The sequence below is a fragment of the Cynocephalus volans genome, chromosome 4 (assembly GCF_027409185.1).
Source record: "Cynocephalus volans isolate mCynVol1 chromosome 4, mCynVol1.pri, whole genome shotgun sequence".
NCBI lineage: Eukaryota > Metazoa > Chordata > Mammalia > Dermoptera > Cynocephalidae > Cynocephalus > Cynocephalus volans.
The window spans coordinates 99,694,474-99,755,815 of record NC_084463.1 but is presented as its reverse complement, the minus strand read 5'-3'; the positions used below and the strand labels follow the sequence as shown (position 1 = coordinate 99,755,815).

Below are 61,342 nucleotides of genomic sequence, written 5' to 3'. Positions count from 1 at the left end.
CAAAGAAGAACAGAGAGATTTAGCATTAACTTTAGATCTCTAAAATTGACTTGGAGCTTGGAGAAGTCTGATGAAGAATGCTAGGACTTGTATGAGCCAATTTTTAAAAATGAAACATTTCAGACGAATAGTAAGGTTTAAAGAATAATAAAACGAACACCCATGAACTGCCATCTTTAACAAAACAAAACAGAACAGAACAGAACATTACCAGTACAATTGAAGTTTCTTGAGTATTCTTAGTTACGTCTTACTTCCTGCACTCCCAGAAGTAACCACTACCTTGAATTTGTTATTTATTATTCCTATGCATTTTCTCATACTGGTACCAAACTCAGGTCTGGCTGCCCACCCGCTTGAGAAGAAAACAACCCCCCAAAACCTCAGAAGTCAAATGGTTGGTGTTAGAAAAACAGATGTATTCAGCTGAAGGAGATGGTAGGCTATCCCATCTCAAAGACTTTGATTTATTAAAGTGTTTTTAAAGGAGGGGTTGAGAGAATGGAATGTGGGAGGTGAAAAGGAGGAGGGAGGGGTATGTGAGCAGGGAGGGATTCCTGCAAGATCTCAGGTGCAAGGTCTCTGCAAGACTCCCTCTGGTTTAAGCTCCTGTTCTTATCTCAGGGTCTGGGTAGTAAGTGCGAGTCTGCTGCTTCAGGGTGGCTGGAAAACAACTTACATATATGTAAATAAGGTCAACTTGCCCCATAACCAAGGCCCAAAATATCAAATAACCATGGGAAAAGAGGGAATGCAGAGAAATGCACACCACAAAAAAAACATCTTTTAAAAACCTTTTGAGTCCATGTGGTTTTAGGTCCCATCGTGGCTTCAGTCCTGCTCACTCCAACAATACATATGTGTTCATTACCAGTATATGGTTATTGTTTTACCTGTTTTTAAACTTTATATATATGGCATTTTATTGAGAGTCCCCCAAATCACCCCTAGTTTCAGAGATTTGCTAGAAAGACTCACAGGACTCAGCATACATAGCCATGACTAGAATTTACTATAGCGATGTGGTAAGGACACTCATAAGGGAAAAAGGACACTGGCAGAGTTTGGAGGAATCCATTTGCAGGCTTCCTTATATGCTCTCTCTCCCACAAGGGTTCGTGAAAGGACCACTTTCCTCCAGCAACGTGTGTGTGATGTTTCTGCTCAGGGAACCTATTAAAGAGCACCCACAGTTTTTATTGAGGGCTGGTCATGTGGATACCATTTGCCTAGGGTGTACCCAAATTCCAGACTCCCAGCAGGAAAGCAGGCATTCAGCATAAATCATATTGTGTTCAGTCTGCACATAGTCAGCTACCCTTTCTCAATTAACTGGTGACTGGGAACATTTTGAGAGGCAAGTTCCCAGACACCAGCCCAAAAGGGCTAAGCTTGCAAACAGGCCTTTCTAAGGATAGCAGACTCAGGCCTGCTACGTTAACTCTTCTTGGTATTGCGCGACTTGCTTTTTTTCTCAATATTGTGTTTGTGAGCATCATTTAGATTGATAACCCGGAGCTAAAATTTATTATTTTTCATCACAGTATACTGTTAAATATCATAATTTATTACCTATTAATGGACATTTAGGTCTTTTATAATTTTTCTCTATTAAAAATTTGCTACTGTGAACATTCTTGTATGGATATACGTTGTAGTGGGACTTTTGGGTGAGTGGCATCATTTTACATGTTTTCTACTCCTTGATCAGATTCAGTTTTGATTTTTGGCAAGAATATTTCATAGAGGAGGTTATGTAATTCTTACTGCATCACATCAGGAGCCACATAATATCTGGTCACCTCTCTTTTGTGATGTTATAATTACTCAGTGGGTTCAGGTATTTTTGGCCTGATCCTTCCATTATAAAATTTTGCATGAGCATTCCACCTGATGGTTTTAGCAGCCATTGATAATTATTGTCTAGATTCATTATTTTATTAGAGGTTGCAAAATGATGAAATTCTATAATTCCTTTGGCATTTATTAGTTGATTGTTTTGTAAAGGAGAACTTTCCTCCAACTTTTTTTTTTTTTTTTTAAAGATGACCAGTAAGGGGATCTTAACCCTTGACTTGGTATTGTCAGCACCACGCTCTCCCAAGTGGGCTAACTGGCCATCCCTATATAGGGATCTGAACCCGTGGCCTTGGTGTTATCAGCACCACACTCTCCCAAGTGAGCCATGGGCCGGCCCTCCCCCAACTATTTAGTTACCTTTAAATATGGTTTGTACAGGAAAGGCAGAATAAAAGCTCAATTATTTTCTCAGCAAGCTCTGAGGTGACTGAAGTCACTTTTTCCCCCATGTGTCAATATGAATGCATGAATTTTAACATATTTAATTTAATCCTTTGCAGTCTTTATTCCTTTTGATACTCAAATTTCTCCATATCTGGCCGGTGGGATCACCTGCAAGTTGGCTCTTGTCTTCTTTTGACATGACCCTGATAGTCTTTTATGGCACCCTTGCTTTGTGATAGGTCAAGATATTGTAGGCTAATCTTTTACATTTTCTTCCCTAGATCTGAAATCAGCCATTTTCCATGGAACCCTGGTTCCTTTAAGGAGGAAACAGTATTTTAAGACCATTATTTCGGCTCATTGCTACTGGGTTAGTCTCTGAGTTCAGGCTTTTTTTTTTTTTTTTTTTTTTTAGAAAAATACATCATGTTGTATTGTTTGGCTCCTATGGTCTTTCAAAAATCCCCAACGCTTTTGCGAGCTCCTTTGTGGCACCACAAGATGTATTTTCCCTGCCAAAGCCCAGCATTTTTAAATGAGAAAAAAAATCATGAATTCAAAGTTATCAGAAGTTTAAAACTTTCACGTCATCTAAGTTAGTCTGTCTTTCCCTTTATTGGTGTTTGCCTGATTCATTTATGTTGTACTTGGCTCCAACTATAGGTGACCTTAGATGAGTCTTTCCTTTTTGGCGGGGGGGGGGGGGGGGGGATGAGAAGGGGCTTAGATTCCATGGCTGTGAAGCAGGAGAATGGATTCCGTGCTCCCTGATAAATACATGTCTGTAAATGTATGTATATACGCACATATATAATAAATTACATACATGAATATCCATTTTACTTGTATATTTTGCAAGGGAGTTGACCAACGCTCTGGACCTCCGGTTCTTCTCGTAGAGTCCCCTCTGAGGCCCGGAACCTTTGCTCTACTCTCAGCCTGTCCAGGGAAGTTTTAGGCGGTGATACCTAAGCAATAGATAAGAGCATGGGGACAGGGTACTGGACAGAGGGAGGGGACTGCAGGGGAGGGTACGGAAAGGGAAAGCTCGGGGGGAGGCCGGCAGCTCGGCGGCCGTCGGCAGCTGCGGTAAGCCCAGGGTCGGAGCTGGGCTGGGGAGGGCGGCGGCCGGACAGGCAAAGAAAGTGACACGCCACGGCCGAGGGATGGAGAGAGGAGCGAAGTCCGAGGCTGCGCTGTGAGGGGCAGGACCGGCGTGAGGAGGCGGGGCTCCCGGGGCCGGCCCGCGATTGGTCCCCAAGGCCCGCGGCCTGCGCCGGACTCCTTTGGCGCGTCCCGGCTGCCGCTGGCTTACGGGCTCGGCTTTCGTCCTGGGGCTTTCTGCGCTGCTCTGCGTTCTTTCTCCAAGCGGCTCCTCTCTCTTCGCTTCCCAGGGTTTGTCTCCGTGTCCTCAGTCTCTTTTCTGTTGCTCCCTGTCTCTCTCCTGTCTGTCTTCCTCTCTCTCTCTCCTGCCTCCGTTTCCCCAGCCTTGGTGCCGGTCACTCTGCAGGGCATCGGTGCGCGAGACCTGACGGCCTGACTCCCATGGAAGAGCCCCCCGCGCCCAGCTCTGCTCGGAGAGAGACCGAGGAGCCGGGGGCCCTCGCAGGTGAGCGGGGTTGGGAAAAAGAGAAACCCCCGAAAAGCGGGGTATTGTGACCGTAGTGACAGGTGCAGCAGCACCATCTGCGGTTAGGAAATAAGAGTGTTGGGGGAATATTGAGTCAGGGCCACCCAGTCGGCTAGGATCTGACACAGCCAGAGAGTATTCTTGGCTTGTTCTATTTTTGTCTTCTCACTGAAGCCAAACTTAAGTCTTAGAATTAGCACTGTAGAGATGAAAAGATACCGAGACTGGCAAGACACTTCTTACTAGAGAGGAGTCTGTGGGTGGCAGAAAAAGCCCCGAGCTGGAATTTAGGAGACCCGGGTCTTGATCCAGGTTTTGCTACTGAGTGGCCTTATATAAGCTTTCCCCCCTCTAAGGGCCTGAGTTTTCCCATATTTACCATTAGAGAGGTTTAGAATATAGGTTCTTGAAAGGTCTGACACATGATAGGTGTTCTTTAAATATTAGTACACGAGATAAGGAGGCCACCTGGGTTTCACTGGAGGCTCATTGGATTAATTGGAGGCTGAAGAATTACATTATTATTATAGCCTGAGAAATAGGTGGCATTATCCCCATTTTACAAGTGCAGAAACTGAGTCCCAGAGGTAAAGTGACTTGCTAATAGGTATCAAAGCCAAGTCAGACCTCAGGGTCCAAGCTGCACTATTGTACTCTCTCCTAGTAAGAGAGCAGGGAGAACTTGATTGGAAGGTGATTATATGGAGCAGTAATTAATCATTTTAATTCTCTGCTAAAATGAACAACTCCAAAGCAGATCTATATCTGATTTTTCTGTATCCCTAATTCCCAGCGTGTGGTTTGTGTGAAATAGTTTGGGTGTCAGTGCCAAAGCCACTTTCTATATTACCACTGTCAGCAACATGATCAGCATAATCATAATTAATAAAAATTGATAACTCTTTGTTATAATGATAGCAGAACCACAAGTGAAATTGTGAAGACATCAAGATTATCATAATTAAAAGACTTCTATTTTTATAGTTTTTTAAAGCTTATAAAGCACTTTTGAGAAGTTCTTCATATTGATCCTCTTAGGTAGGTTTTATTGTCTGCATTTTCCAAGCAAGGAATCCAAGACCTAGAGAGGTTGAGTAACCAGCACAAGATCACACAGCAAGAAGTGGAGCTGGGACATGAATCCAGTCTATATGATGAATTATGCTTCTCTTTTGCTGATCTCCCCACTTCCTCTCCCTTTGCTTCTTCTTAGTCCTTCCATCCCTCTTCTATGCCTATCCTGTGTTCCATTCTAATTATCACCCAGAAGAATTCCTGTTTAGATGTTAACTAATAGTCAGCGTTGGCTGATGATTAATAGTGTTGGTATGACTCATAATTAAACTGTTAACTTGTAAGAGTTTAAAGTATTATCTCTTCCAGAGGTGAAGAGGGATTTAAATGCTTGCAAGAAGGGGTGTAGTTGTTGTTGTTATTATCATCATCATCCATAGGATATAAGGAATAGAGCTTGAATATGCAGTGATTGGTAGTCTAAAAATAATAACTATCATATATTGTGCTTCTACTATGTCATAGGCCTTGTAACAGCCACTTTACTTAAGCTTTTTGATTTAATTCTTTCAACAACTCTGCTGAATTTTATAGGTGAGGATCTTGAAGCATAGAGAAGGTTTTTTTTGTTTTTTTTTTTAAAGATGACCGGTAAGGGGATCTTAACCCTTGGCTTGGTGTTGTCTGCACCACACTCAGCCAGTGAGTGTACCAGCCATACCTATATAGGATCCGAACCTGTGGCCTTGGTGTTATCAGAACCGCACTCTCCCGAGTGAGCCACAGGGCTGGCCACATAGAGAAGTTAAATAACATGCCGAAGGTCATGTAGTTCTGGCCTGGCCCAAATCCTAGGTTCTTAATCATTACACCAGCCTGGCCCAGGGACAGATATTTGCTTACAAGAAAGCCTGACCCTCCCTGGCAAGAGGGACTGGATGGGGGAGAGAGGTGTGCTCTTGTGTTGTGTGAGGAAGACAGTCTACCCTTGCCTATCTTTTCATTCTCCTTTTGAGAGCCGAGGATTGGAGTGAGGGGAGGCTTTTCTTATGCACTCAGCCAGGCCACCTCCCTTGTTACCCTCGTGATAGTGAGCCATAGCTCTTCTCTCTTCTTTAAGTTAGAACCAAGTGACTAAATGGATCATTCAGTGCTATCAATGAAAGTTTATCTTGATTGACACTAGGACGCTGTAGCCAAAAGCAACTTTGCCCAAGTTCATTGCCCACAAGCTGCCTGAGAGATCGTCTGAAATGATTGTACCATTCTTCTGTCAAAAACTCTTGAGTGGCCCCCTGTCTGTGAGATAAACACCTTAATAAAGTATCAAAGCCTCCCAGGATGTGGATTCTGCTGACCCCTTCAGTCCCATCTCTGTCTTTAGCTTTTGCACTCCAACTCACTGCAGTCATACTGAACTACTGAGAGTCCCCACAGTTCACCATGTTTTCTGTTGTCTATAGTCTTTCACATCCACTCCCTCTGCTTTTCTCCTCCTTTTCATACTCAGGTGGCTAACCCACTATTCATTCTTTAAGATCCAGTTCACTCATTCATTCATTCAACAAACATTTGTTGAGTGCCTATCATGTATGGAGGTGTAGCCGTGAACAAAACAGACATATCCTTGCTCTTTATGGAGCTTCTATTTTGTAGTATGTACTAAACAAGTGTAATATATGAGACATCTGAGGGTGATAAGTGGTATGGAGAATAGATCAGGGAAAGGGGGCAGGGAGGGACAAGGGCGTTGTCTGGGAAGGCCTTACTGATTCGATGATGTTTGAACAGAGCTGAGGAAGGCGAGGGAGTGAGCTATGTGGCTCTCTGAAAGAAGAGTATTCCAGGCAGAGCATATGACTATATAAGGGTACTTCAAAAAGTTTGTGGAGGGGGGGCCGGCCTGTGGCTCACTCGGGAGAGTGCGGTGCTGATAACACCAAGGCCACGGGTTCGGATCCCATATAGGGATGGCCGGTTTGCTCACTGGGTGAGCGTGGTGCTGACAACACCAAATCAAGGGTTAAGATCCCCTTACCGGTCATCTTTTTTAAAAAAAAAAAAAAAAAAAAAAAAAAGTTTGTGGAGGGGCTGTCAGGTTAGCTGAGTTGGTTAGAGTGCAGTATTATAACACCAAAGTCAAGTGTTTGATCTCCATACTGGCCAACCACCAAAAAAGAAAAAAAAAAGTTCATGGAAAAAATGGAATTAAAAGATAATACTTGATCCCCATGCTGGCTAGCGACCATTAGAAAAAAAAATAACAATACAGTCTTTCCATGAACTTTTTTTTTTTGAAAGACCCCTCATGTGAAGCAGGAGCTCATTTGGCTCAGTTAATTACCCTCTCCAAAAATCCTTCTCTGATGCCTTGATCTGGATAGATGTCCCTTTTCTGTTTTCCTACTAACTTTTGTATTTACTTCTAAAGTAGCACTTAATTAATTACATCATATTGTAATTATCCATATGTACATCTGTTTCCCTCACTTGGATGTGGGTTTCTTGAGAGCAGGGATCTCTGATTCTTCTCTGTCTGCTCAGCACCTACCTAGTGGCCTGACACGGAGTAGGCACCCAGAAATATTTATTGTATAAATGAAGAAGGCCTTACAGGCCTGGTTCTTACAGCCTGATAATTTTTACAAATGATTTGTAAGATAGTGCTTATAAACCATTTGTTAAATTGTTTGCAGAATTTAACATAAAAGTAATTCTAAGTCTGGTTTTGTCTGTCTGGCTTGATTTCCTTTTTGGGCCTCTGAGAAATGGAATACCTGGTTTCTTTGAGAAGAGTACCTGAAGACTTCCACTGTCAACATTATGGCAGGCTAGCTAACCTGTAAAATGATGGATCAAGTATAACAAAGTCCTTTATAGCTGCATTTACAAGAAAGTAAGAGAAATCTCCAGGGGCCTAGAAACCAAGAGTGAACTGAAAACCAGAGTAGTTAGTCCCTTAATTTGTCCTCAGCTGCCCTGGATGTTTGCTGGTCTCACATACCCAGAAACTTTGGCTCTACTAGGCCTGCTGTTACAGCAGACGAAGCTGCAGGTCCGCGTGGGTTAGACTCTAGTTGGAACCAAGATCCCCACATGAAGATAAGTCCCTTGAAAATCTATACCCCTTGTAGGGTCCACACCCTCTGATAGAGTAGACTAAGGGAAAAAAAATCCTCCCTACTGAAAGAGAAGACAAAGAAGATTGCCTTTTATTCTAGGCTCTGGTACAAGGAAAAAGTGTCTCTGGAGTATTCTTAACCGCAGGCATTCACTCATATGGATTCGGGTTTATGTTTGTATTACCCAAATGGCCTAGAAACCCCAAGCCAAGAAAATGACATTAAAAACCATCCCGGGCTGGTAATACCCCTGCATGCTTGGCAGAAACAAATGCAGAGCTTCTCTGGAGAGATACACACTTGACACAGGCTGCATAGGATTCTCACAGTCTGGAAAATAGATTTGTTAAATGAGAATGCATATTGCTTGCTTTGTGTTGTTGAGACCATGATGTTACCTTTGTATAAAAAAATAAACATTTGAGTACATGTGCACCTCCCCTTACTCTCCGGAAATGGAATGATAGAGCAGAACTTGTATGCAGATCAACATCTGGGTGTGGACACACATTGAGCTGCCTCCTATCCTTGCAGAGGTCATGGAAGAGGTGACATCATGTGCCTTCAACAGCCCTCTGTTCCAGCAGGAAGACAAGAGAGGGATTACCTACCGGATCCCAGCCCTGCTCTACGTGCCCCCCACCCACACCTTCCTGGCCTTTGCAGAGAAGCGTTCTTCAAGAAGGGATGAGGATGCTCTCCACCTGGTGCTGAGGCGAGGGTTGAGGACTGGGCACTTGGTACAGGTGACTCCTCATCCCAGATCTGGGTCTGGGCCTTGGCCTCAGTTTCTCTCCATAGAGCTCAGAGCACTTCAGGGTCTGTGCCTTTTCCTATCAGTGCAATAAAAGCCTGCTGAGGAGGAAAAAACAGTAAGAACAGTGGCTCACTGAGTGCTTATTGTGTGCCAGGGGCATCTTGAATCCTCACAGCTATTCTGTGTCATAGGTACTGTTGTCAGTCACATTTTACAGATGTGAAAACAGGCTCAGCGAGGTTGCTGTTTGCTCAAGGTCATGCAGCTATGCAGCAGTAGAAGCAGGCTTCAAACTCAGTTTCTGACACCTGAGTCTCCATGATTCATTCAGATTCAGCTAATATGTGGTGTGCTTTTTATTTATATTCCTTTTAATCCTCTTAAAACAGCTGGGGAAGTAAGCATTGCTGGACTGTTTTGCTTATAAGGGGTCCTGGTGCTCCAAGAGGTAAGTAACTTGTCCAGGACCGCATTTAGTAGATGACAGAGGGCGGTAACTAACAACTATATTACTACCACTGCTAAATGCTTTGTGTGAGGTACATAGTATTATCCCCATTTTATAGGAGGAGACTGGGTCTGAGAATTAAAGTGACTTGTTTTGGGCACACATCTAATAAGTGGTAGAACTGCAGTTGGAACCCTTGCCCTCAAGTAGCACATTTTTATTGTACTTTTGGTTGTTGCTGCTCCTGGGCCTGGGAGCTACAGGGTTATTTCAGACCCCATATTTCTTTTTTTTTTTTTTCTTTTTCGTGACCGGCACTCAGCCAGTGAGTGCACCGGCCATTCCTATATAGGATCCGAACCCGCGGCCGCTGGGAGCGTCACCGCGCTCCCAGCGCCGCACCCTCCCGAGTGCGCCACAGGCTCGGCCCAGACCCCATATTTCTTACTGTTTCCTTCTTTTCTCCTGGAGCTGGCTGAAGTGAAGATCAAATGAGACAATGGTTTTGAAAGTTTTTTTATAAAAAATATATATAGCTATGTCTCTCTAAATCTATCTGTGTTAGTAGTACTTTAATCCCCCTAACCTGCCCTGTTTTTCTACCTACACATATCTGAAATCTCACCATTAAAACTTCATATCCGTAGCAGATACCTTGTGCAACTGTTACAGGACAAATGCTATTCTGCTGAACGTGGGCCTTGCCAGCAATCCCTGTCCATATTTTTGATGACATTGGCTCGCATTTCCCTTGGGAAATTTTTTACATTAGGGAATTTCCAATCCCTGCTTTTTCATCTTATCTTGTCATGAGTCTTCAGCAAGACTTTCCAGGACCAGACTTCTGCTTGTATAACTGGCCTCCATAGAAGGCCCAGTCCTGCAGCTCAGCAGAGCTTGGAGTTCTAGCTCTTTCATTTCCTCTAGGACAGGCATTGCCTGTGGTTGTGTGGCTTTGCTTTCTATCTCAGACAAGTTGGCTGTTAAGCATCTGCCACACCTGTTGCGTAATCTCATTATGTAGAAGTCACACATATTCACAAACATCCATCTTAATGCATTCTCTCTTCTCATTATTTTATCTACTTTTATCTCTGATTTGCTTAATTGTAGAACCCTGAAGTTAGAAGAATCATCAGCCCACTTCTTTCCCAATATAAAAATCTTCTGTATTCCATTGGTAGCTACACATAGCTTAGTGGTTAAGAGCTGGCTTTGGAGTCAGTCAAGACCTATCATTTATTGGTTGTGTGTGACCTTGGATACTTGACTCTTTGTTTCGTCATCTGCAACAGGTAATTAATAATAGAAATTACATAGTAAGGACTCAACATTAGTCATTTTCCATAAAGGGTCTACTTGCACAACTCTTCAAGTGAGGAACTTAATCCTGTGGTGACTATTACTTTTTTTTTTTTTTTTTTTAATGATATGATCTCTACTTCTCTGCAATTACCCATTGGTCTTGTTCTGCCTTTTGGGGCAGTCAGTATGTACATAATATATATAACATCCCTTTTTCAGAGAACTACTCTTGGAAGTACCTGGAAGTAGTGTTCGTATCCTCTGAGTTTTCTATTTTCTGGGCTAAACAGCTTCATTTCTTACAATGGATCCTTAGGCCACAGTCCTGATTTGGTTTTTGGTCCCTTGAAAATTGTGATTACTGTCCTTGGGATCTGGTCTGGGATATCAGTGTCCTTTTTCAAAGTGTGATACTCAGAATTGAACTTAGGGCTTTAAGGGTATACTGACTAGCTGTGGGTTATCTCATCTTGTATCCTTTAAAAGCCTAAGGTAAAATAGCACTTACTTTTTTGGCAGATGTATGACACAGTTGACTAATACTGAGTAGATGGTCAGCTGAAACTTCCAAGTCTTTTTCACATTTGTTGTTGTTCTTTTAAATTTTTTAAATTGTGGTAAAATACATAAAATACATAAAATTTACCATCTTAACCATTTTTAAGTGTACAGTTCAGTAGTGTTAAGCATATTCAAATTATTGTGCCACCAATATCCAGAACTTTTTCATCTTTCAAAACTGAAACTCTGTACCCATAAAAACAACTCCCATTTCTCTTTCTCCCCAGTCCCTGGCAGTCACTATTCTACTTTATGTTTCTATAAATTTGACTATTCTAGATATCTCATATAAGTGGAATCATATAGTGTTTATTTTTGTGCGAAGGCTTATTTCACTTAGTGTAATGTCCTCAAGCTTCATCCATCATGTAGCATGTATCAGAATTTCCTTCCTGTTTAAGGCTGAATAATATACCGTTGTATATATACAAGGGTACTTCAAAAAGCTCATGGAAAAACAGAATTAAAAGATAATACAAATCTTTTCATGAACTTTTAGAAGACACCTTGTTTATACCCATTTTTTAAATCATTCATCCCTTGATGGACACTTGGGTTGCTTCCACCTATTAGCTATTCTGAATAACATTGCTATGGATAAGGGTGTGAAGATATTTCTTTGAGACCTTTATTTTAATTCTTTTGGTTATATACCCAGAAGTGGTACTGCTGGATCATATGATAATTCTATAATATATTGCCAGCATCTGAGAAGCTTCTCTTATGGCCCCTTTCTTCTTCTGAGAGATGATTACTGTACTGATTTATAGCTCTAGAGTTTAGTTTTGCTTATTTTTAATCTAAGTATTCTTTATGTCTGGCTTCTTTTGTTCAATATTATATTTGAGATTTATCCAAATTGTTGTGTGTAGCTGTAATTTGTTTGGTGTTTACTGTTACATATGAGGGTACTTCAAAAAGTTCATAGAAAATTCATATTATCTTTTAATTCTATTTTTCCACAAACTTTTTGAAGTACCCTTGTAGCATTCCATTATATAAATATACCACAATTAAGTGATCCATTCTACTGTTGTTAGATATTTGGGTAAGCTAGTATGAGTATAGATAATGCTGATATATAGGCTGGCTGGTTAGCTCAGTTGTTTAGAGCATAGTGCTGATAGATAATGCTGCTATGAATATTCTTATATGTTTTTTGATACTATGGCCATGCATTTTTGCTGGGTATGTATCCAGTAGTGGAATTACCAGGTCATAGGGTACGAGGGTACTTTGTAAAGTTCATGGAAAGTTTCATATTATATTTTAATTCTATCTTTCCATGAACTTTTTGAAGTACCCTTGTATGTGTATGTAGATAATGCCAGCCACTTTTCTAAAGTGGTGTTTGTTGGGAACTGTCTGCTTCAGTTCTATCCATACTCCTAGGAATTAGTCCTTTAAGGTTCCATCTCAAATTATATGGGGTTTACCAGGGCCTCCAGTTTTGTCATCTGAAGCCAGTAAGGCTATCAAATGAGTTGCTCAGCCTCTCAGCTTTTCAGTTACTGCTTTGAGAATTAGTAGGGATACCCTGAGGGGAAAAGGGACTTGAAATTTCCAGCCAGCCTCTCTGAATGAACTCGCAGTTCTTGGCCTGTAGTTCATCATTGACTTGTTGGCTCTCTGGTGCTTTCAAACAGATATATTTGTTTTTGTTTTGATATTTTGTCTATCTTTTCTAGTTCTTAGTGGAAGGGTTGGCACAACTATTTTGTTTGCCATAACCTGAAGTTCCTTTCCTCCACTTTCCCATGCAAAAAATAGCATCGTATATACACTGTTCTGTATTTTGCTTTGTCCTTTTAATAATATATTGCAGAAATATTTTCATTTCAATATGTATGGAAAAAAGGCTTCTCTTTTTCTTTTTCTTTGCCACATGAATTATGTGTTCATTTAACCAGTCCCCTATTGATGAATATTTGGGTTGTTTACAATATTTTGTTGTTTCAAGCAATGCTACAGTGAATAATCTTATACATATATAATTTGTTGAGCAATATATCTTAGGATAAATTCCCCAAGTTGGGCATGCTGGGAAAGGATAAATGTATTTGTAATTTTGATATGTCCTACTTAAGGGTTGAACTGTTTGCACGCCCGTCCTTACTTATATGAGAGTGCTTGTTTCTTTGTATTTTTGCCAACAGAGTATTATCAAACTTTATGATTTTGCCAATTTGTTAGATGAAAAATGCTGTCAGTTTAATTTGCATTTATTTTTTATGTGTGAGGTTGGACATATCTTCGTTGTTTTTTTTTTCTCTTTCTGGGAGTTGTCTGATTTTGCCCTTTTCCCATTTTTATTTGGCTTCTAGAAATTTTCTTACCAATTTTTAATAATGTTTTTAAAATATATTAAGGAGATTAGGCCTTTCTTTGTCTGATTAGGCATTATCTCGTTGTACCCTTACAACAAATGCTGTATGAGGATGTTGTTAAATCCTTCATGTAACTGGTGAAAAAACTGAAGTAAAGGAAGATTAAGCAACTTGCCCAAGGTTACACAATAAGTGATAAAGGCAAGATTTGAACTAGGTGTCTCTGACTCCAAGCTTGAATTTTTAAGGACACCATTATGAATTGCCTCCCCAGGATAGTACAGGAAGAAAAACATCTTTGTCTTAAATTTCTCTTTATTTGTCTAAAACATCCCTATTTGCCTGCCTGGCTTTCCTTTTCCTTTTCTTTTCTTTTCTTCTTCCTTCTTGTTTCTTCCTTTTCTTTTTTCCCTTTCTTTTTTTTTTCTTCTTCTTTGTGTGTGTGTATTTCTTCCTATGTAAAAATGTTTATTTAGCACTTATTATGTGACAGGCACTGGAGATACAACAGTAATTTAATTTGGTTTCTACCCCTGAAAGGCTCATACTTAGGAAGGGAGACAGTTACCAAAAAAAAAAAAAAAAAAATTGCAATGTTATATAGTAAGTGATATAACTTATTAGGGGAGGAGAGGGAGTTTCACAGAATGCTTCACAAAGGTGACTTTTGAGTTGGATGTTGGAGGATGAATTGAAGTCCAGATAAAATGAAGAAAAGCATTCCAGACAGAGGAGACATGTACACCTAGCATTATCTTTTTCCAGCTTTATAAGTCACCCTATAATATTTGAGAATTTAGTGAATACTTGATCCTTCAGGATTTTAAAGATTTCAACATTATTTATTTCTCATTTATGAGCCTCATGTCACTCCTACTGACTCTTCTCCTTCCCCTTGTCTAGTGGGAACCCCTGAAGCCACTGATGGAAGCCACATTACCTGGTCATCGGACCATGAACCCCTGTCCTGTGTGGGAGCGGAAGAATGGTCGTGTATACCTGTTCTTCATCTGTGTGCGGGGCCGTGTCACCGAGCATCAACAAATTGTGTCAGGAAGAAATGCTACCCGCCTCTGCTTCATCTACAGTCAGGATGCTGGATGTTCGTGGAGTGAGGTCAGGGACTTAACTGAGGAGGTCATTGGCCCAGAGGTGAAGCATTGGGCCACATTTGCTGTGGGCCCAGGTCATGGCATCCAGCTACAATCAGGGAGGCTGGTTGTTCCTGCATATGCCTACTACATCCCTTACTGGTTCTTTTGTTTCCGGTTACCATGTAAAGCCAGGCCTCATTCCCTGATGATCTACAGTGATGACTTAGGGACCACATGGCACCATGGCAGGCTCATTAGGCCCATGGTGACAGTGGAGTGTGAAGTGGCAGAGGTGACTGGGAGGGCTGGCCACCCTGTGCTATATTGCAGTGCCCGGACACCAAACAGGTGCCGGGCAGAGGCTCTCAGCACTGATCATGGTGAATGCTTTCAGAGACTGGCCCTGAGCCGACAGCTCTGTGAGCCCCCACATGGCTGCCAGGGCAGTGTGGTGAGTTTCCGGCCCCTGGAGATCTCACGTAGGTGCCAAGACCCTAGTGACAAAGATGCTCCCACCATTCAGCAGAGCTCTCTGCTGGACAGTCCGCCGAGGCTGGAGGAGGAAAGTGGAGCGTTATCAGAATCATGGCTCTTGTACTCACACCCAACCAGTAGAAAACGGAGGATTGACCTAGGCATCTACCTCAACCAGACCCCCTTGGAGGCTGCCTGCTGGTCCCACCCTTGGATCTTGCACTGTGGGCCCTGTGGCTACTCTGATCTGGCTGCTCTGGAGGAGGAGGGCTTGTTTGGGTGTTTGTTTGAGTGTGGTATCAAGCGGGAGTGTGAACAGATTGCCTTCCGCCTGTTTACAGACCAAGATATCTTGAGCCACATACAGGGAGACTTCACCAGCCCTGGTAGGAACCTAAACTAATTCAAGACAAACTAATTGGCTTAGGATCCAACTTTCCCTAGGAGGGAATGACAACCATAGCCAGGATAACAGAGGTCTGCAGAGAATCCACAAACTTAATATTCTGCTCTCTACATTTTTTTACTTCTCCCCCACCAAGGTCAAAATGAAAATTTTGTCATAGCTACTGCAGTGGGAAAAGCATTGAACTGGGAGTTGGGACACCATGGTGTGGTCCTGGCTCTGCCACTGGCTTGCTTTAGGACCTTGGAAGTGTCACCCGAACTCGGCCTCAGGTCTCCATCTGTAAAATGAGAGGATTGGTTCTGTGATTTCTTGCCTTCCCATCCCTAGGAGAGGCAGTGTCTGCTCCATGATCAGCAAGTCCTGGCTGCCTAAGGAACTTTATCTCAAAATGGAAATCAGAGGATGTATCTTTTCAAATGACTTGCCTCTCATCCAAGTGTGAGGTTACAAGCAGGTGTCATGGCGGGAAGGAAGATCTGGATGGTTTGTTCCATTTTTAATAATAGAAACACCAACACCCTTCCAATCATGCTCAGAGCTTTTCAGGCTGTCTGTCTTAGAGGAATTGAGCAACATGGAAGAATCATGAGGTCACCTACCTTCTCCAGCTTTGCAGTGCTGCTCAACCTTCCCTTCTTCATCCAGATAGCATCATTTCCCAGGGAGAAAAATGAGAAGCTCAGTGCCAGTGGTCCTTGATAATCATGCTTATTGCTTCTGATGGCATTACCCCGATGAAAGATGAGTCTGAAGTCACTTATTAGGATGGTTTTTGATGGGAAAAGGACTTGGGAGGAACAAACATGAGGCAGGAAGGAGGAAGGAGTGAGGGGAGGGCAATTTAGAGATGGATATCTTATGAGTGCTGCTGCTAGATATCTCTGGTCCACACTGGTATGTGACTGAGGTCCCTTCCTTGATTCCCTTCTTGGATAGTCCTAAAGAAGTCTTGGTATTCTCATTCTCTTTATCCTTTAGCCCTGGTTGTAGAATTTATCCAACCTCCCTGTTCCTATCTATTTGGGGTATAGTGCACAGGAAAGCTTTGCTGAAAAAGGAGTTTCTACTACTCAGGAGGGGGCTGACCTTTTGGTCCTCTCCCCTTCCCCCAATTCCTCCTTGTACTACCAAGCCTCTCCACCCCTAGACCCCCACCACCCTCTACTTGCTAACTTGACAGAAGTCTTCCCTGACAGTAGGCTTCATATATGGAAGCAGAGGGAAGTATTTATGCATTATTTCTTCAACAGCTGGAAGGACCTGCATGTCAGGCTAAATTCAAAACATCCTTTAGTAGGCACTGGGGAGCCACAAATGATTTTGAACCAAGAAATGGCAATAGAAAGTCCCTTGCATTACACACAGCTGCTCAAGAGTGCTATAGGCACTCCAACTCAGTTTGTGCCAATTATCCAAAGCCTTTGTGGCCCTGGGACCTATACTGTGATCCTGGGACCCTAACTGAGCCTATTTCAGCCATCCTCAGGTTGGTAGAATGGAGAAGATAAGGGCAGGTAGTAGCAGCTGTGGGGAAAAGACGAAAGCAGATGGGAGGCCTATAATCTATAGGCGAGAAGAGAGGACTACGCAGGACTACATAGTCCTTTGCCCTTAGGCGCCCCCACCCTGTCCCTTGGACCCTTAGAAAGGATCCATCTAGCACACATGGCCCCCCACTGGGAGTGCAAGAAAACATGGATACGTGCTTACTGTTGCTGGTATGTACCCAGATCAGCCTCCTACCCGTTCAACCTGCTGGCCCAGTGTATGCTCCTCAACTCCCGAGCTCCTAATGTTTACCTCAGGCCCTTGTTTTTAGGATGCCTTATTTGGACCTGTTTTTCCTGGTCACTATCTCCCCTCAGATATCCACAAGATATCATGTTGCTGCAGCTAAAGGGAGAAGACTTTTCACCCTGCCTGTTGGGTAACCCAAAGGACCTAGAGAGGTCAACTAGGATTTGATATCTCCACCTGGGCCAGATTAGGCTGCCCACTCTTCTCCACTAGGCTATAAGTTTTCCCCACAGCATTATTCAAATAGATGTTGTGTCATCCTTCTCTGGGCTGCCAGAGTTCACAGTCTGAGCCTCCCTTTTGTGCTAACCATAGGCTGCTATGTATTATCTGTGCTATGCCCTCTAGGCCTCTGCTATGCTGTGAACTTCTTGAGGGTCAGACTGTCTGACTCCTGTCTGTATCCTTTTTACTTTAATCAAAATGACTTGTCTATAAATATGTGCTTTTTCTATTCTGGATATTATGTAGGGACTATGTCTGATTCCTCTCTTTGTCCTCTGCGCCCAGCGCAGAACGAGTAGACAGCAGTAAATATATGCTGACTAAATGAGTGAGTCAAAGGCCCTTGGAGGGCCGGCCTGTGGTTCACTTGGGAGAGTGCGGTGCTGATAACACTAAGGCCACGGGTTCGGATCCTTATATAGGGATGGCCGGTTAGCTCACTTGGGAGAGCGTGGTGCTGACAACACCAAGCCAAGGGTTAAGATTCCCTTACTGGTCATCTTTATATAGGATTTAAAATAATAAAAAAGGGCCCTTGGCCTTCTGGAGCTAATTGAGTAGGTCAGGGGGAGTTCCACCACAGGGAGGAGGATGCTGCGTCCCTCTGTGGATTGCGTAGCTTTTGAACCCTGATGAATACTCACCCGAAATGGGTGTTCTCTGTGCTGGCCTGCTTCTGGGAATGGGCTTTTCTCTGGCTTGACTTGGTCCTGCCTGGATGTCCCAAGGATCACAGTCCATGCCCAGGCAAACCTTGATTTAAGGTTCTCATTTTACTGGCATTTCCCCTCTGTCCCCGATTGGACTTTCTATAACTGCCACTCTTCCAGGAGTCCACGGAGGTGCTGAGGCTCAGTGTGTTCGGAGTGTGTCTTGGCTCTGTGATGCCAAGTGCCAGAAATACTTTGTGTACCATAAAAACTACTGTCACTCTTTGAAACAAGAAAGATGAATAAAGAGCTTAATTCTGGTCACTGTTTTTTGTTGTTAAGATTATTATCCTGATATTTAGTTTGTACCCAATTTTTTTCAAAAAATGAATTTGAGGCAATTTCTAACTTTCCATAAGAACAATTACTTTCAGAAAACTTTATTGATAATAATACTTTGAACTTTTATGCATTGTCATTGGAATATAGTTAGTTACCTATTAAGAGACTCAGGGCAGGGATTATTGTGACTGGTTTGAGAGCATGATATTACACACTAGCTTTTTTTTTTTTTAAAGATGACCAGTAAGGAGATCTTAACCCTTGACTTGGCGTTGTCAGCACCACGCTCTCCCAAGTGAGCTAACTGGCCATCCCTATATAGGGATCTGAACCTGTGGCCTTGGTGTTATCAGCACCACACTCTCCCAAGTGAGCCATGGGCCGGCCCCTACACACTAGCTTTTAGGTGGAGGAGCCAGGGTGCACAGAATCACCACTGACACCAGCTCCAGTGCTTGTCTGTACATGTCTTACTCTTTGTTCAAAACACCTTGAGGTTATTCTCAAATTGTAGCTGAAGAGGCCACAAAAACTTAACCTAAATGAAATGGGGTGTTAGCTTAACTCCTGATTTGTACTTGATTTTGTTTGTTCCATGGGAATGCTTAAGGCATTTCTGAGTTTGGCCAAATGCTTCAGGATAACTCCTTAGGTTTTGTTAGTAGATCAGTCTGCTTTCTTAAAACAAATTCACTATTGGAAAGGTTTCAAATAGACATATCTTTTATTATAACACTGAGAGTTATGTAATAATGAAAGAATAAATGAAGTGGTGCTAATTTACCTCTTAAAAATAATTTTATAATTACATGATCATTAAAAAAGGAAACCCAATGATCTATTTTATTTTTGTGTGTTTTATTAGATTGCTTAATGTTGGAGGGGCCTTTGGGCTTGAGAGGAATATGCACTATTACATAAACTTTAGAGCTCAATTTATTAAGTCATTATTAAATAATAATTAGTTAATTATAATTAATTATACTTTATTAAGTAATTATTAACTACTTAATTATTAATTAAATTAAATAATTTATCAATTTATTAAATAAAACTTTGAAAACCTTGACTATTTGAACAATAACAAATTTGATGAATTGAACTGCCATAAACATAAACACCAATTACAAATTTAGTGTAGCCAATCTTTTTGAACATTTCAATCACCATAAATAGTAGATAAAACATAAATAAATCCAGTGATTTTAAGACATATCCCTGTACCAAAATGAGTACAAAAGAGCTGGGGCTATGGATTTAACTTTGTTACTTTTACCTTTTCGGAGTTCTAACTTTGAGGCTTCTCTAGGTTTACAGTAACTTTACCAGACTTTTTCCCCTGTCTTCCTAGGAATTTAGTAATAGCAGATCCAAAGGAAAAAAAGTACCATTTCAGACAAGGTCTTTTTCCACTAGGAGCATTAAACTGGGAGGTTGAAGGCCTGGAACCACAGACAAACATCTGTGGCTGGTGGAGAATGCCTGTATGCAGCAGACACCTGAAAGAATGGAGCCAGGCAGAAACAAAGAGTTGAAAGGCAGCAGGCCTCCTGATGACATCCAGTAGGGTCTTCTGTTGTGGCAACCAATGACCCCCCTAACTTTATCTTATTTATTTCTTAAGGTAGTGTGAGTTGGATGTATATAGTGTGCAACCAAAATTATTTACTTTTTTTTTTTTTTTTTCGTCTTTTTGTGACCGGTAAGGGGAACGCAACCCTTGGCGTGGTGTCGCCCGCACCGCGCTCAGCCAGTGAGCGCACCGGCCATTCCTATATAGGATCTGAACCCACGGCGGGAGCTCCGCTGCGCTCCCAAGCGCTGCACTCTCCCGAGTGCACCACGGGGCCGGCCCCAACCAAAATCATTTAAATACGCATCCTCACAGAAAATTTGATTAATTGGTACCACAGCCTGTTAGTCACTACCTGGAGCTGAAATACAAGCCATGAGGAATTAACTTTCAATACAGTCTATTAAAGGTTGGTTAATAGTATTACTTAAAGGGTATGTTACCAAGAGAGGCATTGGGATAGAATGGAGAGAGGACTGAACTAAGGAGTCAGGAGTCCAGGGTCCTTATCCTAGAGCTTGCCTGTAACCTGATGGACCACTTCATGCAAGCCCAGCTCACCAGGGGTTGTGTGGATCAGATGAGCTAGTGAGTCCTCAAAAGTGTTTAGCAAACAGTGCAGTCTGTAAACAGGAAGAAGATAAATTACCTTTATTCTACCTTTGATCTCCATTCATTATCCCCAGCACTGGCATCATTTGACTGTTGAATGCTGAGAATGAGGATGATGGAGAAGAGGGGAGGAAGGCAGGCCACTGAGGAGGGCGCCCCGAGGTGGATAGCCATCTTGCCTTACCTCAGTTGTATCCGTAGCAAACGGCAGGCCTGATGATTTTGCCAACCTTCTGACTTTGCCCCAGACCTTTTGTTCCCTTACCTTGAGGAATGACTCAGCCTGAGTGTGGAAGAGAGAAGTCTCAGCCCCAAGTGGTAGGGAAGGGACTCGGTCTGAGTCATCTCTGTGCTCTGTGCCGACTGCAAGGCCAGGCATATTACAGTACAGTATAGTTTCCGAGGGTGTAAGGGGAATAACATTTGCAAAGTGCCTACTATGTGCTTTGAGTTATACGTACATTCTCATTTAATTCAGCAACCCTATTTTGGGTAGGAAAGCTACCTAAAATACATAAAACATAACCTACGTAATACATAACCTTGAAGTCAGATCTGATTCCAAACCTGTTTTGGTCACACAGCAAAGAGTCAGAACTGGGGGTGAAGCTTCCCTTGCAGGTTGATGTGAGGCAAAGATAGTGCTTCTTAAGTCCTTGGGACATGGTGGGCGTTCAGCGGCTGGTAAGAGGCTGATGATGATGATCCCTGTGATAATGTCCCACAGTTGTGCTAGAGTCGCCTCTCAAACCAAAGGTCATTCCCTTCTATTGCATCCAAGAGAAATGCATTCATTCCTCTCCTTGGAAGCCCAGGTCTAGCTGGAGATCACTTTCCACTGCCTCCAACCTTCAGAGAAGCTGCCTTCCAAGACCTGGTGTTGTCCTAAACATGGATTTTGTTGTCATTAACTAGAAATAGAATCAGAAATGAGAATGTGGATTCTCTTAAAGGGTAAATATAGAACTTGATAGCAGGTGAAGCTGACAGTGCCAAGTGAGAAGGCCAGGCAGACACCAGGCAGGCCTCTGAGCCACAAGTTGGAGATTGATTTTGTTTTGGGCTGCCCCAGCAACCCTGTCTCTGCCTTTCCCTGCTGCAAGCCAGTCTTTGGAGCTGCACCCAGTGGCTAGGTCTGAGCCCACCAAGCAATTTAGGTGGTCCTCTACACATTGTCTCTAACTCTCACAGCAACCAAGGAAGCAAGACTTTACTATCCCCAGCCTACAGATGAGGAAACTGAGCCTTGGAAAGGTTAAGTGACTTGGGCAAGTGTCTTTATAGTTTCTTCATCTGTAAAAACTAGGATAATAAAAGTACCTCATAGGGTTGTTGTGAGGATTAAGTGAGATATTGTTTAAACTTAGATAAAAGTTAAAAAGTGCCTGGCATCTAGTAGATGTTAAAAAATGGGAGCTGCTATGATTATTTTTTCTTGTATTAGTCATGTTAGCCCATCATGTGTGCACAGTATATGCTATGGTCTGAATGTATATGTCCCACCCCACCCCCCCATTTATATGTCGAAATCTAACACCCACAGTGATAGTGTCAAGAGGTGGGACCTTTGGGAGATGATTAAGTTATGAGGGTGGAGCCCTCATGAATGGGATTAATGCCTTTATAAAACGCCTGAGGAACCTTGTTAGCTTCTTTGCCCTTTAGCCATATGAGGACACAGCAATAAAGTGCCAGCTATGAGGGAGATAACAAGTCCTCACCAGACACGGAATCTGCTGGCCCCTTGATCTTGAACTTTCCAGCCTCCAGAACTGTAAGCAATAAACTTCTGTGGTTTTTAAATTACTCAGTCTAAGGTATTTTTGCTGTACCAGCCTAAATTGGCCAAGACAGTGTGTTAGTAGTATTTTTCAAACTTATGTGTGCATATGAATCACTAGGAGAGGTTTTTGTTTGTTTGTTTTTTGGGTTTTTTTGGTGGCTGGCTGGTACAGGGATCAAACCCTGGACCTTGGTGTTATTAGCACCATGGTGTAACCAACTGAGATAACTGGTAATACTAGGTTTTCTTTTCAAAAAAAGTTTGTTTCTGTTCCCCGTTCACTCTCAACTCCCCTTCCCGTTCAGTAGGTCTGGGATGGGGCCTGAGAATTTGCATTTCTAACAAGCTATTATTATTATTCAAGTAATGCTGATGTGCAGGTCCACTGACCACTCCTCAAGTAGTAGTATGTTACAATACTTACCTCTCCATCTGTTGCCTCACCTCCCTCCTACTCACACTCCGGCCAGCCCCATGAGGTAGAAGGAACAGAGACTGTTACTACCAATATCCACGTGGAACCAAGCTTCATTTCCCAAATAGGTGTCTATCTTGGGTCCCTAGCTTGCCAGTCAGCTGTATCCTTCCCGGGTCAGAAATTCCATTTTTTCATAACATGGTAATTGCCAGGGATTCCTACTGATATTCTTGCCAAATCTCATGGAGATTAAAGGTGACATCATAGCCTGGGCACAAACAGGGCCTGTGGGCACAGGGTGCTTTTCCATCTGCAGAACAGGTTTGCAAGACCTCTGGACTCAGCCAAGTAGTGAGTATGCTATGGATAATAAGACTTGGGTTGCTTGGGCTGCTGAGAACTCAGCTCTGTGAAAAGGGGCTTTTTACCCTGCAAAAGGGAAGAAGAGGGTCACAGCACAGAGCATGGGCTAAGTCTGGACAGTTGCCTATGTGGAGGTTGCTGAACTCTATGGGTTTGAGGGTCAAGTATGAGATTCAGGAATGAGAAGAGTGGGACTACATGGTGCCCATCCATCAGACAATAACCTGACCCCATATCTGGACTGGACTGTCATGTCACTGTGTGTGGCCATAAGGCAGAGGTCTCCTGGCTGTCTCTTAGTACCTCTTTCCTTAGCTCCCTTCCCTCAGGAGCCCCAGACCCAAGTTTCTTTGGGGTCAAGGCATTAGAAAATTGTCAACAAGCTGCATTGCCCTTCCTGCTACTCTATGTGCTTGGTATGAAAACTTGGTATGAAAACTCACAGGTTCATACTAAGCCTAAAGTTGAATGATAGGCCATGAAGTTTAGGTTAAGGCCAAACCTTATGGGCAGATATGAGTTTTGAGGGGATGGTGCCAAGTCCATTTGTTCACCATATTATTTCATCCCCTACCATAGTGGGGACTCAAATATTTGTTGAATGAATGAATGAACAGCCATTCCATTTTTCATCAGTTGAAGAAGTAGAGATTCTCCCAAACTGGGAACTCAAAGATGGGTCTTAGGCATGTTAGGACACTCCTGCCTTTCTTGACCTCACTCCTGTGGTTTGGGATGACTTCATGGCATCCAAATGACCCAGAGGATGATCCCCGGTAGCCTGAGTTAAAGTGAATCCTGGATTCAGGGAGGTGCCATTAAGAGGATCCCAGACTGGGGCTAAGGAAGACATACTTTGCCATTCCAGTAATCCAGGTTCATACCATGCTCTCCGTTATTACTCAGAGACCTTTCCTAAAGCCTGGTCTGAACACTCCAGCCTGCCGTCTGCCTTGTTGTCAGCATTAAGGAATGATCAGATGAGCACAATTAGCTTGGAGCCCTGAAAGTGGACAGCGAGACTCCCAAAGGCCAGCGTGGTGGTGGCAGCAGGACACAGCAAGAGAGACCTACAGGGACAGATGAATCTCAAGGCCAGAGTCTGGTGTCAGCTGCCCTCCACCACTCATGTGAAGATGCTCCCTTATAGGAAAATCACAGTGTCCTTAGAACTCTCGGGAGGGTAGGGTGGGGTCTTCAGGGTGAGAGTCCACATTTGCTTTCCAGGCCAGTGAGTATCCCAGTGCTTTGGGAGTTGCAAAGGGGAGGACACAGGTTCATACTAAGCCTAAAGTCAGGAGTTTGGCAGACCCTCATCAGACTCCCTTGAGCTCATTGGAGTGTGGACACACTTATACTTGCCAGGGAGCTGAGGCTGATCCTGCCAGCTAGGTACAGATGGGTTCCAGATTCAGGAGTTCAGGTAGACAGGTGAATTTGGGCAGAGCTGCTGCTTTTGCTGCACCGTACAAAAGTGTCTGGCCAAGGGACAACTGAGGCCTGAAATCTAGCCAAAAGTGGAGTGCCTTGTGCCATTTACTTACAATGCTGCAACTGCCCAGAGGGAGTGCCTTTTTCTAATCAGCACAGAGCAGACCATGGGAAACCCTGGTTTTGGTCTGAGGTGGGGCTAATCATGGCTGCCTGAGAGCTGTGGGCAGGGAGTCCATGCCTGGCTTCTTAGGGGAGTGCTGGTGCCAAAGGCTGGCTCTCCTTATGATGTCTGAGAGCAGTTGACCTGGACCTGTGAGCCCAGCTGAGTTCCCCTTACTCTGGGCCTGGGATATGCCTGCTCTGTGTTTAAATAAGGAGCACTCTACACACCCTCAAAAGAGGCATCTGTACTTGACAATGGGATCTGGTCTGACGATAGGGATTAGTAAAATATATTTTCTGTGACAAAACTGGAATGTAGGGAGGGAAACACTTAAATGACTTTTAGAAGAATGTCATTTATTAAAAAGAACCTTATGTAGTAGAGCAAAATTACATGAAATTAGGTTTACACTGGGAATCAAGAAGAAGCTTGGAGCAGAGATAAAGGGTCTGGTTCTAATCTGAGTTTTAGCTTTTCATTTTTTAGCCCTCCAGTCCCTCCTTCCCTCTTTCCTTCCTTCCCTCCCTTCTTCCTTCCTTCTTCCCCACTCCCCCTGCTTTTTTTAGCTAGCTGAGTGAGATGTTGGGCAATTGATTAAACTCTGAGCCTGTCTTCCTCCTGTGTAAAGTGGGCTCAGCGACACTAAACTCTTAGGTTGCTGAGAGGATTTAGAATGCACCTACGTAAAGTGCTCGAGACATGGATAAAGTGAGCTTGGTCCCCCTCTCTGCCTGGTTCTCACATCTGGGCAGGGCCAGTCGGCCGGGGGGCAGAGTCTGTCAGTGAGTATGCAGCCACAAGGGGTCTCTCTATTGTGTCTGAGGGAACCACAGTGACCTACTGAGGCCTGGCTGCTAGACAAGGTAGGGCCTGGAGACTGTGAAGGCTGTGGGCCTATCGCATCTTGTCAGGATGCCTGATCTGTCTCCTCATGGCTCCTCCAGTTCCCTGTCACCCCTCCAGTCCATTCCCCACACATAATGGCTCCTTTTCCAATAGGATAAAGCCTTTATCTTGGTGTTCAGAGTCCAATCTATCTTTCTACCCCATCTCCCACAACAGTCCTCCACACACACGTTGGATGTTCCTGAACAAGGCACGGTGTTCATGCCCCTGTACAGCCCCCTTTACTGAAATGCTATTTCTCCCTCTTCTCTCATAGGCAAACTCTTTTTTCCTCTTGGGATCAAGCTTATTTGTCCTACTTGTTTATCATTCCCTCTGAGCCTCTGTTTGAGGAAACTGCCCTGACCCCAAATCAGGACAGGCCCCACTTCTGGGCTCCTACCATCCTTGCTCTAACATGGCACTGACCATCTGTGTGAAACATTCTGTTGCTGTGTATGTGTCCTTTTCTAGACTGTGAGCTCCTCAAGGAAGGGGACCGCATCTGATCCTTTCTATGTCCTTAGTGCCCAGCCTAGGGCCTGGCACAGAGCATGAGCACCACAGGGCTTGTTGGAAGAATATGTATATGAGCAAAAATGGTAGGGAGGGTGGTGGGCAGTTGCAGGTAAGTGGCAAGTGGCAGGTGGCCCTCTCCCCGATCCTCAGGGGTCACTTGGACTGGCACAGAGTAGAGAATTCATTACGATGGTTTCTTCTGCAAAGCTCTGTCCAAGGCTTAGGAACAACTTCAGGTGGATAGGTACGGATGTAATACTGCAGTTGTCCTTCCCACCTGGGGAGTGAGGCTCCCAGCTAACCACCCCAGAACAAGCCCACAGTGAGTCAGGGCTCTGGACAACAGGGAGGTCCTCTGGTCATCTGGTCCTCCACCCTTCTAGAATCACCTTTTCCCTCTGAGCCTCTGTTTGGGGGAGGGCCTCAAGTTTTCATCCTATGTTCTGTGCACAGATTAGTGTCTTTCCCAAGATTCCCGAGAATTCCTGGGAGCTTATATTCTGGTCACCTCTCATACTTCCTGCTGCTGTTGCATTCTTGTGACTCTATGATGTTTTGCCCCAAGCTCAGATGCTGCCCCTGCTCCCTTGTCCCCCAAAGTATGACTGTCACAAGCATGTGTGTCCTTCAAGAGTTGGTGGGAAGGAAGTGAATTATATAGCACAATGCAGAACCAAAAGGCAGGATAGGAATCATTACTTGCTTTGTACAAAAGAAGAAATAGAGGCTTAGACATTGACCAGGTGACTTGTCGAAGGTTATACAGGAAGTTAGTGACAGAACTGACAATGGAACCAGGTCTCCTGGTCCAGAGACTCTCTGGAGTTGGCATTTCACTTTTCTGAACTTCTGTAATCCGAGGAGCTGTCCAGGTTTGGGTTAAGAACAGTTCCACACACATGAAAAGACTGTCCTGGATGGTAGGTAATGAGAGAAACCTGGGGACCTGGGAATCTCCAGGAATGTGACTCCCTTCCCCTTCTGTCTCCTGGCGCTGACTCTTGCTCTGAGTCCTGCCAGAACAAGACCCAGGTGGATCAAACCTTTACTGAAGGCCTGCCCAAGACAGGTATAGTAGGGCAATTGTTTAATATTCACCATGGCCCTGCAAGGCTGGCATCATTACCCTGCATTTTAGCTGAGAAAACAGGCTCAGAGAGTGGAAGTGATTTGCCCAAGGTCATATGGTTAAAATCAAGCCTGGCTCCAAGCCTTGGGTCTCTCAGACCAGGGCTCTGCCCTAGCTCTGTGGTACTGCCAACACTGACCACCAGGTGGCAGTCTCCCCCCAAGTCCCTGCAGCCCACAGGCCACCTGGTATCTTAAACAGCCGCGCCTATGATTGGTGAAAGAACAGTCTCTGTCTGGACTTTCAAAACTGCCCTGAGGCATCATTTACTAACTCTGTTGTCCCCAGAGGAAAACTGATGCCCTGAGAGGGATGGTGGCTTTCCAGAGGAGGAAGTTCCATTTGTGTGTGTGCACATAAGTACGGAACATGCTTCTGGTTGCATGACTGGTGGACTCTGCTGACCTGCCATTAGCTGGGAGATGGTGGGCATGATTTCCCTGGCCCAGTGTTCAGTTCCCCTCTGCTCCCTCTGTTGCCAAGGTCCTGCTCTAAGATAAGCAGCTGAATTTTCTTTTGACTCTACCAGAGACCCAAGCTCCAAACCCTTGTTTAGATGGGGTCACTCTTCCCCTGTTCTAACCTGCATGTTTCTTTGTATGGAGCCATGGGAACTGCTGTAAACTTCCTTCTTACCTGCCTACAGCCAGGAGGAACTGGGCAGGAATCCTCCGAATTCTTCCTGAATACCTCACCGTGTTTCCTTTAAGCACTGCTGGCTGGAATGGACCCCCTCATCGGGATTCCTGCCACTGGATACCTCTTTATCAGAAACTTTGTCCCAGTCTCTGTCCACTCCATTGGAAGCCCCAGGTAGGCCTGCGAGTCTGTGGCTCAGAAATCTTTCTGCCCCCTCTGGCAGGCATGCCCAATTTCTATGAGGAGCTCTGGAACACTCTCCACTCTCCGTCATGGCACCACTACTCAGCACAGGCAAGCAGTCCTCACAAGGCCACTGCTAACCTCCCCTTTTTCCTCCTAGGTCCTCTGTGTGTGCACGCTCCTTTGTGTCTCTCTTTACAGAGTGTGGTATATCAGAGCTTCTTCTCATCTCTTTGGTCCTTTACTGCAATTCCACAAATCAGAGACCTCAGGGAAAGTCCTACAGCACATCCTATCAAGTAAAAGTCATTACAGCTACCTTGCCTACCTTGACAGGGTTTAGTTCAAAGGGAGGTAGAGTGGTGGCTCCCTGAGGGCAGGGGCTGCCATTAGAGCTCTGTGTTCCCAGCCCCCAGCACAGGGCCTGCATGGAACAGGCCTTGGGGAAGGTTTCTCACATGAGTGAAGGACTCTGAGGTTGCCCCATGCCCTGTATTAGATGAGGTTGGCCTCTCGGGGTAGGACAGGTCCCCTCTCTCTGTAGGGCCCCATGTCCTCCTGTACAGGAAGTGGGGGAGGGTGGAGAGCAGAACATATATTTATGAAGGCAAGCATTGCAGAGCCATTGCTTCAGGGTTTCTCAAGCTTCTCTCACTCACATGCCTCCTTCATGACTTTTGCTAAATCCATGTATTATTCTTAATATTTTTCTTTAGAATGTTTTATGTAAATACCTCATTCCATGGTCTCCTAAGCAATATTAATGAAATCATAGGTTTGATATATTAGTTATATTTTTTCCTAATACACATTAAAGTAAATACATTGCTATATAAAAAAATAGCAATGAGCTGTGTACCACCAGTGAAGTACACCAAACTTGGGTTATTTAATTTTCACAAAACACTGTGAGGTCAATAATGTTATTTCTGTTTTACAGATGAAGAAATTGAAGCTCAGAGAGGTGAACTGACTTGGCCAAGGTCACACAGAGTCATCTGATCTTGACCCCACAGCGGACCGATGGGAGAGGGGAAGGGACGAGCATGTGTTTGGGGATGATGGGGTGGGGGGGTATGGGGGGCTGCTGCCAAATGAGAAATGAAAGAAGGCAGAGAAGATAGGGATGGGAGACTCCACATCAGAAAGGCAAATGACCTGAGTCCCAATGTCCTATGCATAGTAATGGCCATGAAAATAGCTGCAGATTTGCCTGCATTTGTGTGACCAAGATTTATTGTGCCAGCAACTCCGGTAATTGGATGATGAAAGCACTGCAGCTGGAACTGTTGGCTGGAGATTAATTATTTGGGAGAGAAGTTGGGGCGGGGAGTGGCCTGAATGACACCCAGCTGTGGAGGGACTGTAACCCACTGGAAAAACAGGTGGGCAGACCTTAGAAATCTAGTGGACACCCCCACCCCACTTGGCTGAGACTCAGAGAAGAAGGCAACTGGCTCAAAGCCACAGCCATTCCACAGCAGAGCAGGATGAGAGTTCTTCTGAGTGAAGCTGATTTCCCAGAAAAGATTAGCAGCTACAGCAGCAGGAGGTGCCTGGAATTGGAGACTGAGGCCAGAGGGGAGATCCCAGCTTTGTCTCTTACTGGTTATGTGGCCTTGGGAGGGTGACTTAGTTTCTTTGAGCCTCAATTTCCCCAGCTGTACAATGAGGATGATGGTGCTGGCTTTACTGGGAAGTTGTGAGTCTTCTAGGACATTATTAGGTCCTTTTTAGACCTGGGACCCACTCTGGGGAAACTTCCATTCTCACCCTGCTGCCCAGGTCTTGCCTTTGTCCCTCCTGCCTGGGTCCTGCAATCCCCTGCCTGCCTCCCTAGAGCCCTGAAACTTGAGCTCAGCCACTTTGGGCACTTTCAACATGAATGTCAAGTCTCCCCAGTAGGATGGGGAAAATTAAAAGGGACTAGGGATTGGGAGATCCTAAGAAGCCCTAAAGGGAAGAACAGAATCAGTCCTGAGTCTAACCAATCCTCTCAAGAGGATAGGAGAGCCTGTTACTGGTGTCTGACTCTACTCCCACTTGGCAGGAATTTTGCTGGGTTTTAAGGGATTCATCATCCCCTCTTTCAGGGGCAACAGGGTCTGAGAGTAAGAGATGGGGATAAAGAGAAGGGGCCCTGACTTACTTGGGGCTAGAGAAGGAGAAGGATTGGGCTCTGGAGAAAGAAAGCTCATGGGTTCTAATTCTAGCTCACATGTCATTTTCCCTTTCAGCCTTAGTTTTCTCATCTGCAAAATGGGGATAGTCTTAATTTGGATTTCTTTAGTTGCAAAGAACAGAAAATCACTTGAGCCCATTTAGACAAAGTGGAGTTGGGGAAGAGCCAGCTATGGAGACTGGAATGGGAACCTAAACATTGGGAGGAACAGAGGTCACTTGGGGCTGGCCCCTCTCTCCTTCTCCTTGTCCGTGGATTTCTGTTGCTATCTGCTCACCTCCAACTACTCATAATCCTTCCCTCTCTCCTGTGCCTGCCTCTCCTGTCTGTCTCACAGCTTCTGCTTCCGCAGATTCTCTGCTCCAGCACAATATTTGCTTTCATGTGGCTGCTCATGTCTACAACTCAACTCTATGGTACCTTCCTCTGAGCCACCTTATAAGTTTAATTTCTTTCTACCAGCTGCTCCCCATCCTTCCCAATTCACATGCATGACAGAGGGAATCAGATTGGCCTTGCTCATTTTTCCTACCCAATCTTGCCAGAGATTGTAGAAATGCTTATGGTCTGTACCTGATCAGGGGATCACAAGGTCCTCATAGATCTGGGGGTGGAACAGGCCTTCTTTTCTTCCTTGGTCGGCCTGCACTTGAAGTGGGGGGATCCTCCCATCCATATCCTCTACAGAACCCTGCACCTCAGCAAAGCTCACACTTAAAGTTCCCAACCCCAGCTCTGCCCTCCCTCTCAGCAGACCTTCTGCCGAGATCTATGTCACTGGGAAGGGAGTAGGTGATAATTGTAAGCACCTCACTGAGCACCTCTAAGTGTCTGGCCCTGTGCTCAGTGCTTTACCCATTTATGTTATGAACTCTTCACAATTCCCCCCTTGAGATGGAGCTTTTCCCAGATGATAACATTGAGATTTAGTATAGTGAAGTGATGTGAACTCAGCTTTAACTCCAAATCCTTGTCTCAAGAGCAAAGCTGTTGGTGTGAGCTCTATCATCATTTCTCCCTTCTTAGTGGATTTTCCACATACCACACCAATATTTTCCCTCTTCTCTCTAGTTTTGTAAAATGAATTGCCTAGCAGCTAATTTTTATTGGCCACTAACAGCAAACTTTTATCAAGCACTTAATATGTGCCAGGACTGTTCTAAGTACTTTCCATGTATCAACTTATTTAATCTTCATAATAACTCCATAGAATAAGCACTATCAGTATCACCATTTTGCAAACCTCTGCCTTAGGTTCAGTAACCTGACCAAAGTCACACTCCTGGTGGAGCCATCTTGCTGCAGATGCTGAGCTCCTGACCACTATACTGTAGTTTAGTGGTCAGAGAGCTGCCCTTACCCTAGCTCAAGGTCCTGGAACCCATTTTCTGCCTACTTCCTCCAGGAACTGCTTCCTTCAATCACTCCCCCACCTCTTTAAGCTCTCTCTCTCCACAAGCTCCTTAGTATTCAATGTGTTTATGACTTAATCATCTCAAACATGTCCTCAATTCCATGTTACTCTTGTGGACCTGTAAAGAAACTGAGGCATGGCTTAAACAACAAAGAGTTTATGTGAGCCAAATATTAGTGATTGCAGCCCAGGAAATGCACCAAGTTGCCTTGGGAAGTGCTCTGGAGAACAAAGAAGAGGTGTGGGCTTATCAAGGAAAAAGGACCAATTGAAAAAGGGGAGGTGGATACAAAAGTTGTTTGTCAAACATTACAATTGGTGATATCATCTTCAAGTAGTCTTGGCAGTAAGAGATTTGTTGTAACAGCCTGTGAGACAGTCCTCAGCTAGATATTTTTCAGTTTGACAGGAGATATGCAGAATAACAGTCAACAGATGGTTGACAGATTGTTGACTATTATTCTTCCAGGAGGTTGTGATCAACTGCGAAAGTTCAGGGTGTCTTTGGATGAGAAGTGCCTGAAGCTCAAGCTGAAATGGCCATCCAGCTTCATTTTAGATGCCTTGACCAGACTAATGGCATTTTCTTTTATCATTCTGCAGTTGCTACTCTTTCTTTCTTCACTATCACAGTCCAATTTTTTGAAAGTTTCTCTACTTGTTGTCCATACTTTCTCACCCCTCTTCAGACTGGCCTTCACTTCCTGCCCCCTTTACCTAAACTGCTGTAAACATATGGTGATTGTGCCCCTACATTTCCAGACTAAAAAAATTATTCTTTCAACAGCCTAATGATGCTGTCAATCAAACATGAAATCAGCTTTGTAAATTGTAAAGCGTGTTACAACTCTAGTGGTTCTGAAACAAATTTCTTATGCGTATTAAAAAGATGAGTAAAGACAAATGCTGTTGCTTTGGTATAACTCAGTTGATGATGACATTTCAGTTGAGCCTCCTCTACCCAGCTAGAGTTTTGCTTTTCTGCTCACATGCACTCTAATATTATACCCAGCCAAGGTGTCATTCAAGTGAAAAGACAACAGCCAAAGTGTCCTCAAAGGCAAGAGACAATTACTTGCACTGTTCTGTTTCACTAGGTACACACAATTCTTAATCTTCTTTGCTTATTGAACATTTCAGTCATGGTGGATGGTATCTTCTCTCTTGGTAACTATGATTATTTGAAATCAGCATCGAAATAAGTCTCATTCTCTTCATCCTGGTGGTTTCTCAGTTATCATACCTGCCTAACAGTTTTTATGCATTTCTATCCTTTCATTCCTCCCCCTACAATCTTTTTTCCCCCTTCCCTTTTCATCTCTCTATCTCCCTTCCTAATGCTGCTACTTCCCTCACCTGGCTCATGATTTCTGGGAGAGATTGGATAGGAGTCACTAGTGTGCTAGGGTCAAAAGACTCCCTTTGCCTAGTGCACAGAGAAAATTCAGGGCATGAGTAGGGTGTGTGTAGGCCCCTCCAACTGTTTGGTAACATTGTGCCCATGAAGACCTCTTTGACAAGGTTTCCAATGACTGCTGCATGAAGCAGTTCTGCTCCAATGCTGCCTGCTGGTCCCTAAACACAGCTAAAGTTTTTAGCTTTCAACTTACTGACCTTAGCAGCATCAGGGACCACTTACTCCTTGACTTTCTTGAAGCAATTCTATTCCTCCTTGTTGACTTCGTATTGCATCTCTATGATTCCCTGTCTATCCTCCATATTGGTGGATCCTCTATGCTCATCCTCTATGGATTGGAGTTCTCCAAGGTCCCAGCCTTAATCTTCCATTCACTGTACACATTGCTTCCAAGGCCTAATCTATTCATACAACCGTGATTACCGATTTGTCAACAATTCCCAAATCTCTGTCTTCAGGCTAAGTCTTGACTCCACACCCAAACATCCAACTGCCCTCCAATTCAATGCCAAAACCAACTCATCCACTCCTCCCAAGCCTGCTCCTCTTCCTGCACTTTCTATCCACCCAGTACCCCTGCCAGAAGCCTGCACATCATTCTTAAATTCTCTTTATGTTTTGCTTTCCATGTCCAAACAATTGCAAAAGTCAAATGGAGCCTATGTCCCCTTAGACTCTCTGGAAACTGTGCCTTCCTTTCCAGGGAGTGGAACACAATAGAAAGACCAGAGTTGGACAGACCTGGGTTGAAATCCTGCCTCTACCAATTATTGGCTGTGTGACTTTGGGCAACTCTCTTAATTCATTCAAGTCTTAATTTCCTTATCTAAAAAAGGGGAATAATAATCTACTTTGAAGAATTATTGTGAGGATTAGAAACAATGATGTAAAAACCTATCACTGTGCCTGTCCCAAGTAATGTTTAATAATATTATTCATTATAATGATGATGATGATGATGATGATGATAAAGATTTCTAGATCCATTGTTATTGCTCTGATCTAGGACTTTGTCTTCTCTCTCCTGACCATTGCATTAACTTTCTGACTGAACTCCCTGCCTTCACTCTCCATTACTACCACCAAATCTGCTTTTCAAATAGTCAGAGAGATATTTCTAAAATGCAAATCTGATCATGACACTTACCTGCTTAAGGCTCTTTTCTCCCTTTATTCTGTCTATGCTATGCCCCAGCCATACTTGCAGGTCTCTAAGCACACAGTGGTTTCTCATTCCCTTCTGCCATGTTTTTTATTCAAGGAGCTCCCTCTGCCTCTGCCGGATGTCTTCTCTCCTGCCCCTCCCTCACATCCTACCTGTCAAATCCTCATCCTCCACATTCAGTGCCAATGTCTGTCTCCTCTTCATGGGTATGTCCGTTTACTTGGAATCAACTGCCAGCTCCTTGAGGGCAGGAAGCAGGTCTGATTTCAATTTCTGGCCCCCTGGCTGTGTGCACAGGGCTTGGGGTAGAGAAGGGCCTCATAGAATATTTTCAGTCACTTGCTTAAGGTCACGCAGTGGGTCAGCAGTAGGGTGAAGACTTGAACCCAGGTCTCTTGTCTTCCTGCCCAGGACTCTTTGCTCCACATGTGACATTTTGCCCTAGTGGAGAACAGGAGCTGGTGGGTTGGGGGTGGAGGACCTCCTTATGGGAGGACAGTAGGCGACCTGAGGACATCATACTCCCATCTCAGCACTGCACCCAATAAACAGGGGAAGGATAAAATTATCCATTGCCCACATCCTGTCTCTACTCATCTGACAGGGACTAGAAATAAAAAATGAACTACACAAAATCCAATCTTCCTTGGTGCAGAGGCTGGCAGGGTGGGGGTGGGGCTGGCAGCCCAAGCAGCCACTCATCATGCAGCACATCTCATATTTATTGGCTCATAATTGAAGGCAGCCTGGAGATGTCCCGGCATTGGCCCCTGACAAGACAGATGAGGGCACAGTGACTGCTGAGGAATGGAGTCACACAAACTTTCTCACAGGACTGCAGCCATGGAGGGGAGGCAAGGAGAGGGGAGACAGGGAGCCAGCTGTTGTACTGGTCCCAGGGGCCTGACTCAGGTTCAAGGTCTTGCTCTACTATCCACTTTGATGACGTTGGGCCAGACCCTCTCCTCTGCAGGCCTGTAATTGCAGGCTTCTAGATTTCATCACCAGGATATAGGAGAACTGTTCTGAGATTTGGGAAAATTTGGGCTACTAACTTGCTGTGTGGCTTTAGGTGAATCTCTTTACCTCTCTAGGCCTTGTGTGTTCTTGTAAAGAAGAGAGGACACCTCCCTCTTCTATATGAAGATTGAGGGCGTTGAGCTGGCCTAGAAGCATCCAGGTGTGCATTTTAGCATGGGGAACCTCCCTTTTGAGGGAAGGCGAAGAAACAAGAAATGCTGCCAAATACTAAAAAACTGCTAATGGAAATGGTCCAAATTCCCAGGCTTGGCATTCAAGGCTTTGTAAAACTCGCATAGTCCTATCTCTATTACCAGAAAGTCTGGGTTCTGGGCCAGTCTTACCACTATCTTGCTGTGTGAACTTGGGCCGGTACATGATCATCTCAAGGTCTCAGTTTCCCCGTATGTATGATCTGTGAAGCAATTAGGGTCCATAAGCCCAGTCAGTCACCGAGTTCTGTCCTAACTCCCTGGAATTATTCCCTAAATCTATTCCTCCCCCACTTCCCATTCCAACTGTGGCCACTGCCTCACCTCAGTACTCACATCTCTCTTCCAGACCAGTGCAGTTGCCTCTTCTCTGGTCTCCCAGCTTCTGTCCACTCCTCTCCATACTCCAGTTGAAGTGATTCCTCTAAGGCATGTACCTGACCATGTCCCTCTCCTGCCCCAAATCCTTCCTCTGCTCCCCACCATCCTCAGTTGAGCTCCTCAGCACAGCATTTAAGGTCCCACATGACCTGGCCCTGTCTTGTCTCTTCTACTCCTGTCCCCCAACTGTCTGCACCATTCACACTGGCCTCGTCACTACTCTCTCCCCGGCTCTGATACCAGGATTGGGCCTTCCTAAACTGGCCACTAGGAGGCCCTGTGGTCCTGAAGACAGCAGTGAGCAGGGTCAGTGTTGTCCCTAGACTCCTGTGTTGACTCTCCAGAAGCTTCTAGAATTCCAAGCCCCACAGGAGACCTACTCCACATAGTCCCCAGAGCCTTAGATGTGAATGATGCTGCCTTTCATCCTACTGCTGCTGATGACCTGGAGAATGTCTGAGCCAAAGGGGCCCCAAAGGTGACCTACTATAATCCCCGTTATGTGTGTGGGCGCACGCACAAATGTGTGTGCATGCTTGCGCATGCTTGCGCATGCTTGCGTGTGTACGTCTGATTGCTTCTGCCCTCAATAGACACCATTTCAAATTCAATCACCAGGAAAGAGGGCTTTTTTGCAGTTCATCTACCATGAGGGGATTTACATAAAGGATTGGTATAGGCTAGTGGTGGCCTGGGCTATGTGAACACCTATAGATTAGTAATTTGGAGGCAGGCTAGACAGGGCCCTGAATGCCAGGCCAAGGAGCTCAGACTTTATCCCACAAGAGATGGAAATGCAATGAAGGTTTTCAAGTAGGGAATAGCATGGTCACACATGTTTTAGAAAGATCTCTGATGTGCAGCAAGGAAGGTGGATTGGAGGGAGCCACAGAAGACAGGAGGAGGTCAGGGAGGAGGCTGGGGCTATGATGCCAGAAAAAGATAATGAGGCTCAATGTGGGCAGAGGCCGTGGGGGTGGATTTAAGAGATCTGACAGTTGTGTCAACCCGGCATGTTGTGACATGAGAGAAGAGGAGCTAAATGTGTGGCCTAGGTTTGACCTGGGAGACTAGGGTGGTGGCAAGAATGTTCTTGTTAATAATAATAATAATAATAGTACTAGTTAATAAAGAGGGTGGGAGGTGTATTAGTCCATTTCTGTTGCTTATAACAAAATACACTCAACTGGGTATTTTATAAAGAAAAGGAAATATATTGCTTACAGTTTCTGAGGCTGGGAAATCCAAAGTTCAAGGAACACATCTGGTGGTGGTGACAGTGACCCCTCACACTGCAAGATGGTGGAACCAGAGAGAGCCTAGCCTCTTCATTCACTCTCCTTTTAAAGCCCTGTAAATCATGCCCTTGACCACCATTTTTAATACATTCACTAGCGAGAGTGCCAGAAAGCAGGCTTCCCTATATGGTAGTGGTCTGTGCCCAACCTTTACGCCACCTCACTTACCTCCATACCCACTTATCCACCCATAATCCATCCACTCATCCATCCAACTCTCACCAAAGCCTTCCCCAAGCTTCCATGTGCTGGGGACTCAGAAAATAAGCAATGAAGATTCCTGCCCCCGTGGTCCCAGAGAGATAGACCCGTTCTCCCTTACCCTAACAGTCCTCTTGTTGCTTGTCTCTGCCCATGGAAAAGGTGATGGCTGACATCCTCTCCAGAAAGTTATTAGTCATGTAGGCTGGGCCTGAGAGAGTCTCCACCTTGACTGGGGATCCATATTAAAGTTCCAAGTGTTGCCATGGACAGCTTTGTGATATTGTGTGGGAACATGGACACTGGGAAGGGGCTCAGCTTGCTTCCCCTGGTGCCCTTCTTGGGCCTTCCCTTGCTGAGGCTCTCAATCTGATTCTCATCTCTGGTTAGGACTTGCCTCTGCCAGGTGAAGCCACCAATTCAGAAACATGAGCTCCTCTGCTGGGTGTCAGGGACACTTGGTCCTTGCCCTCATAGCTCATAGGCCCAGAGGTGGGAGATAGGAACCCTTGAGGGGAGAGCAGATGAGGCTAAATCATTGCAGTGATGGTGGGAGAAGAGGAAGAGAAGCATGCCAAAGAGGAAGAGCTGGTAGGAATTAGTGGACAACTGGATAAAGGATGTGGTGTCCAGGGTCCTGGGTGCCCAGGGGTGAGGGTGGCCAAGTGGGAGTTTAGGATGCATCTGACCTCATAGGTTGTTTCTGGGGCCAAAGCCCACAAAGCCCTTCAAGAGAACGAGCTCCTGCCAGGGGGAAGGACCTGGGCGAGTCTCCCTAACTCCCTCTTCACCTTCCAGGCAACCATTGGAACCATTGGCTCAGGTCTGAAATCACTGCTTTGGATGAAATGCTATTTTATGCCTCAATAGTGAAGTGATGGTTGTATTAAGTGGCACCATTAGGGATCTTTTCCAAGCATAAGATTATTAGTTTCCTAGCTGCAATTTTATTGGAGGAATATGGTCAAAATGGAACCTTGTCAATATAACAGCCGAAACAATCTATTTTTTTTCTTTTTTAAAGATGACCGGTAAGGGGATCTTAACCCTTGACTTGGTGTTGTCAGCACCATGCTCACTCAGTGAGCTAACCGGTCATCCCTATATGGGATCCGAACCTGGGGCCTTGGTGTTATCAGCACCGCACTCTCCCAAGTGAGCCACGGGCCGGCCCTGAAACAATCTATTTAAAAAGCAAAATTGAAGGCTACCTACCTAGCATGCACATCAGTGGCATTATAAACCCTGTGTTCATTCCATGAATATTTACAGAGCACTGTGGGCTAGGCTCAGGAATCCAAAGACCCTGCCTACATTTTTCTTTCATTTTTTTTCTCCTTTAGTTTAACTCACCTTGGGTTCATTTTAGTACATGGTATGAGGTAAAGCTCTAAAATGATTTTCCCCTGATTGACCGAGGTACTTGTGAGTTGTAATCTAGGTCAGAATTTTCCAGAGTGATTGTACAGAATATTGGTCCCATAAGATGGTCAAGAGTAAAAGAAAGATTCTGTAGTCACAAAAGCTTAGGAACTGTTGCATACCCACAACCTTCTTAGAGATCCACAGTGTACATTAACACAGTAAAAACTCTGAGGACTCCTGCGGTAAGGGAACTTTTACATCTTGTTTCATAATTTTATTTGACTACAGACCTTGTTTTTAAGTGACAGCTATGAACACAGTGCAGAACACTACGTTCTGCCATAAAGCTGACACCAGGGCAGAACTGAGATTGAAACCTCTCTGCCTCAGATCCGGCTTCTGCACGCTTATGGATCTGGGGTCTGGTCAGGAAGCATGATACATACATGGCCAATTCTGCTCCAGGGCCTGCAGTGCTAAGAGCTCTGCCAGGAGCTGCAAACTGTAGGTGCTCCCTAGGGAGGGCAAGGTAGCCTGTCTGGCACTTGGCTAAGACTTCACAGAAGAGCATTTGCCCTGGGCCTTGAACTATGAGAACTATGAGAGGTGGCTCTTCTGAAGGCAGGACCTCCAGTGGGGACACCTGCCAGGGCAGTGACTCAGACCAGGCCTCCAGAACTGTGGAAGATAGAGAGCTGCGTGAACAGAGATGTCCATGGAGAAGCCAGGTGAGAACACAGATGCCTATAACATGGGCTAAGGTGGATGTACGATTGCAGCCAGGACTCTCTTATAGGTGCCAGAGAAGGGCATTTGGCATTGACTTTCCAAGTGCTGTGTCTGCTTTTAGGAGACAGGGTCTTCTGGGGCCTCATTATGACAGTCAGCACAGACCATACATGTGGCTCTCTCCCAAGGCCCCTCTTTCCTTGGGGAGTCTGCAAAGTTCTTTTCTAGTCTGGAACAAGCAACTGGGGAGTTGGGGTGGGGTGAACAGGAAATGTGGGGGCTCAGATTCCTAAGGATTAATTAAGGCCTTTCAATGAGATCTGTCTCCCCTTTGGAGGCCAATTAAGATAACTGGAAGCTTGGGAGGTGGGGAGGGGGAAGGGGATATGTGTGTATGTGCGTGAGACAGGCCCATTGGCCTTCTGCTAGAATGGTTCTCTTGCGGATGGGTAGACCTTAGGGGAATCCTTTCATTTACAGCAAAAGTTTGAATGCAAAGATTATCACAGAATTTTCATCATCTGCGAACAGGACTTTAGTGTTACTCTATATGAAGTGCACTGTCATCATCTCAGAAATCACCCTCACCTCCATAGTACCTGTTCTGTACAGAACACTCACTAGGGCCAGACCCTATGCTAGGCCTTTACATTCATTTTTTTTCATTTTGAAAATCTTTTTACTGATGTATGATTGACATACAATAAGCTGTAAGTATGTAATGTATAACTTAATGTGTTTGGAGATAAGTATACCATCACCACAATCTATGTCATAAACATATTTGTCACCTCCAAAAGTTTCCTCCTGCCTTGGATTGACTGTCCTCCCAAAACTTGTCCCTCACTGTGACAGTGTTAAGTGGGTGGGAAATCCTATTATGGTAATTGAAAGGTAGAGCCTTGAAGAGGCAATTAGATTGTAGGACCATGCCATAATGATTGGATTAAACATGCTGGTCAAGGGCATGATTTACAGGGCTTTAAAAGGAGAGTGAATGAAGAGGTTAGGCTCTCTCTGTTTCCACCATCTTGCAATGTGAGGGGTCACTGTCACCACTACCAGATGTGTTCCTTGGATTTTGGACTTCCCAGCCTCAGAAACTGTAAGCAATATATTTCCTTTTCTTTATAAAATACCCAGTTGAGTGTATTTTGTTATAAGCAACAGAAGTGGACTAATACACCTCCCATCCTCTTTATTAACTACTACTATTATTGTTATTATTAACAAGAACATTCTTGAAAAGACAAAATTATAGAAAGGGAGAACAGATTAGAGGTTGCCACAGGTTAAGGAGAGAGTGGGTGTGGGTGGGAAGTGGATGTGGCTATAAAAGGCCAATGTGAGGGATCCTGTGATGATAGAGATGTTCTGTCTTTTTTTTGTCCATAAAACAAGTCTTAATAGATTTAAAAAGATTAAGATCATAGAAAATATGTTCTCTGACCACAGTAACAGAAGGAAATTTAGAAAACTCACAAACATGTGAAATTAAACAACACTCTTCTAAATAAACAATGTGTAAATAGAAAAATCACAGGGAAATCAGAGAGTACTTTGAGATAAAAGTCAAAGCACAATATATCAAAATTTGTAGGATACAGGGCTCATGGCAGTGCTTAGAGGAAAGTTTATACTTGTAAACATCTACATCAAAAATTTTTTAAAAGCTTGGGCCGGCTTGTGGCTCACTCGGGAGAGTGTGGTGCTGATAACACCAAGACCAGGGGTTTGGATCCCATACAGGGATGGCTGGTTAGGTGCTCAGAACACCAAGTCAAGGGTTAAGATCCCCTTACTGGTCATCTTTTTAAAATAAATAAAAATAAAAATAAAAACATCTCAAATCAGTAATGTAAACTTCTACCTTAAGAAAATAGAAAAAGAAGAGCAAACTAAACCAAAAGCAAATATAAGTAGGAAATAACAAAGATTACAACAGAAATATATGAAATAGGGAATTAAAAAACAATAGAGTAAATCAACAAAACTAAAAATTGATTATTTAAAAAGATCAACAAAATTTGCAAACCTTTATCTACACTGACCAAGAAAGAAGAGAGAAGACCAAATTACTAAAATCAGAAATAACATAGGGGCATTAATTACATTGTTATTACGACTTTTTGTGCTATTAAGATTTAGTTTCTTTCTCTTTCTCATTTGCATTTTTGTTCTCCAAGTGGGTTTTAGTCTTTCTTGTGTATTCATGGTAGTAATTATTGTTTTTCAGATTCCAGATGCAGGACTTCCTTAAGGATTTCTTGCTGGGCTGCTCAGGTGGTGATGAGCTCCCACAGTTTTTGTTTGGCTGGAAAATACACTATTTCCCCTCATTTCTGAAGGATAGCCTTGCCGGGTGTCGTATTGTTGGCTGGCAGTTTTTTTTTTCTTTTGGTGTTTTGAATATATCATCCCATTTTCTTCTGGCCTCTAGAATTTCTGTTGAGAAGTCTACTGTTAGATAGGGGCTCTCTTATAGGTGACTTGATGCTTTTCTCTTGCTTCTTTTAAGATTTTCCCTCTGTCTTTGAGCTTTGTCAGTTTGACTATAATGTGTTTTGGAGAGGATCTTTTTGGGTTGAGTCTGTTTGGGGATCTTATAACCTCCTGGATCTGAAGGCCTGTGTCTCTCCCTATATTTGTAATAATGGAAGTTTTCTGTTATTATTTTATTGAATAGGTTTTCCATGCCTTTTCTTTTCTCTTCCCCTTCTGGAACATCCATGATTTGAATGTTTGTGTGCTTAAGGTTGTCTGCTGGCTCTCTTAGATTTTTGTTATTTTTAAAAATTGTTTTTTCCTTTTTTTTGTCTGCCTGAGTTATTTCTATCTTCAAGATCAGAGATTCTTCTGTTTGTTCTAGCCTACTGCTTAAGCCATCAGTTGTGTTTTTATTTCATTGACTGAATCTTTTCAGTTCCATGAGTTCTGCTATATTCTTTTTTAAGGTGTTAATCTCTGTAAATTTCCTCCTTCATATCCTGGATTTTTTTTTTTTTTCATGTTTCATTATGTTGTCTAATTCAGTCTTCTCATATCTTAGTGAGTATCCTTAAGACTGTTGGTTAGAATTCCTTTTTAGTCATTTCAAGGGTTTCCTGCTCTATAGGGTCTAGTATGTAAGAATTACTGTATTCTTTTGGTGGTATCCTATTTTCTTCAGTTTTTGTATTTCTAGTATCTCTATGCTGATGTCTGGTCATCTGATAGAGCAGTTGCTTCTTCTGTTACTCTGGAGAGGGCTTTAAGGAAAGACACATCCTCTTCTTTTTCTGGACTCTGGTGGTGACTCTCATTGTGTCAGTGCAGTTGAGTATCTTGTGGGCTACCTGCACAGTGGCTGTGGCTACTGATGTGGTGTTGAGCTGCTTTTGTAGCTGCTGTGGCTGTGGCAGTGGGTGTGGTGGACCACCTGTGCAGAAGTGGCATTTTTGGCATGCTCTTTGCCTGCTTCCCTGCAGGGGATGCTGCCCTCGGCTTCTGCCTAGGATCCGAGGCATGCTCTGCTTCTTGCCTGCTTCCCGGTGGAGGGGACTGCCCTCAGCTCCTGCCTAGGGCCCCAGGCATGCTCTCTTTACATTCATGACCTTATTTTATAGGACAGCTTTATTGTATATAATTCACATACCATACAATTCATACATTCATCCATCTAAAGTGTACAATTCAGTGGTTTTTTATTATATTTACAGAATTGTGCCACCATTGCCAAAATCACTTTTAGAACATTTTCATCACTTTCAAAAAGACACCCTGTACCCATTAGCAGTCCCTTCTCTTTTCCCTCCCAACTCCCTTCAGTCCTAGGCAGCCATTAATATACATTTTGTCCTTATAGATTTGCCTATTCTGAATATTTCATATAAATGAAACCATATAATATATGGTCTTTTGTGACTTGCTTATTTCACTTAGCATAATGTTCATCCTTGTCATAGTACATTTATACTTTATTCCTTTTTTAAAAAAATAGCTTTATTGAGATATAATTCATCCATTTAAAGTGTACAATTTAATGGTTTTGGTATATTACATTATTAATTTTTAAAATAATGAAATAATATAACATAAAATTTGCCATTTTTAAGTGTACAATTCTATGACATTAATTACACCCACAATGTTGTGCAACCATCACCAGTATCTATTTCCAAAAACTTCCATTACTTCAAACAAAAACTCTGTAGCCATTAAGCAATACCCCTCTATCCTCCTTCCCCCCAGCCTGTAGTGATTTCTAATCTATTTTCTGTTTTATGAATTTGCCTATTCTAGGTACCTCGTATAAATGGTATTATACAATATTTGTCCTTTTATGTCTACATTATTTCACTTAGCATAATGTCTTCAAGGTTCATTTATGTTGCAGCATATATAAAAGCTTCATTCCTTTTTATGGCTGAGTAATATTACATTGTAAATATATTCCACATTTTGTTTATTCTTTGATCAGTCGATGCACACTTGGATTGTTTCCAACTTTTGGCTATTGTGAATAGTGCTGCTATGAAAATTCACGTATAAGTCTTGTATGAACACCTGTTTTCTATATTTTAAGTATATATCCAGGAGTGCAGTTGCTGGATTATATGGTGATTCTATATTTAATTTATTGTGGAACTGCCAAACTGGCAGTTCTTTTATAATGGCTGCATCTTTTACATTTCCATCAGCAGTGTATGAGGGTTCTAATTACTCCATATCCTCACTAACACTTGTCATTTTTCTTTTTCTGATTATAGCTATTCTAGTGGATGTGAAATAGTGTCTCCTTGTGGTTTTGGCTTGCATTTTCCTAATGATATTGAGTATCTTTTTTCATGTGCTTATTAGCCACCTTTATGTCTTTTTTGAAGAAAAGTCAATTCAAGTCCTTTGCCTATTTAAAAATTGAGTTGTTTGTCTTTTGTTGTTAAGTTCTTATGTATTCTGGATTCTAGTACCTTGTCAGATATATTAATTGAAAATATTTCCTCCCATTTTGTGTATTGTCTTTTCATGTTCTTGATCGTGTCTTTTGAAGCACAACATTTTATTTATTTATTTTATTATTGAAAAGTAATTGATTATACATATTTGTGGGGTACAGAGTTGAATATCAATACCTGTATACCGTATGTGATAATTGAATTAGGATAATTAGTATATTCATCATTACAAAACATGATCATTCTTTGTGACCCTTAATCAATTTCTGGCTAATCCCCCTCCCTCTTTCCCACCTCTACTAACTACAGTTCTGTTCTCTTTTGAAAGTTCAGCATATTATTGTAATTATTGGTTCTTTCTTCCTTTCTGTCCTTCTTTTTTTCTTCCTTTCTTTCTTATTTATTTGTTTATTTTTTAGCTCCCACTTATGAGTGAGGAGATGTAATATTTTTCTTTCTGTGCCTGGTTTATTTCACTTAACATAATTTTTTCCAGGCTCATGAGCGTTGCCGCAAATGGGAGAATTTAAATTTTTTTATGACTGAGTAGTATTCTGTTGTGTATATATACCACATTTTCCTTATCTAGTCATCTGTCAACAGACATTTAAGTTGGCTCCAACTTGGCTATTGTAAATACAGCTGCGATAAACATGGGACAGCAAGTATTCCTTTGACATGATAATTTCCATTTCTTTGGGTATACACCCAGAAGTGGGATTGCTGCATCATAACACAGTTCTACCTGTGGATGTTTGAGAAACCTCCATACCGTTTTCCATAATGGCTGCACTAATTTACAGTCCCACCAGCAGTGTAGAAGGGTTCCCTTTTCTCAGTATCTTCACCAGCATTAGTTATTCTCTGTCTCTTTGATAATGGCCAGCCTAACTGGGGTGTGATGATATCTCAGTGTGGTTTTGATTTGCATTTCCCTGATGAGAAGTACAACATTATAAAATTTTGATGTCCCATTTATTTACTTATTTTTGTTGCTTTTCCTTTTTGTTATATCTAAGAAACCATTGGCAAATCCAAAGTCATGAAAACGTGCTTCTATGTTTTCTTCTAAGGGTTTTATTATTTTAGCTCTTACATTTATGTCTTTGATTCATTTTGAGTTAATTTTTATATATAGTGTGAAGTAAGGGTCCAAATTCATTCTTTTCGTGTGGTCGTCCAGTTGTTCTGGCACTGTTTGTTGAAAGGCCTAGTCTTTCCTCATCATTCAATGATGATAAAGGGTGCCTTGGTATCCTTGTCAAAAATCAACTGACCATAGATGTATGGGTTTAGGTCTGGAGTCTCAATTCTATTTCATTGATCTATATATCTATCTTTATGCCAGTACCATGCTATTTTGATTACTGTAGTTTTGTAGTAAGTTTTGAAATTGGGAAATGTGAATTCTTCAGCTTTGTTCTTTTTCAAGATTGTTTTGGCTATTCAAAGTCCCTTGCAATTCAATAAGAATTTTAGAATCAGATTTTCCATTTACACAAAAAAGGCAGTTGGGATTTTGATAGAGATTACATTGATTATGTAGATGACTTTGGAAAGTATTGCCATCTTAACAATATTAAGGTATCCAATTCACAAACATGTGATGTCTTTCCATTTATTTAGGTCTTCTTTAATTTCTTTCAGCAATACTCTGTAGTTTTCAGTGTACAACTCTTGCACCTCCTTGTTTAGATTTATTTGTAAGTATTTTATTCTTTTGATGCTATCGTAAATGAAATTGTTTTCTTAATTTACTCTTCAGAATAAACACAGCTGATTTTTGTGTGCTGATCTTGTACCCTGCAACTTTCTGTTTCATTTACTAGTTCTAAAAGTTTTTTTTTCTGAATTTTCAGGACTTTGTAAATATAGAATCGTGTCATCTGTGTAAAGAGATAGTTTTACTTCTTCCTTTCTAATTTGGATGCCTTTTTTCCCCCTGATTGCTCTTGCTAGGACTTCCAGTCCAATGTTGAATAGCAGTGGTGAGATTGGGCATCCTTGCCTTATTCCTGATCTGCGGAGGAAAGTTTTAAGTCTTCCAACATTGTGTATGATGTCAACTGTGGATTGTTCATAAATGTCCTTTATTATTTAGAGGAAGTTCCCTTTTATTCCTAGTTTTCTGCATGTTTTACCTTGAAAGAGTGTTGAATTTTGTCAAATGCTCTTTCTGCATCAATTGAGGTGATTATGTGATTTTTTTCCCTTTGTTCTGTTAATGTATTGTATTACATTGATTTTTGTATGTTGAACCACGCTTTTATTCATGTGAGAATAGTCATAGTGTACAATTCTTTTAAAATGCTTCTGAATTCTGTTTGCTAGTATTTACTGAGAATATTTGCGTATATATTCATAAGGGATATTGGTCTACAGTTTTCTTCTGATGTCTTTGGCTTTGGTATCAGGGTAATGTTGTTTTAATAGTACGAATTAGGAACTGTTCTCTCCTCTCTGGTTTTTTTTTTTTTTTTTCCTTTGGAAAAGTTTGAGAATGATTGGTGTTAATTATTCTGTAAATGTTTAAAAGAATTCACCAGTGATATAATCTGGTCTGGAATTTTCTTGGTTGGGAGGTTTTTTATAATTCAACTTCTACACTTCTTATGTCTGCTGAGATTTTCTTTTTCTTCTTGAGTCAGTTTTGGTAATTTCTGTGTTTATAGAAATTTGTCCATTTCATCTAGTTTAATTTGTCAACATACTATTATATTCATAGAATTCCCTTATGATCCTTTTTTAAAATTTCTGTATAGTCTGTAGTAAAGTCTCCAATTTCATTTCTGATTTTAGTAATGAGTCTTCTCTCTTTTTTCTGTCTGTCTATCTATACATTTGTCAATTTTGTTAATCTTTTAAAGGAATTAACTTTTGGTTTTGTTGACTTACTCTATTGTGTTTTCTATGTTTTATTTATTTCCACTCTAATCTTTATTATTTCCTTCCTTCTACTGGTTTTGGGCTTAGTTTGTTCTTCTTTTTAGAGTTCTTTAAGGTGTAGACTTAGGTTATTGATTTGAGGTCTTCTTTACAACTATAAATTTCTATCTGACCATTGCTTTCACTGCATCTCATAAGTTTTAGTATGTCCTGTTTTCATTTTCATTTGTCTGAAAGTATTTCTAATCTCCCTTATAATTTTTTCTTTTCTTCTAAATTTATTTATTTATTTATTTATTTATTTTTTAAAAAGATGACCGGTAAGGGGATCTTAACCCTTGACTTGGTGTTGTCAGCATCACGCTCACCCAGTGAGCCAACCGGCCATCCCTATATGGGATCCCAACCCACAGCCTTGGTGTTATCAGCACCACACTCTCCCGAGTGAGCCACAGGCCGGCCCCTAAATTTATTTTTAGTTGTACATATTTGTGAGGTATAGTGTGTATTTTATACAATGACTTACTTAGGGTAGACAGCATATCTATCACCCAAATGTTTATCTTTTTTTGTGGTGATTGCCTTCAAGATCCTCTTTCCTAGCTACTTAGAAGTATATAGTACAATATTATGAGCTATAGTCAACCTAGAAAACCAGAACTTATTCTTCCTATCTGCCTGTAACCTTGTACCCATTAATCCATCTCTTCCCCCACTCCCTGAACCCCCTTTTCCTCCCAGCCTTTCATAACCATTATTCTACTCTCTATGAGAACCACTTATTTATTTGTTTAGATTCTGCATATGAGTGCGATCATGTATTTGTCTTTCTTTCCTGGCTTACTTTACTCAATGTGATGGTCTCCAATTCCATCCATGTTTCTGCAAATGACAGGATTTCATTCTTTTTTTATGGCTGAATAGTGGTCCATTGTGTATATATACTGCATTAAAAATAAACCCCCTTCATCCACTGATGGACATTTAAAGTGATTCCATCTCTTGGCTATTGGGACTAGTGCTGCAATGAACATGGGAGTACAGGTATCTCTTTGATATATTGATTTCATTTCCTTCGGATATATACTGAATAGTGGGATTGCTGGGTGATAGGGTAGTTCTATTTTTAGTTTTTTGAGGAACCTCTATACTGTTTTCCACAATGGATGTATTAGTTTACCTTCCCACCAACAATGTACAAGATTTTTCTTTTGCAGCATCCTCAGCAGCATTTATCATTTACTGTCTTTTTGTTAATAGCTATTCTAACTGGAGAGAGGTGATATCTCATTGTGGTTTTAATTTCCATTTCCCTGATAAATAGTGATGTCAAGCATTTTTCATATACTTGTTGGCCATTTGTATGTCTTCTTTTGAGAAGTGTCTATTTAGGTCCTTTGCTTATTTTTAAAATTAGGTTTTTTGCTTTGTTTTTTACTATTGAGCTGTTTGAGCTCCTTATATATTCTGGGTATTAGCATTTTGTGAGATGCATAGTTTGCAAATATCTTCTCCCATTCTGTAAGTTGTCATTTCACTTTGTTGATAGTGTTCTTTGCTGTGCAAAATTTTTTAGTTTGATGTAGTTCCATTTGTATATTTTTGCTTTTGCTGCCTCTGCCCCTGAAGTCTTGTTCAAAAAAGCGTTGCCTAGTCCAATTTCATGCAGCATTTTTCCTGTGTTTTCTTCTAGTTGTTTTATACTTTGAGGTCTTTAGTTTAAGCCTTTAATCCACTTCGAGTTGATTTTTTATGCATAGTGGGAGTTAGGAGTCTAGTTTCAATTTTCTGCATGTGGATATCCAGTTTTCCCAGTACCATTTATTAAAGAGGCTGTATTTTCCCCAATGTATAGCCCTGACACCTTTGCTGGAAATCAGTTGGCTATAAATGTGTGGGTTTATTTCTGGGCTCTCTATTCTATTCTGTTGGTCAATTTGTCTGTTTTTTTGTAAGTATCATGCTGTTTTGGTTACTGTAGCTTTATAACATATTTTGAAGTCAGGTAATGTAATACCTCTAACTTTGTTCTTTTTGTTCAAGAATGTTTTGGCTATATGGGGTCTTTTGTGGTTCCAGACAAATTTTAAGATTGTTTTTTCTATTTCTGTGAAGGAAGTCATTGGTATTTTGATAGGGATTGCATTGAATCTGTAGATTGCCTTGGGTAGTAGTACAGACATTTTGATTATATTAATTCTTCTAACACATGAACAGGGGATATCTTTCTATTTATTTGTGTCTTCTTCAGTTTTTTTAATCAATGATTTATAGTTTTCATTGTAGAGATCTTTCACGTCCTTGGTTAATTCATTCCTATGTATTTCAATTTTTGGTAGCTATAGCAAATGGGATTACTTTATTTCCTTTTCAGATATTTTGTTGTTGGCATATAGAAATGCTATTGATTTTTGTGTGTTGATTTTGTATACTGAAACTTTACTGAATTCATTTATTAGTTTTAGTAATTTTTTGGTGGAGTCTTTAGGATTTTCTATATAAGTGATCATGTTATATGCAGACAGGGATAACTTCCTCTTTTCCAATTTGTTTTTCTGTTTTTTTTTAAAAACAAGTCATATTTTATTTAAATTTAAATAAACTATACGAAATTGATTTTCTTCACCAAAAATAACAGTAATATTTTCTGTATTAATTCTAGATAAACCACAAAACACTTTTTTTGTAGGTGTTTAAGGTTTTGCTTATAAATCAAGATGAGGCAGTAGATATAGTAATGGAAAAAGACAGAAGAAAACAGACAAGTCAGTTGTCAGTATCCATGGCCTCTGATTCTGTCTTGACAATGAAGCACAAGTGTTCAACATATACCTGCTAAAGAGCATATGGAGATGTAGGCTCAACAAAGGAATGTAAACAGTAACCACCAGATGAGAAACAATGGCAGGCTTTTCCATTCGAACTTCAACTGTAACTTGTTTCTCTGAGTTCGTTTGATAAAGACAAAATCTATACTGAAATCCTTATTTGGCGAGTTCACAAGTTTCTCTCTGTTAATACCCTTAACTGTCTGGGTGCTCCAGTGTTGGGTGCATATATATTTTGAATTGTTATATCCTCTTTTTAATTGATCCCTTTATTATTGCATTATGACCATTTTTTATCTTCTTTAGACTGTTCTTGACTTGAAGTCTATTTTATCTGATATAAATATAGCTACTCTTGCTCTTCTTTTGTTTCCATTTAAATGGAATATCTTTTTCCATTCTTTAACCTTCAGTCTATGTCTGTCTTCATAGGTGAAGTGAGTTTCTGGTAGGCAGCATATTATTGGTTCATGTTTTACAATCCATTCAGTCGCTCTGTGTCTTTTAATAGAGGATTTTAACACATTTATATTTAGGGTTATTATTGACATATAGGGACTTATTACTGCCATTTTGTTGCTTCTTTATCACTGTTTTTTAGATCCCTTTTTCTCCTGTCTTAATGCTTTCTTCTGTGATGAAGTGATTTTCCCTAATAGTATATTTTGATTTCACCCTATTTATTTTTAGTATATCTATTATAGGTTTTTCTATTATGGTTACCATAAGGCTTAAAAAAATGTTATAACAGATTGTGTTAAACTAATAAGTTAACTTGGATCTCTAAGAAAAGAGAAAAAAACAAAATAGAGTGTATGCCTTAATGTCATTCTCCCCCCTACCTTATAATATTTTGTCATTTCAAGTTACATCTTTTAATATTGACTGTCTCTTCAACAGTTGTTGTAATTGTAATTATCTTCAACATGTTTGTCTTTTAATCTTCATACTAAATATATCATAAATATATAAGTGGTTTATTCACCACACTTACAGCACTGGAGTATTCTCAGGTTGACTGTGTACTTACTTTACTAATGAGTTTTATACCCTCAAATGTTTCCTTGTTACAGTTTAGTGTCTTCTTGTTTCAGATTGAAGAACTCCCTTTAGCATTTCTTGTCCGGCAGGTCTAGTGTTGATGAATTACTTTAGGTTGTGTTAATCTAGAAAGTCTTTTTTTCTCCTTCATCTTTGAAAATTAGTTTTGCTTGATGTAGAATTCTTGGCTGACAGTCTTTTTCCTTCAGTACTTTGTATATATCATCCCACTTTGTCCTGGCCTGTAGCTTTCCTGCTGAGAAATTCACTGAAAGCCATTTTGAGGCTCGGTTGAATGTTATGTGTTTCTTTTCTCTTGCTCTTTCAATATTCTTTCATTGGTGTTTTTGTTTGTTTGGTTTTTGTTTTGACAGCTAGACTGTATGAGGATCTGAACCCTTGACTTAGGTGTTATCAGCACCATGCTCTAACTGAGCTAATTTAATTATGATGTTAATTTAATTATGATGTGCCTCAGGGAATTCCTCTTTGGGTTGAATTTTTAAATAATTAATTAATTAATTAAATTTATCAATATACAAAGTAGTTGATTTTCATATCCCTTTACCAATTCCTCCTTTCCCCTCCTCCCCCTCCCCACCCTCCACATCACATCTGTTCACTTGTCTTAACAAGTTCAAGGAATTGTTGTGATTGTTGTGTCTTCTTCCCCCCACCCCATTTATTTGTTTGTTTATTTATTTATTTTTAACTCCCACAAATAAGTGAGAACATACAACAGGCAGTATTTCTCTTTCTGTGCCTGGCTTATTTCACTTAATACAATTTTCTCTAAGTTCATCCATGCTGTGAATGGTAGTATTTTTTTTTTATATAGCAGAGTAGTATTCCATTGTGTAGATATACCACATTTTCCTTATGCAGTCATCTGATGCTGGACATTTGGGCTGGTTTCTTTGGGTTGAATTTGACTGGTGACTTCTGAGCTTTCTGTACCTGGATACTGTTATCTTTCTCCATACTTGGGAAAATTTCAGCCATTATATCCTTAAATATGTTTCTAGGTCTTTTTCTCTCTTATCTCCTTCAGGTACTTCACTTATGTGTAAGTTATTTTTCTTGGTGGTGTCCCATAATTCCTATTTCAATTTTTCTTATTCTTATTTTTTTTTTTGCTCCTCTGATTGAGTTATGTTTTGTTTTCTAACTCACTGATTCTTTCCTCTGTTTGACCATGCTGTTGGAGCTTTCTATTGAGTTTTTTACTTGAGATAATGTATTCTTTATTTCTAGAATTTCTATTTGGTTTTTTAAAATTAATTCTGTTTCTTTGTCTAATTTCTCATTCTGCTCCTGGATTGTTATCCAAATATCATTTAATTTCTATCTGTATTTTTTTGTGTGTGACTCCCTGAACTTCTTTAAGAGGATTACTCTGAAATTCTGTCATACATTTCATAAATCTGTTATTCTTCAGAGTCTGTTGTTGGCATTTTGTTGGTTTCTTTTGGTGGTGTCATATTTCTCTGTTCTTTCTGGATCTCTGTGTCTTTACATTGATACCTGTGCATTTGAGAGATGGCTATCTTTTCCAGATTTGTTTTTGTTTGTTGTGGGCTGCCATCATCCATTTGTTCAGTGACTTTCCCAAACTATTATTTGTATTCTTTGCATTCTTTGTTGTATGTGGTCACTGAATTTTCCATTTGTTAGCTCAGTGGTCAGCCAGTGACTTGACAGAGATTTTTTTAAATGCTAAAATTGAACACTTCTTTCTCTCTTATCTCTGGTCGTCATAAGTTTTTTTTTTTTTTAAATTAGATTCCAAGATCCTAAAAAAAAAAAAATTTGTTTGACAGCTTTTGCTTCAGTGGAGGGACAAATCCTTGAAGCTCTCTATTCTACCATTCTCAGTAATGTCACCTCATTGATTTTGTAAAGCAATTAAATTGGACTCAGACTGAAAGTTTTGTTTTGCCTATAATTCAAATATCAACTCAGTTGTTTTAGACTTATGCTGCTTTGAGTCTGCCCCAGACATACATGGTTCAGGGTCAGCCAGAGACTTGGGAAGAGTTTATAGAAAGAACTCAGTCCTCTCCTTTCTAGTTCTTTTCTTCCTGGAGAACACTTCCCTACCCCACCTCATTCCTTACTTTCCAGGGATGGTGGTTGTTCTGGGCTCTGTCTTCTGGTTCTTCTAGCCAGAGGGATTACAGATTTTCTATTGGAGTGTTAGTCATTATGCTTGACATTGCAATTGTCACCAGTATAAATAGGACAATTATCTTGTGCTCATCCCTTCTTCCAAGTTTTTGACATCTTTTCAGGTTCTGCCTACTTTTGGCTGCTCTCCAAAGTCTTTAGGTAGTTGTTTTTTGATTTCCCCCCGAATTTATAGTTTTTTTCTGTGGGGAAGGGTGAGGGTAGGAGTCTGTTAGGAGCTTTTTCTGCCATATCTGTAGTGGAACAGATTAGGATAGGTTTAATACTCAGTTCTGGTGGTTACTTGTTCCTATGGCCAACAACAATTAATGCTTATCTAGGAGAGGAATTTTTTTAAAATTGTGGTAAAACATACATAGCATTTTCACCATTTTAAGTGTACAATTTGGTAACATTACTTACATTCACACTGTTGTGCAGTCATTACTGCTATCCATCTTCAGAATATTTACATCTTCCCAAACTGAAACTCTATACCCGTTAAATAATAATTTCCTGCTCTCCCTCCCCCCAGCCTCTAGTAATCCTATTCTACTTTTTATCTCTATGAATTTGACTATCCAGGTATCTCATGTAAGTGAAATAATACAATATGTATCTTTTTATGTCTGGCTTATTTCACTTAGCATAATGTTTTTAAGGTTCATCCATGTGGTAGCATGTATCAGGATTTCATTCCTTTTTAAGGATGAATAATATTCTGCTGTATGTATATACCACATTTTGTTTATCCATTCATCCATTGGTGGACACTTGGGTTGTTTACAACTTTTGGCTACTGTGAATAATGCTACTATGAGCATGGGTGTACAAATAGTTTTTTGAGTCCCCACTTTCAATTCTTTTGGGTATATTCCCTGAGGTGAAATTGCTGAACTACATGGTAATTCTATGTTTAATTTTTTTACTTGCGTTTTTTGTTGCATCTATGTTTAATTTTTTGAGGAATGGGCACACCATTTTCCACAGTGGTTGTACCATCTTACATTCCCACAGCAATGCACATGGTTTCAGTTTTTCAGCACCCTCACCAACACTTGTTTTCTGTTTTATTTCATTTTTATAATAACCATCTTAGTGGTAATGAAATAGTATCTTATTGTGGTTTTGATTTGCATTTTCCTAATGATTAGTAATGTTGAATATTTCATGTGCTTGTTGGCCATTTGTATAATCTTTGAAGAAATGTCTACTCAAGTCCTTTGGCCATTTTTGCACTTAATTGTTCCATTGGTTTTTTGGTTGTTGTTGAGTTTTAGGAGTTATTTATATATTCTGGATGTTAATTATTTATCAGAGATGTGATTTGAAAATATTTTCTCCCATTCCATGTGTTGCCTTTTTATTCTGTTGATAATGTCTTTTGGTGCACAAAAGTTATCAATTTTTTTGAAGTCAACTAATCTATTTTTTTCTTTTGTTGCAGGTGCTTTTGGTGGCATATCCAAGAAATCACCACCAAGTCTAGTGTCATGAAGATTTCTCCCATATCTTCTTCTAAAAGGTTTGTAGTTTTGGTTCTTATGTTTAGGACTTGGTATAGAAAGTGTTTTAGTTCATTTAGTGTGAATAGCTACTGAGCACCTTCTAAATGATAGATCCTGAACCAGGTGTTGAGGATACAATGATGAACACAACTCTGTAAGCCAGGCGTGTCATAAATGAGGTATCTGAAGTTCTGAGAAATGAAATAAACTGCCACTGTCATACAGCTAATAATTGGGAAAACCATGACTCCACTCTAGGTCTTTTGACCACAAATCTACTCTCCTGTGCTATGTCCTTTCCTTGTTTGCGTGCCTCCTACATCTCCTGCATGCCCAGGGACCAAGACCATACTCCTTAATAAGGCACTCTGGGCTCTTTATTGGGTCAGTTCACACTTCTAGTTTCCTCTTTCAAACCAACTTTATGTACCTCTTACCTGAGCCAATGGTCAGGTCTTAGTCCAATGCTCCATGTTCTCTGCTTCTCTCTTTTTCTTTGTCTCAAACTCACTCATACTCAAAGGTCCAGCCAAAAGTCCACCTCTTCCAGGAGGACTTTCCTAATTTCTCAGCCCTCACATATCTCTTCCCTTCCCTTCCCACAGAATGCAGAGACTCAGTATTATACTTATTTTTTTAATCACATTAAACTTTTTCTAACATCTGATTTGGAGTCAGAGAAATCTGATCTTGAAGCAACTTTCTGACACTTTGTAAAGTCACTTCACCTTTCAAAGTCCTGGTTTCCTCCTCTAAAATGGGGACAGCAATGCTTATATGGCTAATTTGTTGTGAGACTTAGAAGCAATGACCTAAAGCGCCTGACTCAGTGAATGGCCCAGAGCAAGTGCTCAGTTGTACTGATTATTGGCTCCTCTCCTTCTCCCCTCCTCTGAGCCTCCATCCCTAGTCCCCAACCCCTGGGTTCTAAGTGTGAGTCTGCTGTCCTCAACCAGGTCATGGGTGTGTTTCTCACTCTGAGCTGGTTCTGTCACTATCATGGCAGTGCAGCTGGAAAACCACCCTGTGCTAATCTTCTCCCAATCCACTCCCCACCCCCTGCCCCCAGGGATTATTATCCCCCTTCCACAGGGAAAGAAATGATTCCATAATAGGAAAGTTGACCTACCTGAAGTCAAACGTGAGCTAGGTCTGCCACCCATGTGTCTGATGGGCTGTCCTAAGACAATATAGCCAGATAGGTGTCAAAACCAAACTCTAATAGTTTCACATTTGTTTTGTCTTTCTACAGTCCTTCAAGTCTTCCTCTTGCTCAAAGCCAGACAACTGTATCAATCTGTTTTTGTTTTACAATAACAGAATACCTGAAACTGGGTAATTTATAAAGAAATGAGGTTTATTTGGCTCATGATTTGGGGACAGCTGCATCTGGTCTGGGCCTCAGGCTGCTTCTACTCATGGCTGAAAATGGCAGGGCAGCTGGTGGGTGCAAGCAAACCACATGACAAGAGGAAGAGAGAGAGGGACAGACAGACAGAGACAGAGACAGAGAGAGATGGAGAGAAGGTGCCAGGGTCCTTTAAACAACCAGCTCTCGTGGGAACTAGTGAAGAGAGAACTTACCCACTACACCCTGCCCTGCCCAGGGAGAATGTTAATCTATTCATGAGGGACCTGTGCCACCCCCATGACCCAAACAGCTCCCAGCACTGCCACATTGGGGGCCAGATTTCAAGATGAGCTTTGTGAGGACAAATGTTCCCCCAAAATATCCAAACTATTTCTACTATGCTCCAACATACCAGTTCCCAGGCTCCAGTCATGCCAGGAACTTCTTTCAGTTTTCTCCACATCCTGGTGTTTTCTCTCTGTGGCTTCTTTAGGTTGAGGTTGTAGGAGGAAGTCCACAGTTTTGCTTGTTCAATAAATGACTGGGTCAGAACGCCCTTATTAATTTTCAAAATGAGGTTTTTCTCATTTTTGTTAATACACAATCAAGTCCCATTAAAATATAAATATTTAAATTTTATTTTACTTAAATTCAATAGAAGAAAAAGGAACTGAAGTGAAACTGATGAATTCCAGATAAATGTATCTTCAGCTCAAGAAATATTAATTCCTTAAAGAAGCATAAGTATTAAGAAATAAAAAGATTATGAAAAACATTAAGAGATTAAAGTCATTATTTTTTGTTTCTCATTTCAATTTTAGAGGATATTAAATTTGTACGCTTGGTCTTCCCTTTGATCCTCAAAAATATTAGTTATATCATGAATTGTACTTTGTCCAGGTTTAGAACATTAATTTCTATTCTGCAGTAAAATTCCCGGAGTTCTTTAGTCTTAGTTCTGTATTTAAATGAATTATTCGGTGTTCTTCATCGCCTTTTTATCACTGCTTCTCTATTCCATAATTCCTTATTTTGATACATCTATTGCTTGTCTGAATTTCTTTATGAGGTAGGTTTTCAAGGAAGAGCTTATAAATTCTGTACTTCCTGAGTTCTGTCATGTTTGAGAATATTCGTCCGTTGCCTTTAGGCTTGAATGACTTTAGAGACATTGTTCCATCACATTATGACGTTGAATGATACTGAGGAAAAGACTTTTTCTTCTAAAGAGCTTGAAATATTTTTTCTTTTTCCTCAGAGTGAGATAACTTACTAAGGGTATGTTTAGGCATTGATCTTCCTGCACCAATTTTTCTTGAAATGTGCTGAACCTTTAGTGCTACAGAATTAGTTCTTTATTTCATGAAACTTTCCTGTTACTTATTTATTTATTTATTTTTATAAGAGATGACTGGTAAGGGGATCTTAACCCTTGACTTGGTGTTGTCAACACCACGCTCTCCCAAGTGAGCTGCAGGCCGGCCCTCCCACTATTTATTTTTGAATGCCCTTTCCATTGCATGCATTGGGATCTCTACTTCAAGGACACCAAGTAGCCTTATGATAAACATTTTTCTTCCATACTTATTATCTTCTCCCCATTTGGTATTGGGGAGAGGGAGAGTCTCTTTTTTGTAAACCTAGAAGTCATCAGTAAATTAATCCAAGAAATATCTTTATTAAATGAACAATGTTGAAAACCAATCAACCAGCATCTGCTGACGACCTGTTATCTACCTTGTAATTTATCCCATCACAAAACTCTGTTCTGTGTCAGACTCTGTGCTGAGACCCAGGGACTAAGATGACTCACACCTGGTCTCTACCTCCAGGGCTTGTAGGGTGACAAGAGGACATGGGCACAGTTGAAAGATAAAGCAGAATTAAGAGAAGCAAGTAGTCCAAGAGGAAGATGAGGCCATAATCAAATAAGGAAGTTGATACAGGTCTGAAGTGTCATCTCTGAAGGGGGGACAAAAGACCATAAAATGAGGAGTTAGTATCTTCAGGATGCTAGGATCAGGTTGGGGGGTGCAAGATGGGCTGAGGAGAAGGCATCAGGATAGTGGCTGTGAATCAGGTGATGGTGCTGGCTGTGTGGCCATGGGGCAGATAGGCCACTCTAAGGTATTTAGACTAAATTGCAAGACTGGGTCTCTTGATCCCCTTTCCTTGTCCTCCATCCACATTAATCTTGGGCTTTATTTCCTGCTCCTGAGCTTTTCTGAGAACCTCCATCAGCTGTTTGTCCTGTCAGCCTTGCCTTTGCACTTGCTCCTGATTTTGCCCCCAGGCCCATCAATCCTGGTAGCCCTGGAGGCACCTCTCTTATACTTCTCTGTGGGAGAATGTCTGTGTTGCTTGTGGGTGGGAGAAAGGGGCAAACAAAATAATTTTCCGTGCATCCCACCACCCAAGGATGGTGTCAGAGGGAAGGTCCTGGGTAAAAAAGAGGCTGGAGTCAGGGAGAAAAAGGACAAAGGCATTAAGGAATCTTGAAATCACACTGACCCTTCAAGCTGTGCTTTTCAGCTATCTTGGTCTGTGTGATCCTGCCCTGGACAGGACTCAGCCTGATCCATCCTCTTTCCAGGGACAAAGAGCCGGGCTACTGGGAAGATATGGTCATTGATTGGCTCTCAACCCTGAGGAAGGGACAGGGGTGGAAGAGAGCTCTGCTGTGTATTAGCCAAAACACTTTCAGTTGCTAGTGACAGAAGCCTGGCTCAGACAAGCTATACCTGTCAGGGTCTTACTTGCAAATAGCAGAAAACAACTCTGGCTGGTTTAATCAGCAAAGAATTTTACTCAAGAATATTAAGTAGCTCACAAAATCTCTTGTGGGATCAGAGAGTCTAGGTCACATGCCTGGGCTCTACTTGCAAGGGAGGCTGGAAAGCAAGTAAAGGCTTGGGCTGTTTCTCTTCTTCTTAGGCCTAGGGTGCCCATACCTTCCCTGGTGACCACTCACATGAATAGGATCTAAAACTGAGCAGTTGAGCTAATACAAAAGGGCAATAGGTCCCTTCTCAGACCTTTTCCAAGGGCCCTCTGAGCCTTCTGGAGGCAACTAAGCCTTCTCTGAATATTGGCCCATGGGCAGTTGTGATTGAAGGGATCCAGCCCCTGAGGAAGCCTCCAGTAAGACACAGAGATGCAAGTAAAATTTCACAAGGCTTTTGGAACATGCCATAAGAGTAACTGCTAGCTTTGTCTAGGACCTGATATTCAGTATCACCCTAATTCTTCCTTCATATTAGGTCTGATAGCCACTTCTCCATGATGAGCATTAATTAAGCAGTTCAGGGTCAGGAAAATTCCCTGAAACTAGGGATTATCCAAGACAATCTACTGAGAATAAAAGGTGACAGAAAGTAGTATCTAGTCCTTAAGTTTTTCCGTTGGTCATTATTTTGTTTTAAGGAAATGTCTTTATAATTATATCTATGCATTTATATATAATACATATCTGTTTATTTATATTCTAGGTATAAGAATAATTTCAGACGGCTTTAAAAACTAGACAATGTAAAATAGGCCAAAACATAACAAAAATAATTTAAAGGGAGGGAGAAGAGCTATAGATATATTTAGGCACTTGAGCAAGAGAAGCAAAAGATGAGAAAGAGGCTCTGAGTTCCTGTCAGCCAAGGCAGAAAAGAATTTGGCTGGATATGAAGCATCTTATTACCTAGCAAACGAAAACAAATAGTTGGCTTTTAAATAAAATTTTATCTTTCCATTGCATTTAAGGAGAAAGTTATAGGGCAGTGCTGATAATTTATTTTTAAAATTTTTTTATATTTTTAAAATTCACTTTTATTTATACTTATTTTTTGCAGTACAGTGTGTTGTTTCAATACGTGCACATCTTGCACAATGATTCATTTAGGGTAGATAGCATAGTTTTGTCCCCATTAGTTCACCCCTTATCTTCTCCCTCACCCCCACCCCTCCCAGCCTCTGGTAACTATTATTCTATTCTCTGCTTTTTTTTTCTTAGCCATACAAAGATTAAAATCCTTATTGAAAAAAGAACTCGTAAAAATGAATTAGAAAAATCTAAGCTGAAATTTGGTGAAGGACATGAGCAGATAAGTCACACACCCAAAGAAATACACGCGGTTAATAAATGTCTTCTAGGATCTGGTTGTGGGTGGGATGGGGCTGTCCTGGGCCCCATCTCTCAGGATCTCGGGTGTTGGGCTGGCTCCATTGCTGGCCTAGATGTGCAGCAGCAGCATGGGGGCGGGGCTAGGGCCCACGGCCTCTATCTCCTGGGGTCCCTTGGGCATCAGGCTGGCTTCCTTTGCTGGCCTGGATGGGCAACAGGCAGTGCTGAGTAATTTAATGGGCACTGTATTCAACTCCTTGGTTCTGCATAATAATATTAAAAGCTAATGCCTACTAGTACTTACTATGTGCTTTCTTGTGTTAGAAATGCAAATCCTGGATCCCCACCCAAGACCTACTAGATCAAAACATCAGGATGGAGCCCAGAAATGTGTGTTTTAACAAGCCCTCAGTATGATTTCAATGCACACTAAAGATTGAGAACCACTGATGTAGGGGATTGGAGAATGAGAGGAGGAGCAGCTTGGGATTTGGTGTCAGCATATAAATAACCCTCCAGGTCTTTGAACATCTTGAGGAAAATTGACCTTTGACTTTGTTTTTACTTATTGAATAAGAATCTGCCATCTGTTCTTCCTGTAAGGTTAAGGGGAGGGGCATTTAATGAGCAGAGACAGCTTAATGGAAATGAAATGGACCTCAGCCAGGAGCCCTGGGATGTAGCTCCAGATTTTCTTTAATTTACTCTGAGTCCTTAGAAAATGTATCTTCTCTTTCTCTGTGCACGGGTATAACCAGCTATGCAGTGTAGGATCTGATGAGATGATTGTTCAGAGAGGAGGAGAGAACTAATGCTGAGTGACACTATGTGCCAAGGGCTGAACTATTTGCTAAGCTACTACTGGTTGCCAGGCTCTATGAGAAGTGCTGGGATACAGACAGGAAAAAGACAGGCCCAGTTCCTGTCCTCACATGGCTTCATTCTTCTAATGAAGAATAAAGTAATAATAAGGTAACAAGTAGTAATAAGGTAATAATAATTCAGTGTGATAAGGGCTATGGTTGAGAAC

General features: G+C 41.7%; 1 protein-coding gene across 5 annotated transcripts; it reads left to right on the top strand.

Annotated features, from left to right (window-relative positions):
• The first annotated feature begins 3,265 nt into the window (after positions 1–3,265).
• On the top strand, positions 3,266–27,976 carry NEU3 (neuraminidase 3). Of its 5 annotated transcripts, none has more exons than XM_063092553.1 (4): positions 3,266–3,333; positions 3,755–3,853; positions 8,545–8,756; positions 14,312–19,168. In XM_063092553.1, the coding sequence occupies exons 2-4, from the start codon at positions 3,790–3,792 to the stop codon at positions 15,377–15,379; spliced, it is 1,344 nt and encodes a 447-aa protein (XP_062948623.1). In that variant the 5' UTR covers positions 3,266–3,333; positions 3,755–3,789; the 3' UTR covers positions 15,380–19,168. The 5 variants fall into 5 exon arrangements, 4 of the variants coding, with proteins under 4 accessions (XP_062948623.1, XP_062948622.1, XP_062948620.1 ...); XM_063092552.1 differs by having other exon boundaries at positions 3,732–3,853; XM_063092550.1 differs by having other exon boundaries at positions 3,639–3,853.
• Positions 27,977–61,342: the final 33,366 nt, after the last annotated feature.

Excerpts from the sequence above, each read along its gene's own strand:
- NEU3 (XM_063092553.1), top strand. The coding sequence starts at position 3,790 with ATGGAAGAGCCCCCCGCGCCCAGCTCTGCTCGGAGAGAGACCGAGGAG. Across the intron at positions 3,854-8,544 it reads GGAGCCGGGGGCCCTCGCAG|AGGTCATGGAAGAGGTGACA; the intron begins GTGAGCGGGGTT and ends CTATCCTTGCAG. Across the intron at positions 8,757-14,311 it reads GGACTGGGCACTTGGTACAG|TGGGAACCCCTGAAGCCACT; the intron begins GTGACTCCTCAT and ends CCCCTTGTCTAG.